The sequence below is a fragment of the Pogonomyrmex barbatus genome, unplaced genomic scaffold (assembly GCF_055798465.1).
Source record: "Pogonomyrmex barbatus isolate J1 unplaced genomic scaffold, ASM5579846v1 scaffold6, whole genome shotgun sequence".
Taxonomy (NCBI): domain Eukaryota; kingdom Metazoa; phylum Arthropoda; class Insecta; order Hymenoptera; family Formicidae; genus Pogonomyrmex; species Pogonomyrmex barbatus.
In genome coordinates, this window is record NW_028297160.1 from 5,119,562 (window position 1) to 5,191,650 (window position 72,089).

Here is a 72,089-nt window from a genome sequence, read left to right on the forward strand (position 1 = left end):
CAGGCGGAAATTGCGGACGCTTCTTCGGCCCTCAAGTATGTTTTAAAAAGATGCGATCTGTTTTTGCGCACCAAATCGATTTGTCCGCAGAAACGTCCTCCACGTTGCGCACGATGCATGTGTGCGCACGTTCACACAGACGTGTGGCCCAAAAATGGGCTCGTTCGGGCCACAGCAGACCAGACGGGGAGCCAGGAAGTGATTCGATGAGGCAAAAAGACGAAGGGCACACAGTTACAAATTCGTTTCTCAGCAAAGTGGCAGCTGTGCCACGGTCATGGCCATATCAGCTTTTGAATCACGATAATAAAGATGGTACTGGCGACGTATGTATTATTGATGAATTCACATTTATCAGTTTTTTGCTCGTTCTCCTTTAAAATGCATTTTTTTTAGCCCGGGGCTATATCGTTTTCAACGCTTCGAGTATATAGGCAAGCTAGTCGCTCGTGTGCGGACGTTCGTGGAACTTAAATTACTACTCGTTACAACTTTGAAAAACGCGCACATCGTCGTATATCCTATAATCTTATAATTAAATATAAAACGCGAGTTTATGTAGCTCATTTATTTAGCTTATTTATATAGCTCATTTTTACTGAATTAATTTATCGATCGATGAGACATAATTATCTGTTTGTTATCGTATATACGAAGGCCCACTAACGAACGCTTGTAAATATAATTTTCGCCGGGTGTACTCCCCCTTCATTAATATGCCGTGATAAAACTTCGAGAAACGGCGTCATAAAAATGGCAAAATAAATACACGATCGCGCGACTCACGATTATATCGTGACGGGAGACGAGACGGAGGATCGACGATGTCTCCCTCTTGTCCCGTTTCACTTTGCATTTTCGCGCCTGCTTAATAACGTCGAAAAGAGAAATGGATGGAACGGACGATCGGGCAGCCATTAAGGCGAATCGTGGGGCTAATCGCTGTCGTTGATGGGACTGCTCCTCGGAGTCCGCCGGTGAGTGGCTCGGCTGACACGTCAACAAGTGAAACACTTTTTAAGCCGAAGAGTGTTTCAGCCGAGAATGCACTTAAGGACAGATGCAGTTTGCACGTTGCTACTGCGTGCGCGGGCACCGATGTAAGACGGATGATGGAGGAATGGACCTCTTGATGGAAATGGATTCATTAAAATAAAATAATGTATAGAATTACGCGATTTCTACGTCTAACGTAGCGAACGAGCGCCGAAACGAAAGCTACGAGATATAGTCTTCATCTGACGAGCACTAATTACGAGCTTCGAGATTACCTGCTTCCTAGTAACGAAGGTCTACCTTTCAAGGGCAAAGATCGTGTAATCTAGAAGAATCGTTCTCGTACATGTGGATTGACGGATGATTGATGAAGGCTCACCAATGCCAAAGCACCGCCTACACAATTTTTATAATTAAAGACCGGAATGCTAATAGTTATTTTGCTATCTTTGTCTCATTTATCGAGCGTGTAAAGGAGAAACTCGTATCAACCCTTCTTTGAGATGAAAGGAACGAAGTATTGAATTAAATTAATTTCATATTTTAATTAAAAGCTTTCATTGATTCTATAAAACTTTGTCTAAATGAGCAAAAATGACAATGAGAGTAAGATATCGAAACAAGGACATTCTAATAAATTTTTATTGATGTACAAACATAAAATGATTTCTTTTTTTTGTATGAAATAAAAATTATAGCAAGGAAAGATTTTGCATTGAAAATTTACATTATAGAATTTATGCGTTTATCATCGCAACAGTGTTTTAAATTAAACTTCATTGAAATCACACAACAGAGATCAAATTAATAATCTTCGATGCACGCGACGATTCAATTCTCACACAGCCGTTGCTATTTAGGATACAAGACGTTCGTTTGGTTAGCAAAAAAAGTATGAGAAAGCATTTTGAAGTATATAGCCTACGGCAAACACATTCACGCGCTGCTAATCTGAATATGTTTGTTTAATGGTTTAAATTTATATTTATGAAATTTAAATATCACAACTTGCAATTTGTAAAAATTTGTGTTAAGAAAAAGAGAAATATGTTCTTAAAAAGAGAATATATTTTTAATATCTATAAATATTTCAAAAATTATATATAGACTATTACACCAACATGTATTTTGTCAACTTCTATGAAAAAAGATTCATCATATTTAAAAATTTCACAATTATAATATAAATATATAAACATTTTATAAATATGCAAATTACATATTTATAAGAATAAAACGTTTTGTATTTATAATTTATAATATTACAAACATTTATGATATTAAAAACAAATTATTAAATAACTATATCTTTTTTTCGTGGTATTTGATAATATGATGTAATAAATATGTTTCAAAATATTTTTTATTATACAAATGTTTTGCTATAAATGTCTATCTCTTTTTATCTTGTAAATTAAAAGAAATTAACTAATAAATATATTACATTAAATGATTTGAAATCAAGTCTTATGAATAGAATTATCAATGATAATAATTATCTGTATTAGAGAATGTAAAAACATATATAAATTCTGTAATTAATAGATATTTCGATAGAACGAAAATTTTAGTGATATTTAAAACTAATATAATTATGTACACATGTATGTTTAATAAAATTATTTTATTATTATGCAAATTTTTTGAGTTTGAAAAGTTTTAGGTTTTTAGATCATTATCCTTTCATTTTTAACATACGATTAATTTCCGACAGAATAAATATTATAATCACATAATAGTTTATTTCATACTACAGTTACTAAAATAGAAAATGAAAAGATAATAGTCTGAATAATAGCCTGATAAGAAGATGATAGCCTAAAAATTTTCAAATCTAAAAAATAATCATAATTTATAAAATAATCTTCATAAAAACAAATAATCTTCATAATTATTACGCTTACAATAAAGTTTATTTTTAACTTTTATTTTGCTATTATAATGATTTATAATGATTTTAACTTTTCTTTTTTAATTTATAAGATTAAAACGATCATTTAACGGAACATATTGTATAATTATTTTATCATGCTATTTTATCCTAATTTTATTATCGCAAGTTTTTCTTTTTACTAATTGTTTGTGATATAATATTGCATGAGCGTATATGCATGAGCGTATTTTGAATTTTTTGCAAATTTAAGTTGATATTCAGAGAAAAAAATATAATGATGCATTATAACTCACTTTTGTCAGATTTTTCAACTGTAGACCCGATTCCATTGATACTTTCACATCACAAGATATTTTCATTAACTATTAGCGATTTACAAAAGTATTAACATTGTAGATAATAACCTGCGAATATTAGTAGATATTTTTATTTTGTCTATGTTTGATGCCCAATGAACTAAAGCGATTGTTTATAAATAACCGTAATATTTTTGCCATATTTTTTTTTATAATTTCATTGACTGCGGAAATGAGTGATCATAATGACTAAAATAAATAACTTATTTATCGTATAATTTTTCATCCTAAAATAATCTCACTATTGCGGCTTTTTCTTTTTACTGAGTACTTTTGGTATAGTGCTTTGTACATGAGCGTATTTCGGATTTTTCGTAAACTTAGGTTGATAGTCAGAGGAAGAACGTGGTGATGCATTAAAATCCATTTTTATGGATTTTCCAACAGTTACATCATTAGATCCGATTTGGCCGGTACTTTTACGTCTCTCAGAAATACTCCCATTATCTAATGAAAGTAATCTGCGAGAAAATCTTGGTGTTACAGAAAATGCAGTACTTGACCTGCGAATATTGTTAGATATTTTTGTTTTGTTCATGTTTGGTGTACGATGGGAACTGAATTGACTATTGTTGTGACTGGGTGACTGCAGTATTTTTGCCGTACTTTGTTTGGACGATTTTGTTGATTGCAAGAATAAACGCTGTAAAATAAATAAATGTATATAATAAATGATATTTTACCTTAACATACACATATTTTATCTTAAAATTACTTCTAAATTATTCAACTTCGTCACGACATCCATAACAGACTTCTGTATTTCGCTCAATGATTGCAGAAAAAAATTTCGTGATAAATCTGTTTCAGCTTTTGTGGAATCCTCGAAAACTTCTTCTCGATCTTCATTGACTTCGTTGACTTCTTCGCGAACAAAAGTATCAGATCTGCTAATGTTGCCCACAAAGATCGCAGGATTTGATCGTGAAATATACTACAGATAAATTGAAAATAATAACATGCTAAATAATCAAATTATCAGAATTTTTTATTTCTAAAGTCTATTTCTAAAAGTAAAATTGCTCATTGATTAATGACCCTACATAATTGTTTGTGGAAATAATATAACAGTAATGGGTATTACCTTCTTTTCATTTTGCAATTTACTGAAAGAATTATCGTCTGCTTCTTTTTTAATAGCTTTTAATGGAACTTCCATACTAGAGAGATCATTATTTTCAATAGCAGATTGATTATCTTGAGACCTGTAAAAATGTAAAATTGTTGTCACAAAAGCGATAAAATAATAAAAATTATAATAATATAATAATAATATAAAGTAATAAAAATTATTACTAGAGACTACATATTAAACTACATATTAAACTTAAAGGTAAACTTTTAAAATAACCTGTTTGTATCGTTAATTTTTAATTCGTATTTGATTTTGTCTGTGATTGAAGCTTCTGGAGTCGATGCAGCGAATGTATCCATTGCTGTTGTTACTGTTTCTAATAAATTATTATCGTTTTCTTCCTCAAAACCCTTTATTGAGATTGCATTAAAGACATGACGTATGGCATAAATTATTTGTTCATCGGTTAAAGGCGTAACAATATTCGATGAATCTTTTTGAATCTAAATAAATATGAATTACAATAAAATTTCCATCATATATGTAAAACAATAACTATATATACATATGCACATACACAAACACACACATATATATAATTAATGAATTATATATTATATTAATAAATTAATTTATATATATATATATATATATATTTATATTAATTACAAGTATATGCAACATATAAACAGAATAACAATCACACTTGACGCTTTTATAGATTATACATTTTACTCTCATTTATATATTTTACTATTCTTTTATTTTTTATAACTTTTTAATCGAGTGAATGCTTACAATTGGTGAAGAAGTTCTCTTATAACGAATGATTAAACGCGTAAATTCTTCCGCAAATTTTAACATGCTCATTTTCGACTTCGACGGCACGACCGTCCCGGATGATACACACAAACGAACTAATTTCGAATGACTGCCCGATTGCACGACTTTGTAGTGACTCCCAATATTTATTATTCAGTGTAACGGCAATCAGTGCCGTATTGGTAATCATTCTCTTGTATCTTTCAACGGTGTCGAAAAGTAAAGTTACAGAAATTTTAATAAGAGAATCGACAATCTAATATATCTACAACAATAATTATATATTTATTTGTATTCGCCCGTCTTTTTCTTAAGTATTTACACGTGTCTCTTTCGACCATTATACTTCCTTTAGATGAATTCTGTTATTTAACAAATGAACACTGAAATTTTTATCCAGTCAAAGAAATTTGATATTTTTTTATTTCTAACTCGATAACATCAGGATAAAAACTTGTATAAAAATCCGCTTAATTTTTATCCAGTCAAAGAAATTCAATTCCTTTTTTATTTATAACATGATAACATCAGGATAAAAATTTGCATAAAAATCCACTTAGATCGATATTATAGGTGATCAGACAATTTTTGGCTCCGTATGGCCACTCTATCTATATTTGCGAGAATCATCGGTTTCTTCATAACCGAAGTACCCTGCTCCCACGAGCCAACTTCGAAGTAGTTTCTGAAGTACGATGTGGCCACTCCTCCGCTCTGCCAATTATTCCCTGCCACACGTCGGACACTGATGGAGCAGCTCGCGAGAGAAGAGGCGTAGGGACATGATAAATCTCCCTCGGGGGAAAAACTAGCCGCCCAAAAATGTATGCACGCCGGAGATGGATGGGTGGAGTGCAAGGGCGGTGCCCGGGTATGCAGGGAGAGTTTCGTCTCAGTTTGTTTCTTGGGACTCCTCATCGGCCATGGTACCTCGGTCCCTTTCCCTTCTCCGTCTCTTGTCGCCCGACTGTGGCGCTTTTTTGTAAATTTTTTGGCGATCGAACGATTAGGGGAGGGCGGCGCTCGTCAGTCAACTCGGTGGGTGAATCTTCGGCGTATGCAGATACGCGCGTCGCCACTTTGGCAGCGACTTAAAAATAAAATCGTACGCGCAATAAGATTCGACGACGCGTTCGACACACCGTGCCAGCTGCTCGCTGAGAGCGCGTGCGGCGTCTTCCAGCTGGGGTGTTTGTGATTAATAAAAGTTGTCACGACTATTGAAAAAAATATATTGAAAGTCCTTCAAAGTGTTAAGTTCTCCAATAAAAAAGATGAAATGGCATCCAGTCTGAATTCTAATAAATGAGAAAAAAACGAAATTGATATGGAGAAATAATTAAGTAGAAATAAAATCAATCTGCAGAAGTTTTTTTGGGAGTAGGATACAAACACACATATAGCTCTATATATATTAGGATTAAATTGCAGCTTGCAGCCGGTGTTTGAACATTCGCGCAGCGGTTCGGTCCTAGCAAAATATTCCCCTTTCCTCATACATCGTCGTTGCTCCCGATACACTAATTTCGGCATGTCCTTACAAATGAAAGGCTTCGCTGCGTCTGCATCGTTCCATAGCACCTTCCCAAATATTTATCATTTCCGATGCCGGATGTCCTCCAGCCGAGACCCGAAAGGATACGACACTACGAAGGCGCAGCAACTTCTCCTTCGTCGAAACGCACCGCTAATGCACGTGCAACCGCATCCCATACGAGAGATACGCCGGCGGTCGTTTGAAGTCCGAACATGTTTGAACAGCGGTCATTGTCTTGTCTTCAGTTTCTTCGTTTTCTGCTCTTCGTCACCGTCGTTACCGCCTTAGCAGACATCTCGGCTCAGATAAGAAGCGAATCAAGAACCACGCGAAAAGCATTTTTTACGACTTCGGTGACAAAAAATCTTGAGCAACGAATCAAACGATACGTTATCGTCAGATTCGTCGATGATAATGAACGGATGTACCGCTACTATTGTATCTTTTATGGCGCAACAATTTTATTGCTACATTAAAATGTTATTTTCTTAATAAAAAGCAAAATAGATGAATAAAAAATATTTCATTACGAATTTAAATGTAATACAAAATAATTGTAAAAGGTGCCAAAATTTATTGAAAATTGCTCAGAGCATCACCGTCAGAATCTCTTAACTCGGTCAAACGTAAAAGCACGTCTTATTTAGTGACTCAATATTTGACTTTCGCCACATTGGACCACGAATCCTCCACGGTTCAACTGCCGCCGTTTGTTTGCAGTCTGCTTTCGGTTTTGGCTCGCGCCGGGTTGATTTAGGATTTAAGGATTTCCGCGTTTGTTATTCGACGATCACGTGGATAAATATACTTGAGATGATTCCTCTATTTAGGCAACCGCGGGTGGGCTCGTCTTGGTTGTTCCGGTTACGTCTTCGCGAAAAATCGCGTAGATAACTCGATTAAGTCGATTAAAAATTGATGAATTATAAATTTTATTAAGCGGAAATCCAAAAATATACAAACATGAATAATTTGCAGGAAATATTAAACTTCAAATTCCTTCAAAAATAAAAAGAATGCGGATGAATTTGATGAATTTTATTTTATTATTATTTATATTTCTTATTTTCTTAAAAGATTAAAAATGAAACTAAGCTAGCTTTAAACTAGCTTAATTCACTAATGATATAGGAACGAAAAAATCGATTTTGCAAGTGAAGAATTTCGACCTGAAGATGATCGGTCAAGAAAGAAAGGAAGATTCGGAAGTTCATCGAAAGAACCGGTGGTATCGTCTGTTTGGATAGTCTTTAACTGACCATTACACCTGAATGGGCTGCCTCAAAATGGAAAAGGGCAGCCTGATCCTTGATCCGACCGGCCTACTTCCTGTGGAACCCGAATGGGTAGATCCCAGGGACCAACGGTCAATGGTAATAATGACGAATGTTCTCTCACCGTGATTCCCGAGGAGCCGCTCGCCGTTTCTGCGTTTCCAACTGGTCTTACCTGATTTCCTTTTAAGTATATTCATCGTGTGCGAACTCTCCTCGAACACTCGAAGAATCAACAAGCGGCGCAAGAATCTCGGGATCGCGTGATCGCAAGAAGTTGTAGCGTAGTGTTTCGCTGATCGCGTGGTGTGATTGGCTCTTTGATCTTCCAGGAACAACTCGTTCTACTCTTATGAAGAAAATTCGCGTCACAGAATTGCCTTTAATATAATAGCGTTACATATGGTTGATACATTCGACCACATTTATCCGTTATTATTTTTACATGATTACGTGCGTCTTTCTGCTGAAAGTGCACAATGGGAACATTGGTGACCCAAAAGAATAACGTAAAACAATATACTTAAGCGCTTTTTGTGCGCACAATCGGTCACGTTCACGAGTGAGAACTGCAATTTCGAAGTAATGATGAGCATCCGTTATGGCGCGTAGATTGTCGCTATTATCGTTTACGACCAAAGATACAATGTTGCATCAAGAGTAAGTGATCCTTCTAACCACAAACCACACTCACCTTGAGCATATTAGCGTGTAGCATCAGCTGCGCTAAGGTAGAAGGTAACGACCTTCAAAAGTATTAGCCAATTTTGCTTAAACTATGTGAGCATACATTATTTGCATATTATGTAAAAAAAAAAGGATAAAATATACATACGGTAAGAGTGCGACATTGATCGCAAGGTAATAGGTCACTTTACAATTTTATGTGCGTTATATTCAACAAAATAAACAACGGGCCGCGTTTAAATGCAATGAACTTGCAAATCTCACGAAGCTCTATTATATGCTCTGCCTCGCGATCGATTTGTCTCATGCCATCCATCATTCTCACCGGCAAGCTGCAACTGTCACTGCTCTGCTTTCGTCGTCCTGAGAATTGTCGGTGGGTCTTAAAGGAGACAGGTTCGTGACATAACACGACTCGTAAAGGGACATGGGTGCACGATGAAAACGCAGAGCCGGCCTCTCGGAGAGGCAGCACCTTTTCCACTCTTATACACGAAAATTCATTCCTTCTTTCCGCGAAACGAAAAACTGACCTGCTGCCCTTGTACAACACCACCGGGCATTGTCGCTTCCCTTCTTTCCTATTTGCTTGAGAGTTGCTTCCAAGGGATGTTTGTGCGAACCCGAAGAAAGTCGCAGCGTGGTGGGGACGTAAGTCGTGTGGCCGCACGCGTGTTTACTTAGGATCATCCTCCTCGGCCATCGGGATAATTCCGGAATCCCGTGCAAATCCTCTCGCAGCAGGCCTGATACGGATTATAGCCTGTCGCAAAAATCGTTGGCAAAGCGTGGTACAAGGCAAGGAAGTCGAGGCTTGGAATACAATGCTCCATTCTTTATTAAAAATCTTTTAGAGATCACTGTCCGTGCGACTATATATCAGAAAACTCAGTGACATATATATATTTATATAATACTGAGGCATCGTCACGCGCTGTGGTTTTCGTGATTAATTGCGAGATTGGGGCTAATCGACTTCCGCCGATAAATCAGCCGTATCGAACTAAGCTGCGCCGGTAACTCGATAACCATACCGCCCTTTGCAGTTCCTGTTTGTTGTCGATCCTGTTGGCTCGGTGTCCTCTTACAGGTTTCCACTTGCCGTCCAGAAGTCCGTCAGTTAGTTGGAAAACGGGTCTCCAAACCGCCACCGCTGGAAAGTTCCACTTGTAGTTTCTCCCGCTTCGTCCGACACAAAGAGCCACCAACTGTCGCCAACAGAGACACTGTCCAGATCGCCATCGGCGGTGGTTTATTAAAAATGTTGGAGCAGCACTTGCGGCTTGGCTCACCTGGTTTCTTGTCGCACTTCGGTCGATAGATCGACTCTGGACGACGACAATTTAAACGAGCGTTGTCGTCATCATTAACACAATTATCGGCTTTAAAATATTAACTTCATTTGTGATTCGTGTGATTTGCAATTTTACAGATGTTTTTACTACAATATAAAATGACATTGAGAAATATTTGAATCAGATATATCATGAATTTATCAGATGAATGTAGCAAGAAGATCTTCCGTTGCAGAAACCATTAAACTGACATTGTCATTAGATCGTAGTCACGATTGGCGAGATCGTGTTACTATTACAGAATCTCATTTAACGAGTATACAGCCAATTTCGGAGCAATTCATAATGCTGTAAAAGCATTCTGATTCCGAATGATTTGTCCAAGCATGGGCGCATGCACTTTCCATAGATGTGCTATGCTCGTATCTTTTACGAGGTATCGCGCCGTTCCCCTTTATGGCAGATCGAGCCATAAAACGGAATCGCAAATAGCAAAGCGCCGGAGTAAAGTATATGAGACAAGCCAAGCTGGCATAGTGCCTTTGCATCTCGAATATCGCAGCAATGTGTATGAAAATTGCTATTGTCTAAATTGAATCGTATACACTTCAACAAATTAGATCGTGCAATTCTATTAACGTGTAATATTACACGTGTTGCAATAATATGTATAAAGACATTAATAATATTAAAAAATAGTGAATAAAAAACTAATAGTGAAACTAAATAGTGAATAAAAACTATTATAACTATGTAAATTTAGAAGATAGCAATCGAAGTAAAAGTGTATGATAATATTGAATAATATTTAATAATTGTGTGAAATCGTGTAATTGATATTTTATTATCTTGATGTCCGTCAAAGATATTGGAATACTAAGTTAAATCGAAGGAGATATTTATCGTTACTCAGCTTCTAGAGCGATGGTAATTATTAGTTTAAATTTGCGTAACAATGAAGCGTGACCTTTGTAGTGCTGAGCGCCTTGGTAGTTTCGATCGTATGATTTTCGCGCATAATTTCTTTGAAGTGACATCATAGTTGTCGTTTGTTCACACTCAGTTATCGCGCATATAATTTTCGAGAACGACGACGTAGGCTGCACGCGTCCGTTTTGTTTTACTCACACGCCGCACGTGTTCACCACGACTAAGGTCTCGTGTGTCCTTTCCAGAAAATAATACGTCCGTTTAACTTCTTACAGCCCGCAGTGTCCCATATTCAAGCTGGAAGGGAAGTGGGTGTTACGGGGTGTGCCCCGACTCGGCGAGAGCACGATCCTCGAGTAATAAAAACCCTCGAATAGAAACGATCGCGTAAGGGTAGAAAAAACGTTTCACTTGCTTTCTGCTCGCGACGATTCGTGGGCGTTGGTGGGCGTGAAAAAGTCCTCGGCAATACGCACTATAAGGAATGAAGTTTATTCGCAAAATCGAGAAACTCGCGGAAAGCAGAGCAGAGAAGCGGTGTCGCGACGAAAAAATCCGCATCCGCTCGAGCTGAGACAAAACGAGCAAGGGTGATTTGCATAATAGTCTCGAGAAAATTTATCATTCCCTGCGTGCATTCCGATCGGCATAATATACTTTTTCTGACATTTTTGAGACGTCTGTACTACAAAAATACACGGCTTTGAGTATCTGGTAATCGTACACTGTGCGATGAACACTTTTACCGGATTGAAAGAGAGAAGAAAAAAAATTGTACCGGCAAAAGGACACGTCTTCTCGTTTCACGTGGCTTAACTGCTAAGGGTAGTTAGACGAGTCGAGAATGCATTCAATGTCCGGAAGTGGGCGGAACTGCAGCCTGCGCTTCAGCATTGTACACAAGGACTCGGTTTTTCCTTGCTCGTGGGTCGTTCTGCATTATGCGGGAGACAGAAGGAAGGAGAGAGAGAGAGAGAGAGAGAGAGAGAGAGAGAGAGAGAGAGAGAGAAAGAGAGAGTGAGGAGAGCACCGGAGGCACCAAAAGGACATCCGATATCCGTAAATGCCGTAATAACAAGCGCCACGTTATCCTCGAAAACTTTGACAGCTCCTTCTGCGAAACGGGCAGATGGAAGAAAATGCTTTGCGGAGGATTCATGTGCGAGAAATGCACATGCCATGACCAGTAATAGCGATATGTCAACGTGATTTTTAAGTTTAAACGCGTATTGACAGAAATTGCCTTCGAGAGAACAACGGTGTGTTAAATCAAAATTTTATGCACAAAGTGGCGCCTGTTAATCGAGTCCCTCGCTTATTATGCCAAAATGAGTAATGGCTTGGTTTATCGAGTGGTCAATCAGAGGCGTCGAGGTGATTGCGATATGCAAAAACCAATTTCTTCTTCGGATGTGGGTATGCTACCGTGCTACCGATTGGCAGAAAAAATATTGCAAACAACCTTGATGTTATATTCAACCGCCATAAAAAGCCAATTTCGGATACAATGGACCTCTATCGAGAGAAGGCAGATCATCTGCCGTTCGATATACGCGGAGGAGGTTCTCTATCTGCAAGGAGCGCGATCGAGGCTTGATTAAAAATGAGATTGCGGCAGCGCGATTTCAAGGTGGGAGATTAGACTATGCTTCTTATTTGATTTGCAATTCGATATTTTTAGGTTCTTTTTAGGGTTCGAACGTGGCGCGGCGCGGCCTCGGGCCGAGGCATGATTTCGTAGAACTATGACGATCTTGCGGTTTGATTGTGCGAGACTCGGAGAAACGGACGTTGTAACAATGATTTCGAACCTTCAATATACTAAGGCTATTTCATGTTTCACACATTTTTATTATCTGAACAAATAATATATTAAATTTAATCATTAAAAATATCATATTGCAAACAGTGTTAAAAAATATTAAATAACATTTGTAATGTTGAAATATCATTAAGCGTATCGAAGCGATACTAAGCGGAAGCTTTCCCCTCTGTATTCTTCGACCTGCATATATATTGTGACAGAAAGTATTGTTGTACTGACAAAATATGGGTGGCTGCGCTCATTTTTGATGCGCGACTAGCAACGAGCCAGATAATCTCTGAAGCTCATTTTAAACCCGTTCTTTATGCCCGTTGCTGGTGAATGGTTTCCCGCAGGGCGCCTCATTGCGGACTCCCCGAATTGCCGAATTAGACCGGACATTCGGAGAAAGGATTTACTCTAATTCACGCACAAATTTCCTCCGAGTACACTGTTGTCCGTCGACAGGACAATGCCGGAGATAAGTCTCTCTCGTTTTAACAACGAATCGTATCCTTTTAAATATCGTCAGCCTGTAGCCGGATTCGCTGGAACCTGATCATTCTCGTCCGATCGCGATCTCTATGGGATTTAGCAAGAACTATTTTAGAAACTGACACTGAAACCTCCGAAGCCTAGCCTGTTATCTAGGAAGGTTGTTATATTTTTACATTATTATTATTATTATTATTATATTTTTACAGTTGATACGTATTTGACAAATATATGTTTTTATTTCAAGTTTACTCAATCAGCTGCAATGGAAAATTCGCGTTCTCTCGTTATAAAGGCATAAAACGTCAAAGAAATCACACGACTCGGTAGCAACGCAAATGCGGAAAACCTTAATTACTGCTACGCCAGTCGAAGACTAATCATCCGTAGTGCGCGCCTTTCCAAAGGCGTCCGGTCATCACCTACAGTGCCAGTTTGCCGTTAGACACGATGATTAGAAGGCGCCTTTCTCCAATTAGTTTATTTCCAGTTGACCGTGGCCTCTCATTAATGTGGCTACAGTAGAAAAAGGCCAAAAGCACCTTCCGCCGATAATTAGCGGCTGCAACGCGTGTCGAATCCGTCGAAGGCTTCAACACACCGATTCCGCGTCCCTTTTTCGATAAAGGGGTGGAGTTCTGGCAAAGTTTCGAGATTAGCCGGAATGACTGGACTGCGTGACTCGAACGCCATATGTCCCCATGAAATCTCGACGCAACGGGAAGGTGTTTGCAAGCCGAAAATAATTAACGGAATCAGGCGTGAAGTCGTCATAAGGCAAGGATAGCAAGGGGTGTGGTGCCAATTTGCGAAATGGACTTTCAACCTTGCCGCAGGAGATTTGAGGTCTTTCCCTCGTTGCCCAGATGTCGTAGTCTACACGGAAGATATAACACATGTGGCAGCATGTTCTCTTTGTTGGCAAAAAATAATTTATTATGACTAACGTAGAAATATATTAACTATAAGATACTTTGTTACAAAATTAGAATCTAGCTACAAAATAAATAAGAATAATAGCTGAGACAAGAGTGATAAATGTAAAATATATGAGATTTTTTTATATAGAAAAAAGAATCGTTTTATTTTCGCCAATTTCTATGGCGATCCATCGTACTAGTATTTTCTATCCTTGACAACATCTGGACTCGAATCGAAAGGAGACAATGGATGAAGAAATACAAAGAAATATAAGAAGGGCAAAGTGTTGAGCGGCAAATTGGCTGCGAACCAATTCCTTCAATGCCACCAACAGCGCTAATTTGCTCATTACACCCAACCATATATTGAAAAAGTAACATCCTTATCACCTGTTTCCGTCATTTTCGAGCGATCCCATTGATCAGTTCAAGTCCTTGGAAGTCACCGCGATGATCCTCGAATCTCGATGCCTGCCGGGTTGGTCTCTGTGGCAGCGAGCTTCCGGTTCGCGCCAGATAATGATAGGTCACGAATCTGAAAACCATAGTTCCGAACAGAGGGGACAAAAGACCCTCGAGACTTCTATTATGCCACTATTTCACCGCGAAAAATCTGACCTGCGAACAGTGCAGTGGATCGAGGGCAAATTACGTGCTCCCGTAGGAATATATGCACCTGCTTCTCCTGCAAAAGAAAAAGATGATCTTGTAAATTCCACAATTCTTTATTTAGTGAGAGGGAGGCTTTTCAAGCGTTCATCAATGGTTCATTCTCTAGTTCTGCGCGCACAATAGAACATTTCTTTAAGGATCTAAATATACGTTAAAGAATTTATATTTCTACGACGATTCCTATGTTATCTTAATCTATTTTAATTCTAACGAATTTCTAGAGCAAATTATGTAATGTTAGTATTTGTACATTTAGAGAGAATTTTATAATTACTTATAATACTTCTTTAAAAATAGCATCGTCTTTCCCCGAACATTTAAATGGAATCGGCCGACGCTCCTAAAAATCATTTCGCTCGTTTTTATTAGACTCTGTCAAAAAGCGAGCTTTTACTGCCGAAAATCGATGATTTGTTCCCGACAAGCTCAGCGGGGCGGCAATCCGACTCGAGGCAAGCGAATCTCACGTCGTTGGATGATTTACACACGCCCACGTAACGAATCTATTAATTATTTATGGACTTGCAAAATTTATTTGCGGCACGCCGCGGGGAACCGCGCTGCCCTATGCCCCCGAGGCCCTTCCTTCGGAATATGCGCTTAGCATAATGGCAAATCCTTTACGTGCTCTTATAAACCTCGAAACTCATTCCTCGCCTCGAGCGCGTGTTATCCCCTTTTTAAAGGCAGAATACGTCACATTAAAACGGCAAGTCGTTTTCATAAATAATTTCTGGTCACAATATTCTTATCTCGCGCCGCCTGAGAACGATACTAATTTAAATGCGCAATAATTCAATGCTTTTATTACGAAAGAAGTGGAAATACGCATTAAGCGTAAGTCATTAAGCACAAATGCGAAGCCATATGGAAGCGGAATGAAGCAATTAAGTCAGTAGCGAAAAAACGGCGAGAGAAGATAGTATTTAAAAGCAATTCATGGTAAACCAACACCACGAACGTCGGCGAATTCTTTGGGAGAGATCTCGGCACGACAAACGATCACACGCCCATTTGACGAAAAAGTTCGCTCATCGAGCGCAGCGACAGCGAAACGTAAGACGCGATGTTCTTGCCAGTGCGATGTTCCACCTTGGTATTTATGGTGTGACACGCCAATTGCCGCGGCAGATGTCTGACGTAGCGGCGACATTCCGTTTCAGTGACAATTTGACGTCTACGGAATTCCGAAATTACTTAGTTAGGGCAATTCCGTTACATAAATGCACCACAATGTCAGTATAGTTACACACAATTCGGAAATTGAAATGACGATATGTGGAATTTACAATTATAAATATAAAACACTAACAAAAAATATCAAACAATACTATAAACAATATTACAATAAAATTATAAGACATAAAGCATTGAAGAAACCTTCATTCAAAATATAAACAATATACTTTAAATTTGAGGAATCGCAAATATTTTTTTGAGAAAATTATTTGCGTCTCGTAAATAATAATTAATTAAATCATTAACAAATGTATAACGATTGATCTTCCCTTTGCCACAAATTGCTACAAATGTCTCAATAAATGCTTCATTGATTGTAGCAGCAAATTTTCTTGGAAAACATTGTTTACGGCCGTTTAATATTATTGCCATCTTCTCTCCATCACGATCGCTTCTGATCTCTCCATGAAAAGATGAGACGGTTTCTCGGTTCAGTCTCATTATGGAATCCTTCTCATGCGAATCCGTGAAACGGCAAAGTGGTTTCCAGAAGCAGCCGTTCACTCATACATTGCGCATAATAACTAAATGGCGCATCATGCCTTGTTTGCCGGCACGCGCGTCTACGTGTTTCAATTACAGAATAATTATCGTGCCTGTCTGACGCTGCGAAGAGCGCCGCTTAGTCTGAACGACGTTCCACGATGTTGCCTTTGATGATTCTCTGGCCGGCCGGAGTGAAGCCGGCAGTTCAGAGCCGTCGAAAGGCAACCGGTTAGACTTGGAGGTACCTCGGGCCTCTTCCGAGACTATCCAGCAGATTTATGCAGTCAAATTGAATTTTTTTTTTAAATATACGATATACTGTAGAATACATACGTAAGATGTATCTTGATATTAGTACCATGATATTAGTCAAGCGGAACATGCAATCTCTTATAAAGGAAATATATTCAAGTGTCATGTGCGTATTTAAACGTAAAGGATACTTTTTTTGCGTTGAAGTAAATTGCGAATATAAGAGATAAACGTTGATTGAGGACTTTTTTGTCTGTCGCGAAAATCGCGAACGAACCGGTACCGGTAAGCATGACATAAATCGCTGGCGAATTTTCTGAACGAAATCGCACGCATTCGTCAGGTTTACTCAAATTACCCAATGAGGCTGAATCAGGCCGAAGGTTTTTCTTCGCGGAATTATCGTCGTATCGGCGGTAAGAGAAGTGCAACAAAAAGCAAAATTGCCGTACTTACAAATGATGCGCCGAAACGAGCGACAAGGGGCACCACGCTGAAAAACACTTCGGCCGCGTGATCAAAGGATCGCTTTCGATTCTCGTGTAAGAACGTAATTTGCCATAGTTTTCCTCGCTGCCTACATGCCGAAATCTCTCACTGTTCCTTTTATCAAATTATTTATATGACGTGACATTTACGCATTCATACATTTATTTTTAATGATGAGGTGCAATCAAAGTGATTTCGCGCAAACATTGAAATTTAATAAAAGCATTCTAACAGTCAATTATAGTATAGGATATTTATTTATCTCTTTTTATATTTATCTCTTTGATAATCGGGTTTTCATAACCGGGTATGATTGTGCGTGATTAATTAATTATTTTCATCGAACGGTTTTAGTCATTTGTAACAGATTGTATAGCTTAGCATCGATATCGACATAATGCTCTCGTTTAATCACAATATTTTAACATAATTACATGTAAATTCTCAGCAAGCCAGGCCACGTTGTGTGACGGCGACGAGCGAACCGGTTTCAATGAGATGACGTTAATTAACGGTCCGTTAATATAAATCGTTCGACGTAGCGACGCGCAACGTGAAGGCCTCGCGGTACGCCGACCGACAGAATTTCAATTTAACGGAACGTAATCGTCCACAATCTCATACGTTATCCGTGTGCGTGACAAGTAAGGATCATTAACACGGCGACGTTTAATAAAGTGCTCTCGTTAATTATGACCGCGCTGTAGAATGCCACCAACAAACCAAGCCAGATTTTCTCGTATAAATAATTATGAAAATCCGATTCAACTACAATTAATTATTCTTGCAAAATAAATTAGAGAGACGAAACGTGTAGTGTTTTCGTTTTCACAAAAGATTTCACGAAATAATTGAAATAACCGGGATTTCATGAAATAATTAAAATTAATTGCGTTAACACTTAGTTAAAGATCGAAAGATCGTCTTAACCGAAATAAAATTTTATATGAATAACATATTATGAAATAAGTTTATGAAACATTTATAAATGAATGTGAATTTAATTACCTCCAACACCTCCTTATGGCCAGATCGGTATCGCTTTTTATCAATGGAACTTGATCGTGAAGAAAGTCAATCACTGGCCAATTTGGGTAATCGTTATTTTTTGCTCAACATCCTGTGATACCTGCGGAAGAATGATACTCGCGAATGACGGGCAACCGCATTAATTCTAATTAAACGCATCCATTCGCACGTCCGCATTGCACGATGCCCCGATTGCCGTCAAATGTGCCGAGGGGGATCGAGAGGGCAATCGACCTGATCCAAAAGGCAGGCGTGCAACTTTCACGCGCACGCGCTACGGATCTCGTTGCGCGTGCCTCTCTCTCTTCTGAATCTTCGCGAGCACCTGCGTCGCGTTGCGTGACTCTCCTCTCTTTTTTTCCTTCCAATCACAACCGCACGACCGCGATTTACGTCAGGCTTCACGATAGTCAATGCGCATTTACAGAGCGCTCGTCAAGTACGAACAATTATAAAATAATTAGATTGTAAGACATATTTTGATATCTCACTTGACGAACGTAACATCGGTCGCATAATTCTTATATTTTAATGTTCAGTGTAATATGATCCCGTTAGATATTAGACATAAAAAAAGAAAGAAATAACAGCAAATACCTTATATAACCGAGAACAAAACTAAAAAAATATAAATTTATTCAAAATTAGTAGAGTTTTTTATGTAAATAAATAGTAGATCATAAATAATTTCACGTGCATGTATAAAAAATTTAATCCACATCGATGATTATGCGAGGACTCTTACAGCATCCGCCACATGTTTTACACCCCGTATACGGGCGCACTCGTTATGCCAAGAGTCGCCGTATTTATTTATAATGTACGATGCACTACTCGCATCCATTAAGTTCGCATTTACGCGGATAATTGTACGTGGGAACCATTACCAGCGATTCTTATTTATTTATTAACCGTATAACCTGAATACATCAGTTATGGGCTTTTTTATTGCACGGGAACGCATGCGGAAGCCATTTCAGAACGACGGATTTTTAATGAGACGCGTGAATCTCGTGGAAATCGTTTGCCAGATAACTCGATTCGCGTATCGGAGAGGGTAATTCATTTTAGTCGTTCTTTTAACGTACGAGCGTGCTCGCGCTCGTGCTCGTCGTGAAACGCGTGGGTAGTCAGCGGGACAAATATGGAGATGCATAAAACTTTTATGGAAACTCGCGAGGCCGCGAGAAATGGTCGTTTCGTGGCAACCGCTTCGGTGCATCGGAAACGAAGCGAAATGGCCTAATCAATCTCTATTACTTCATACAAATCGTCATCACCGATAGAAGACTATGGCCGGTGTATCTCGCTCGGGAATGAATATGTATCAACGGTCGCGCGATGCCTTCCTTCTCCTCCCCCTCCCCCCCCCCCCCCGGAGATACCGCTCCCTTTGAGCGTATTCACGAACGGAACAGGCAGGTGTTTCGTTCCCGAGATCGTTCTCTCGCGTTTATGCGCGCACGTGCTTTATTGCTCCGTCTCTCGGGCACATCTCAGTGACTCCGGTGCTCGTCAATCAGCGAAGGATGCCGGCCGAGTCTCTTGATCTCCCTCCTCTCTCTACCCACGAGACTTTTTCTCGGGGGGCACACCGCTCACTCCTTCCTCTCTTATGCATAAGGGGTCATGGCCCACGAGCAGGTGCCCAAAACCACATGTGAATGTACGGATGCACGCAGACTGACACGTATTCGATCATGCGTGCATGAGCCGTTACGTAAATCTTCCCTCGATAGGTGTCTATCTCTTCCTCTTTTTCTCTCTGTCTCTCCGGCCCTTTCGCGTCCCGCCATGAAACTCGATATTTGTCACCGGAAGACCGCGTCAATATTTTGCACTGACGGAAGCTACGTCAAAAACTGATCGTATCGTAAAAAAATGATATTTGTTTGCAAATAAGTTACGAGACTCGCTTGTATACTGTTATTGATTATTGTCGTATCGTTCGTCAACATTCGTTGTAGGCGTGATGAAGCGAGACGCTCCGAAGCATCGGCAAATAAAGTTTTTCAAATATGATATCTCCCTGTATATACCATTTATTACATATTACGTAAAACAACAACCGCTTATTACAATGTTTTCAACTGTTATAATTAAAAATTCTCTTTCCTCTTTGCTCTGGGATTCCACGGACTGGCGGGAGAACAATATTGATTATACTAATAATTTACTTGCCTTCGCTAGGTCGGGAACAATAGTGAGCGATTTATCGCGCTTCACTCCCATTAAGGAGCGTACACGTGGCCTATGGTTGTCCTAGGACTGAATATCGAGTCGCTACATCCGCAAGACTTATGATCTTACTTCCCTGAATGAACATCGAGAATGCTTTAAGACGATGGCCGACATAAGCTTACGGTCTTTGTCGCACCGAACACGGCGCACGTCCGTCAGACCCCAGGACGGGGACAAAAAGCGCCTGTCTACGTGGAGGCCGGTGTTGCGTTTCAGCTCGTCAAGATGCACGCTGCATTTACCATTAATCAACGCGGAGAGTAAATGATTACGCCGATGGCACTCACGGAACCGTTGGCGTTGGCCCGTGATTGGCGAACGGACGACCGATGACGGATGAGGGTTTAGCGATCTTTCTCATCTACTTAGCCTCGTCCTCTAGGAAATAAGTGGTCACATGGATGACGTGGTTGGAGGTGGTCTAGATTTCTTTCTAACGATTACGATAGTTGAATATTAACAAAAAAATAATATGCCGGAACGATTTCTCAAGATAGCGCGTAATTGCGTTGTCGCGATAAATTGAAAAATATCTAGCTCGTGCGCAAAAAATTAATTTTCAATTCGCAAATCGAATTAAACTAGTTTTCTTCTCTCATTTCGCACGAATCATAATGCGAGGGCGTAGTGCGGGATCTTCGCATGCACCTGTAATAACATCGGTGGGTTTATAGCAACGACCTATGACCCCGCCCGCGTTTGAGATAGAGGCGAATGATGCGTCGAAGGCAGCCGTGGTAGTCGATTATCCAGTCATTTTCCCAGGCCCTTTCGTAGGAACACGACGCGTCCAGCTTGATCTGAACATTATGTAGAAGACGTGCACGTGTGCTAGTGAGTATATGTCAGAGCTATTACATTCGGACTCGGGTAGACGACGAGCACCGTGGAGGAGGGGAACTCACAGAGTGGACTATAAAAGGAAGGGTGGGTAGTATATACTCTTCTTTCTTCTCCATTATCTCGCTCCTTCTACCTCCTCTAGAGTACCGAGCGAAAAACGATAAAGAAAGAGGAAGAGAGAAGAGAGTCTGGATGAGGCAGAAGACTGAGCGAGCATTGGCGTAAACCAAACGTCATTGGATAAGTTTTTAATATATTCGCGTATTAATAGTATTAGATCATATCTGAAATATAAATGGCTCGCTGTAACCGACGTAACTTAAAAATATATACGAGGAGTCCCGCGAGAAATCCGATAACGACTTCGAGCCAAAATGTTCAAGTTAATCCGGCACGTAATTTAATTAAGCACTGTAGATGAAGCAAAATGATTTCACGTTTATCTGACGCATCTGCTGATGTAAGGAGCGGTGGTTCCTTTTTAGGAGGCTCTCGCCGGTGTCCGCGCCGATGTCGAGGCGGCCTCGTCTCTCGCCACGCGCATTAAGAGGTCACGCTCCGGCAGGTGGTGGCGCGCGTGATTCACTCGGTCGCTCGCTCGCTCGCTCGCTAGGCGTACCACCTCTATTCACTCACACGGGCGAGTTAATTGTCGCAAGGGACGTTGATTTAAAGCCCGGCCCGATCTCCCTCACCGAGATAATGAGTAGCGGGGCCTGTGCAACGACGGGGATCTCGCGTGGCTTAGATTACGCCTCATCTATGCCTCGCCGCCGACGTGCTTCAAGGGTGGATGGATGGAAGACGCCCTTAGAAGATAGGATCCGTAAGTTCCATTTGAGCTTCGTCGCGCTCGAAATCTTGGGACGGCGATAACGGTGAAATCGGCCCTAACGCAATCAGCTTTTAGCCCGTTCTTCGGCACAGTTGTAAATATCCCATGATAAATCCGGAATGGCAACATTACAGGCACAACTAGATACGGCTTGCTCGAAAAATCGAATGAGCGTGCTCATTGGCTATTCGGCATCGCGTTTCGAGCGGCGCGAGTAGCAAGACCGCCGGCGTGGTTAAAAATCAAGGCAACTACGGCACTCAGCCTGGGCTCCGCCGCGTCGCGCCGCGCCGCGCTGCCGATGCGAAGATGACACCGCCGTGGTCCGTGGCCCCAAGGTATTACCGGGAGCTCATAAATCTTCTTAAATATCCTCTCTATCTGTTCATCATCCGTACGCCGAGGTGCGGTCCCGAGTTAAGCCGCACATCGAAACAGCTGCCGCTTAACAGTAGTTGTAATGGGCATGCAGAGTGCGCGGGAGTGCAATCAGACTTCATCTCGTTGCAGAGCTCTGACCGAGCATACATCACGCGTGCGTTCCTCCGGAGGCTGTCACGAGCGGCTCCCTCATTGTTCCCCGGCTACGGCCCCCGTGGCCATCTCCGTCCGCTCGTTTTCGCTCTATTTCTTCCGCCCTCCGTCGAGGTTTCAGCGTTTTTTGCGGGTGCACGCGTGTGGGGGCGCATTAGCGCTCGAGAGAAATCTCTACCTCGGAGTTTCTCAAAGAGCATTCCTTTTATTGAACTAATGCCACGTTCTCTTTTTGCGCTGTCGCATTCGCGGCAAGATTAATCGTAGCGATCTGGTAGAACAGCTTTTCTTAATTCGAACGTGTAGAATCGACGAATCAATAATGCCGATAATGTCTCTCAACGTTACCAAGCATTAAAAAGCAATCGTTAGAATTAAACAAAAATGGCAAGTTGTAATTGTAGAATGAAGTACTATTCACTTGCTGTGCCACGAGACTCGGCGGAACGAACTTCAGCGATAAGTCCCTGCGGCAGAAATAACGTTACCTCGATCTTGCAACAAGACCTTCCACTTCTTCGCGTACACGCGATATACTCGCGATTCGTCCCGATCGATCGCGATCGAGAAGCGAGGCGTGCCGCCTAATGCTAAAAGGTTAAAGAATCCTCCTCGCGCGCGGCATTCTCCACGCGCGCTCATCGTAAAGTTCTCCGAGATTTCTCTCTTCTCTTTCCGCGCCGCGGCGCTAAAGCACCAAGGTTACACTTCTACCTTCGTGGTAGGTGAGCCAAGAATCGGCAAGGTGAGCACCAAGAGTTCTCTCTCTCTCTCTCTCTCTCTCTCTCTCTCTCTCTCTCTCTCTCTCTCTCTCTCTCTCTCTCTCTCTCTCTCTCTCTCTTTCTTTCTCTCGATCGAACACGCCGCGAGACACGGTTGCGCGATAGCATCGCTGCCGCTCACGGATCTCCGTAACTTCTCCCATTCCACCTTCTCATCGATCTCCATTTCTTCGTTCTCTCTTCCGCGAGTCGTGCGTTGTCCTTCTTCTCGGAAGAGTCGCGGCGCGAACGTGCAATCGCAATTGCAATTGCGAAACGGCACGAGCGCAGAAACAGCGGCTGCGCCAAGCGTAATTTATTTCATTGGGCGATTGCGGCGTCTGTGGGGTATCGCGTTTGTTCGACTATTTAAATCCACAATTGCACTTTATGCAAATGAATGAGTTCACCGTACTACCTAATTATCTTATATATTCTTTTTCAATATCGCTCTTTTTTTTCCTCAATCTTATCCTTTCTCTCTTTTCCTTCTACGTCGTCAACGTATGATAAATTGCGACAAAAAAATAACTCCGCAACGAAATGGAAACAGTTTTACCACATGACAGTGCAGCGCATTGATCACGGATGCGCTCGTCATCTTTCACTTTTCTCTTCCTTGCATACCTTATACTCACCGTCCTCTCGTTCGGCGAACAATCACGGTGGGGTGTGTGCATACGATTGCACTTTGTTGCGGCACGAGCAGCATGTCAGAGACCGCACCTGTACCCAGTCTCCTTCTCGCTCCTGAAAGTGCGTTTCCCCACCTCGCTGCCTCACCTCGCCGCTACCGACACCACGATGTTGGCGATGCGCTCGTTTCTCAAAAGCGCCTTTCTCCGTCTGATGTTAACGATCATTGTCAAAAGTGATCGCAGCGAGGAACGTCATACGTATGTGATCGATCGTAGTTTTATAAAGCCGACACGTGATATAAAGTTAAAATTGCCCACATCATGAACAGCGTTCTAAATGCACCCGCATGCCTCAGCAGTAGTTGTTACGTTGTATACTTACGACAACAATCAATATGTACATGTGTACATAGTACATACCGTGATAAATCGATACAAATTGCAACCAGGTCGTTCATCAGTTCGTCGTATCGACGCAACTTACAACCGAGCTGACGAGAAATTCAACAAATAACTGTAATTACAATAGCTGTTCCTATAAAAATGATTATTAAACATCCACATTTATTTATGCTTGTATAGATTAATACGGTGTTTTGTTATGTCCGGTTTTGATATTTCCCTAGAGGGATCTTTGACCTTCCCCCTTGAGACCATCTCGATGATGCCCAGAACTTCATTGTCACCCACTTGCCAGGATCGCGTATTTCCCATTCCTCTGCCCCCTTGTGTTCCCTCCATTTTTCAAGGTGCATCTCCGACTGTAAAATAGCTAATGCGATGGGGATGGTGTCGTCTATCTGGCTGTGCCATCTCGGACTGGCTAACACCTTGGGTGGCACTACGTTTAGTAAAGATATCACCGGCAGATCTAGGAACCACGCGGGACCGAGTATTTTGTCTGCTGTCACGGTGTGGTTCCACTCACGAGAGCGTAATTTATATGCTCGCCCATAGACGGGCACTGCGATGGAGGCGTGTAAAGACTCGAGTACATGAAAAGTCCCAAGTATGACATCCGAGTCATCGTGAGTCGCAGGATCGCACAAAATCGATTGTCCGCTATCGCTTGACATTCTGCGTATCGTTGTTGTCTTGTTCAGCAAAACGTTTCAACCATAAAAATTTCAACAAATACAATCGGCGTCAAAATTCTTGAAACTTAATTTTGATTCTCACAATACCTCTATTATTCAATAAAACTATTCGATAAAACTCGTTTTCCGATGACAAAAAGATCTTGGTTAAAAATTTTTAAAAAACAAATATAATGAATTTATTTTGGAAAAGAAAGTATCATCAATAAAAGTATTAACATTAAAAGAATTAAAAAAAAAAATAATTAAAATTTCACAATTGTGTCAATATGTTTGTGATGATGCATATTACAAACACATTCGAAGCGAAAGAAGTTATAACTGTCGAATATAACATCGACGATAAATAACGCAGGGCTCCCCGTTGTCGCGATGCTCATACTGTAGTCTTAAACAGCTGAAAAGTTTAAGGGAAGGGGGAAGATGCGTTCGCTGGGAACGGGGAACGCGGTCCTTGCCTCGTCTTCTCTTCGTTCTTCAGGCAGCACCTGCCATGACTCACTGCTCGGCTCCCCCGCAAAACTTCGCCGGATTACAAAGACTTAAATACCACTCGTCCGCCGAATATATAGGGCCGTAAGGAATATACGACGCCGAATTCGCGACGCCAAGATTCCGTGCCCGTGGCGGTGGAAGGATTCGCGGCGAGTAGGAAAAAAGAGGACACTTTGAAAAATAGTCGTCATTCCGCGGGATTAGCGATTCGTTAAGATTATAGCTCGTAAAAATTACAAATCCTCGACGCCGAAGGGATTTGAAAGGTTGTCGGTCTACTGGCGGATCAGGATCGGTCATGCGCGCGTGTCTTTTCACCGTGGAGCCGCACGTTATGTCTCTTTTGAGTTGGAAGAAAAGATTAAATAAAATAACCTGACAAGGAAGAATTATATATGTATAAAATTTTTATGTTTTCTTGAAAGAAATTTAAATTCGAATTCTTGAATATATATATAAATTTCTTTTTAGTGTTTGGAATTTTATATCACCTTTTTATATAATATAATAAAAAAAACAATACAATATAATACAATATAATAAAAAAATCGTATCAAAAATCATTATCCTTTTATCGTTTTTACTACACTAAGATATCCCAAAAATTGCGAAATACACACGTTTTAATTATTTGTGCCAAAGAACAGCGACTACGAACAGTGGCTAAAAACGGTCTGGTCGAAAACCGCTGTTGAGCATAGCCACTAGTACGAGGTGGTAGCAATTATTTTCTGATTTTTTTCTCTCATTAGCCGCACGCCCCGAAGAAAGTCATCCGATGCGAGGAAATGCTCGAAGATAGTGAGAGGCGGCCAACTCTCGCCTCTGGGGATAGGGCGTAAGAATGAGAAAAAGGAGAAAGAAGACCGGCGCATGACCCGGCGAGCACGCAGCATCTTGCCGACGATGCTGCTCTTCTCGCGCTGCTGCATTGCTCTATTCTTAGACTACGATGGGACAGGTGGCAAAGCCGCGCGTACGCGCCTCTCTTTGTTCCTATATATCCTATATATCGTTGCCTCTTACCAGCCGCGCTCTCGCTATTTCTCCTATCTAGTTATGGAATTCCGCGCGAGTTTGTATCGTCGACTTCAAGCACCGGCAGATGTTGCGCGTGGAGAATGTTATAACGTAAGGACGGTTGGCAATGTTACGTCTCTGAAAGTTTTGCCAGTAAAATGGAAGAACTCCCGCGAACTATCACGAGTAAACGGATGGAATAAAGTAATGAGTAACGATCTTTTTTTAATTTTAACTAACTTTAATTTTAGCTAACTTGTAACATTTGCCGGAGGAAAAATAAATGAAAGAAATGTATTACCACACAAACTCGAACTTTTCAAAAGTCATACTTCTTGCTGATTTAGTAAGTTCTCCAGTTTATCTATAATTTTCTCTGTAATTAAGGTGTAATTTATCTTTTAAAAATTTCTGCAGTTAGAGTTTTTTAAGGCACAAATATTTAATTGTTTTTCTATGATCATTTTAAAAGGCTCTTTCTCTCCCTTTCTTATTCTTTTTCTTTTTCTTTTCAGTTATAATTGCTTAAAGAAGATATTGTGCTATTAATGCAGAAAATTTTGCTAGCATTCAAAACTTAGACAATTCATATTCAAGATTCACACAGTTGTCGAACTAACATTGGAAAACTTTATTGTTGCAGTGACCTGAAAATTTCGTTTATTATATTTGGTATTGTAGTCCATCTTGTCGCACGACGATTCTGCCAAATTGTTTCGTCGTCATTGACATTTCTGTTCAATACTAAACTAAATTATGATAAAGAGACAGCTGCGTATTCTTTGTATCAAGTGAAAACTAGAGTAAATAGCTTTGAATATTACTACTAAAAAATAACAAGTTGTATGGCAGGAAAGTTTTCAGGCCAGTTTTTCAGATATTATTCGCGATCTTTTGTGTGTTTCCTTCGCAATAAAATCGTATCATACATAATTTTGTTGAAGGTATATATTGTACATTTGAGGGTGATGTATTAAAGGAAAGGGAAGCATAATTTAATTCTACTTTCCGTGGGTAATCCTACAACGTTTGAGAAAACATTATAATACGTGTTGTTCACGAAACCGAGGAGAATACGACTCTCTCGTCGATCCCCAGAGATCAAAAGTCACGTCACGCGCAAAGGGACCAAGTGAATCCTCTCGACTACTCGTCGAAAAATAAACTTTCGTGCCAGACGGAATCGTGCATTTACTTGGTACACGATATTCTGTGGGATATTCGTAAATACTGGAAAGTGCGATTATTTTCTCAGAATCCGTCACCGACTGGACATGCCGGGATACTATAAAGAAACCCTTGACTTCGCCGTCATGCCTGGGGACATCATTATTTTTTAACCATAGAGAGAGGGAGAGAGAGAGACAGAGAGAAAGAAAGAGAAAAAAGAGCACCAAGCGACCGTCCGTCAAAGGAATCACACGCGGATGAAGATTCTCCTCTTGGTCCAATAAAAACAAACTTCGCCATCCGTATCCATCCTCGCCGAGTCCACCTTCAGGCCCTTTTCTTGCCAGTCAGGCACCTTCAGTTTGCGATCCTAAAACAACTGAATCGCCGTGACGCGATGCGACGCAACGCGACGGTTTGCTGCGAGACGCATGACATATGACGGGAATATATTGATGATTGCGGCAGCCTTTGTGAAGATGCAGCGTGTGCATTTAACGTAACGCAGTGCTCCTCGATCATCAATGCCGAAGATAAACTGCTGAGATAACGCGGCTGCCAAAACGAAATTGATTAACCCGTTTGCTAAGCGGGTGGCGAAACTAACTCCACGGTCGAAGCATGATTTATTGCGCGTAACAATATAACGCGTTGTCCCGCAACAGCATCTGGAAACCGGCTCAGCTCCGCGTCTCTCGGTGTTCAATTCTGATCGAAATAACGTTTACCACACAAATGTTAATAGGCTATGCGAACTCGTTAAGTAATGTTAGCGCTTATCGGCAGATTTAATTAATGGAACGTCCTCCGAACTCCCACTCCCACTGGTCGCAGGTAGGTAATTCTGCGACTCTAGATTTATCACTCGAAGGCGTGGACACGCGCGCTGGTGCACAATTAATCGAGTCCGGAGCTAGTGACATTTGAATCGCGAGCCAGGTAGACCGCATACCGTCGAAAGAAATTGGAAAAAAAAAGAAACATTAATTCGCAATAAAGTTCTCTGCCGCGCATCCGGCGAGCTTCATTATGCGGGATGCCGCGAGATTTAAGAAAAAAAAACACACCCCGACGGTGGGGTGAGAGGTTAAGAATCACGGAATAGCGAACTGACGGCCGTGTGGGAGGACATTATCTTCACCGTAGCCGTTCACCATCGTGACATCGGGACACGTTGCCCAGCGTGACTCCGTATTATTTGGCGCGGCAGTCGCATACAGGGCCCCATGACGCGGCTCGAAGTCGTTAGGCACCATTCAAAATCACCTTAAGTCGCCATCAAGTAGCGACTATTTTGTCCTGCTCTCCTGGAACCACAGAAGAGTTCCCACTACCAATCCCCGCGGTTCCTCCCGCCGCCCACTCCCCACCGGAGCGAGGAATTATAATTTGAGCGACCCTTGGACCATGAGGAAGGACAACATGAGCTGCTGATGCGAGAAACATTCCACTGACTTGACGTCCTTCGTCAAGAAAGAAGCGCGAATTGGAGAAATTAATGTTTTCTTGATTCTCTGTGTGTATGTGTGTTTTGTGTGTGTTTTGTGTGTGTGTTGCATATGCCCACAAGCACGTATATATATATGATGTTCGTAAAGAAAAATAATATGATTAGATTAACTTCTCTAGAATCATGCAATAAACAAATGCGTGGTAAAAATAGCTGATAACACGAATTTATATAATTTGAGTCGTACTATTGATCTAAAACTCATTATCATTACTTTCAAGAATTTCTTTCTACAATTTGTTCTGTATAAATATTGTAAAATAAGAAAGATATTTATTTTAAAAAAATAAAGGATCCGAGATTAAGGCTTATCTGCCGTCATTTATTTACGCCTGTATCTCGAGACCTCGCGTACATTTTTATGCAATTAGTGTTTTACGCTCGTATCATTCGTCGACGTTAGTTTATTCTCATTACTTTGATACCCCGGTAAACGCTACTTTGGTAGCATTGTCGTTAAATCGCACCTACGGTAACGCCGCACTAAGAGGGTCAGAGGTCACAAGCGAATCCTTCGTTACTCCTCGGTCGTGAGTATCGATTAGCGCCTTCGATGGCGGACCATCGGCCGCTTTGTAGCCGCGTCGACGAGATTTTACGAGCCGGGTCGGCGGGAAATATGTTCTACAGAATTTAAAGCTTTATCTTACACTACCACGTACCCGACGAACTACCACGGAATTTTTGTCAGAAATATTCCTTCCACTACTCGTAAACATCCTGCCGACAGCTGGAATCCTGCATCGCGCTGTAAAAATGAAAATCAGTGATTTCGTACTGTTTATACTGACGTTTATGCCGTAATCTATTATCGACTAAAAAAAGAAATCAATCTTCTTTAACTTTATCAGTCAGACAAAGCATCAATAATTAGACATTTATGACTTTTTTAGATGTATAAAACGAATTAAAATTCTCCTTTCCCTAAATAATGAATATCTTTCTTGTTCTAAATTAGCATTTTTATTTCGGAGATGCGATAAATATAGGAAGAAGAAGAGTCATATTCACGAATGATTTCGGACTGATTTCCTGTTGGGAATCAACATCCCCTCGCGGTCCCTCCAAAATCACGCGTTATTTATAGCAATCGCATACAAGGGTTCGTAACAAAAATTCCCCGTGACCACAAAATCTCACAAGCGAGCTATTCATTGCTGCGCTGTCTCAAGGTATAAGACTCATCATTATTCGTTGATGAAGAGCGTCGGGAACGGTGACGGGCAGCATTCGCTGTCTAAAACAACGCGTTCTTTCAGACCTTCCCCGTACGATAGACCGATGCGAGGAGTCGTCCACAACGAAAGGAAGACAGGGGATCGCGTTGTCGGTCGCCAGTTTAGTTTAGATTCATCGCAACTTCGTCGAGCAGTCCGAAATAAGGACATCGTTATATACTTCAATTAAAAGGATTCGGCCGGGTCACTTCCGAATTAGAAACTCCGCGATCGTTTCAGCCTTTTGCACGAGCACGCTCGTGATATTACCCGGAGCGCTTCTTCTATAATCTCGACGGAAAAGAAATCGAGACGACCTCGATTCGAAATGGTATCCGATTGCTCGAAAGGCGGGCGATATTTATCAACGAGGGTGAATCAATTTCAAAACCTAGCGTGACCAATTCTCATGGAATCCCTCAGAATCCGAAATATATACTTGAGAATTTCGAATGGAACAATCTCTCTCTGTCCGGGGGATAGTCTTTCCGTCTCTATCTTTTTCAGTTAATTGGGTATAAATTGGATCCAATTTAATTCGAATTAAAGCCGCAGGATCCGCCGTGGATATCTCGTCTTTCCTTTCGACAGCACCTTTCTTAGAAACGAGATACTACCATGCATATTTGTACGACCTTCATTGGGAATTGGGAATTCGATTAATTTTCTTTTCTTTTTTTTTTGCATCAAGATATAACGATTTATTATTATCGATGAAACGTGTTATTTGCGGTTATTTATAAAAAAACCGAATGTAATGTCGATGCATCAAAATGACAAATGCATTCATCGTTTGCACTCATTATTTCCATATCAAGTGCCACTCAAAAACATCGTATTTCTTTCATGTATAAATAACCGCAGGTTTAATTCGAATGCGATCCAATCTCGATCCAGTGATCACGCGTCCAGCGTCCACCTGGAGAACCCCTCCCTAGTGCGCAATTTCGAGGCAATCCGAATCTCGAGACGTACAATGTTCCGACGCGTCCTCTTCACCCTTCTATGTGTACGTTTAGTCGTACCACCTGTGCGCCTGTAAATCCGGTTATAAAAAGATCCACCGCGTTTAGAGACCGGAGTACGAATGTGAGAGAGATAAAGAGAGAAGTAGAGAGAGAGATAGAGAGAGAGAGAGAAAGGGGGGGGGGGGATGGATTCACAAGGAGCAGTTCACAATAAGCGGTGCTTTCTACGCGAGATGCGAACGGAGGAGACCACCGGCCAGGCTCGTTCTCGACGAGTAAACGCGTCTCGAATCGAAACGGCCTCACGCGATAGGATTTAATTTATTTTCAAATCCCATGATCCATGAGAGGACCCATGAGAAATCCATCCAGTCGGGAAAAGATTCATTCCGTTCCATTCCGAGTGAATGCATTAAGTCGACGATCTGTTTCATTATTTCAGATTCGAAATTATCCACTGCACCGCGATCTTCGCGATTAATCCCTCTCGCGTAACACGCCGTCGAATAAGCCGTTAGACAAAACCGGAATCTAAACGTGTTCTCTATATATAAAAGCGACAAATGGAAGGGAATGATAAATTTGTCGATGAAAAAAAGTACAACGCTTTATTCGAGCTTTTTTCACATCGATATTCGAACGTGAAAATAACGAACGCGAGTGATTTTGTCACTTTGGTACAGAGTGAGATGTCCTTATGAACATTTTGAAAGCCGATGCCTCTAATTGTATGCAACAATACTCGGTACATGGTTTTCAAGCGGTCAAAGGGATTCAATTTCGATCGCGATGCGATGGGGAAGCGGGCATACATATCAATTAAAGCGGATCATTCGCTTTCGTGCGCTACGCAGCGTGCACTTGATTAACTCCGTTTTCGCTCGTCGCTCGTGAATATCTTTTTCTGACCGATCCCAAGCACCGATTCCGCGCGTTTATACGTCGCGGCGGGCAGTCATTATGTGATTAAGGGGGTTACATGGATCGCTACAACTTGATCGATTATTCGCCGGTGCCGCGCACGCGGTCATCGCGCCACCCGAAAAAGAGTTAATTATTCCCGAATTCTTTTTAACGAGCCTCACTTTTGTAGGTCGGGACTCCTTGGCTTGTTCAGGCAGAAAGGACTTTACGAGCGATGTTCGATATCTCGAACGCGAGCGAGCATAATAAAGCGAACGTTCATCGTTCGCTTACGAAGTTCCTATGACCGTCATTGGTACATTTCCGAGACGCGTAATAAGAAGGTACGTCGGGAGAAAATGTTTAATTGCTGACAGTGTAACAAGCACGAAGTGCTTTCAACGGTTAATTTCGTTCCATTGCCAACGGTGACCTCGAAAGGTGCAAGTAATGTACGGAGCGTTTGTTTCCGTCTTTCTCCACGGCATCGTACGGTCGAAATTCGTACGGGTATAATATGTGTGTGTGTGTGTGTGTGTGTGTGTGTGTGTGTGTGTGTGTGTGTGTGTGTGTGTGTGTGTGTGTGTGTGTGTGTGCTTGTTATTGAAATTAACCAGCGTGTAATCAGCCCGTAAGCACGATACCTTAAACGGATGGGCATGGCGCGAAATCAGTTTGTGGGACAGTCGCATTACTCTCCACGAGCACACAGCGTAGCAAGGTGCGAAACCCATATTTGGCGATGCTTCGATAAATCTGCGCCAAGACAGAAACGAAACCTCGATGTCCAATCTTCTTATTATTATTTGCCGCTTTCTTCCCGTTTATTGCACGATCGTGGATCCAATTCGGCCGTGCGTGCGGCCTGCGAACGTCTCTTTTAATTGGTTTGCCATAAAAGCGATATGCGCACGAGCTGCGAATAAATTTAACAGATTGACAGCTGTTGAAAAAAAAAACCATTTTATGAATATTTCCTAAATAAATATTATTTTTTATTACAAAAAATTATTTACAAAAACAGTTATGTTATACCATAAAATTAATGTTTCTTTTTTTAATAAAAATTTCATCTAAAACATCTAAATTGCATCTGCATTACTAAAATAAAACAAAAATAAAACAAAAATTAATTTTAAATAAAAATTAATTTTTTCATTAAAATTTGTCACATATTATTCAACAAAAAATGTGATAAACAGATAACAAGTACAATTACAGATATCTTAAATTCCGTAGAAAGTTTTCGAGATTAAACAAATAAATATTCGTGTCAATCCAAATATTATTTGTAATGCTTCTGTAATGTATTTCTTTTTTTAAGCAATTTAATTTACAATTATACAGAACACATGTTTCTTTTTTATCTCTCGACCGCTTCGATTTAATTTGATCGACGCGACCTCATCCAAAGTGTGCGATCGCGGTTGATCATGGCAGCGGCACCTGCTTAAGCCGTTTTCGCACCACCCGCGGCAAAAAGTCTCATATGCTCGACCGAGTGGTGATTACGAATGCGATTCGCGTGCAGCGTTGCTTGGCGATACGCGCGTCCAACGTTTCATTGAAATCCTCGAGCCGCCGAAAAGACGTGCTAATGAGCAAGATGCATGGCTGATTACAGAGCGGCGCGAGAAAACGAGCGTTTCAGAGGAAGATGTGCCGTAAAGCGCGTTAAGTGGTAAAAGAGTGGCCACCTAGCGAGTCGGCAAGCGGGCAAATCCTTTCCTTTAGAAGGTGAAAACCGAGAGGAGGTCGCCAGATGTTCCGTGACGACGTCGTCGATACATGAAAACCGCCAGGAAAGTGTCATAATCTCGAGCTTTACTTGTGCCAGCTGGCTAATTTCCTACACTGCCGAAAGGACGACGCAAATGACGCTCGGCGGAACGTGTAATGCCGGCAACGATGAAGGCGAGAAGAGGCTCGTACAAGGCCGCTTTAAAGTCTTTATAGGTCCGACATTTCAATAGTATACATTTTTGCATCGGCAGTTATAATGTGATTCGCGTTGCGCTGGCGAGGCCAGGTGGAAAATTCCTGAAAGAGCGCGAGATGCTTTGTCATAAAATTGGTGGACATTTTTACATAAGCTACTTATGTCACGAAAAATTTCTGTGACAAATGATTGCGAAATGTGAGAAACGGTATACTGGCAACGCTAGAAAATGTATTCAAACGCGTTGAGAAATCTGTGAAGAAGTTACGTGAAGAAATTTAAATGTTGATTTGCACCATTAATCTAAACGCTCATGGAATGCATTATTAGCTGTACGGAGTGTGAAATGGCAACGCCACTTATCAAGGTACATCAGAACAGGAAGCCTCTACGGCCATGTACTAATCGTTTATGTACAATATATGAGCTACTTGACAGCTCTATTAGCATGATTATTCTTCGCTACTACGTTACCTCACGTTGCACGTTGTCTAACATCCGTGTATGCGTATCGATTTTCACCGTGAATATATGCGATCAATAAAATTTGTGAGATAACCGATCACGGCAAAGTGATTTCTGTAGAATTCCTAGGCTACGAAATTCATTTGCAGGTATATCGTGGATGTTATTTGTTTTCCTTTCAGAGGTTGAATGTTAAAATTAGTTTCGAAGTTATTCACGTTATATAACACGCGCTTTGCAACTTCAGCCGAACCGTCGTTTGTTCATGGTAACAAATAATTTGAAACATACATCGAATAGTTTCATATTCCCCGCCGAAGTTGGGACGCACGTAGGAGAAACCTTCACGAGGTAACGGCTTACAGAAAGTTTCCGGAATGCTGGAACTGGGTATTACTTCCGAAAAGCCTTGACAACTGACCTATTCAGTCAATTGTCCATCCAGTGTACAATTGAAAGGCGCGGCAAACCCTTTTCCCCAAGTTTCTCTAATCTATTCGAGCGGCGTGGTCAGGCACGGGCTAGTTCCATTCATAAGCTCATAGCGATCACAATGGCGTGCCTGCTACGTCTATCCGAGCGCGGTTATCTAGGCAAATCCTCAAGTGAAATACCGGTAGGTTTCATTGAGCCTTAGCCAGCGAGCAATTTCGCAGCGGCATTGACTGCGATCTAAGGCGACACTTGGCAAGTTGAATTGGCAGGAAGCCCGACGCCGCTTAACTCTTCTTTCAATGAGATTATCGCCGGTTACTCGGGCCTCTCGCCACCGAGACCGACTTCATTCGCATTGTCGCGGGATACCGGCGACGACTACGACACAACGATCCATGAACTGGCGATGGCGAAATGCGAGACTACCTGAAAACCTATTCCGAGAAGAGCTTCTAAGTGTCTAAAGTGGGTGATCGATAGCAATACCGGAACCGTTGGAAACGGCTCGAGGATCTCATTCTTCTCCGACCGCAATGACAATATCACTTTGCTTCGTCGTGAATTATTGTCGATCGCAATTATTGTCGATCGCAATTTGCATTTCTCCCCCGTCGAAGGAGCCAATTAGCGAATATCGCGGAATAATCGAATAATGCACTCCGTAACTTTAACATTAAATCTCTCCGGGTTTTCGAAGCGATCCTATTACAACGTAGCGGTTTTCGCGATTCTCCGCCACGCACGTGCTTTCCATTGTTTGTCGTTAACACAGTTTTAAGAGTTTTAATGATGAGCCGTCTGTGTATGCCAAAGGTTGCACGTGAGAGAGTTCTAATGGATATCGAGTCGAACCAGCCGGCAACCACTTACCACGAGCTCCCTCGCGTTTAGCATGTTTAGCACCGGTCAACTGACCGCGTAATCATCGCCGTATGAGCTAAAGAATAACGCCAGCAGGAACGCGCCAGTCTAAGTGAATTAGTGGTGCGTGCCTGGCACTTTTATTTTTCTCTCGCTTAGCTTTTCGTTAAGCGCAGGCGCTCTAATCGTTCGCCATTTACGGACGCAAGAGAACAGTGCCCCCGATGTATCGATTTTCGTCGGTTCCGACCGTCTCAGGCCGTATCTTCTCGACGAATCAACGCGGTTCAACATTTAAAATTCAAATGTACTGTTCAGCGAGTTTTCACTTACAGAATTTATTACGCGTAGAAATTCGCCGTTAACGCCTTAGAATTGCCTCTCCTCGAGATGATTTGTGCACTGGAGTGGAAGAGCGTCGCAGCGATATTCCAAGATGTATCATTAGTCAGCCACCGATAACACGGTGAAGAAAGAGACCCATTGCGACGCGCACACCTCGCGCACTATCGCTTCAAATCGCGCGAGCGAGTCGAATTTGAATATAATCTCTTTCGCTTTGACAGCCGCGTCATATTTCTAACAACATATTATCACAACGGTATCGCCCGACGCGCGATTTCGCTATCATGACGAATGCGCTGGGCTGTCGCGATTAATCGATTTAACGCAATTTCCGAGTAGCAGCGTGGTCACGGTAGATGTGTTAACGAGCGACGCGTCGTCCGATAGCATCGAACACGGTTCCGCGAGCGTTCACGAATTATAATTGGCCCGTAATTAATGACACCGACGTTATTGACAGGTGAGAGAACCGACGTATGCGCGTCGCCGCGTGCTACGCGAGTTATTCGCCTCGACCGCGCCCCTTGATCTCGTTTCGGGCTACACTTATTTTAGGCTTAATTGCACAAACGGCAATGACGGTGTTACGGCATAATCACCATCACGGTGCCGATCGGGCGAGATATATCGCGCCAGCAATTGCGAATGTTTACGATCATGCTCGCGCGCCTTCGAGATCGAATCACTTTTGCGGCGAGTAATTTTGCGAGACACCGGTGCGCGCAAATAATTTGGAAAGAATTTTATGATATCGCCTGTGGCGCAATGTCTCATTATATCGAGATGCTGCGAGGATTGAAATTGGCTTAAAGCTTGCGTAATGCGGGACGTGCTCGATTTGATTTTTATTAATCTTATCCTCTCGTCAAATAATTGTATACGTATGGCTACTCTCTATGTATATAATTATACAATAAGTAGAATGAAAAATTTAATCTGATTTTTTTACTGCGTATCGACGATTGACTTGGGCGTTTCTAAACGGGTCAAATGTGAATATAGTATATATGAACATTTGCATGGAAAAGATTTATTTTTCAAAAAAGCGCGATACACGTTACAGTGCGTATCGACGAGGGACAACGATTATAACTATTGCATATATATATATATATATATATATATACACACACACACACACACACACACACACATACACACACACACACACATACTATATATATATATATATATTTGTGTGTGTGTGTGTGTGTGTGTGTGTGTGTGTGTGTGTGTGTGTGTGTGTATATATATAGTGTATACTTCACCTAAAATCGATTGATATCGGTAAATAACTTAGTAAATTCCGTTAATATCACAACACATTATTTCCTCAGTTGATCTCGTATGCGTCGAGGTTCCCCTTGCGCCTTCTCGAAGAGAACCACCCAGTTGTGCGATTTATCTGGTCGACGGATCGCTTTACGTTCGCTCGATACTCGTCTTCGTAAGCGTTGAGATACAAGTTCTTGAGGAATATTTGATTATCCAGCTCGGAAGGCGGCAGAAACCGTTTTGAACGGCTCTGCTGTTGCGCCTGCAGCTCGTCGAAAGTGAACTGTTTTGATTTGGCATCGACGACGGGCTGTGACTTCTTTGAATTCTTTTGATCGTCCGCGTTGGTCGGCTTCACGGACAGAAGCTTCCTCTTCTGACGCGAAGCGCCCGCTTCCTCCGAGGCGTTTCGTATCCGCTTGCTGCGATGCTTGGGCGCTCCGTCTTTCGCTGGAATCTCGTTGTCCAGCACGGCGACGTCGTTACTCGGGATTGTCGATGATTGATGTGACGCAGCCTCCTTCGGCGCCGGTGTCGTACTGGATTCTACAATCACGCTCTCCTCCGTCGAGTTCAATCTATCCTGTATGATATGTTTGAAAAATGCGTACATCTCGCCAACCGTGAAAGTCGTGCCGTTCCTGACGGTAAACTTGTCAATGTTCATCTTCTTGATTAATTCCTCGGTCGCGTTGCGCGCCTCCAGCATCGACAGTTTCTCGGTTACGTAACTGTTGACGAACTCGTAGAAGCCCTTGTAATAATTCTTCCTGTGCTTCTTCTTATCCTTACGCTTCTCGGCATGCAACAGACCCTTTTTCTTCGCGTCCTTTCGATTCTGTTTCTCATTCCAGCGTATGGATTTGTTGTAGAATCTCATAATTCGCTCGAATTCCCTCTTTAATTTAATGAACTCCCTTTGATTGCGTATCTCAAAGTCCGAGCGGGCTCTGCTGCCATTCCGTCGCTGCGATTCCGCGAGATCCACATGAAAGAAATTCTTGCTCATTGCATTCAGTAGATCGTGCATGGTATTGTTACTGGAGTTATTTGGTTGCCTGGCATCCATGCGCTGTAATTTTCTGTACACCATCTTGAGAAAATCAATCATTCTCTCTTCTCGCAAACGGGATTTATTGCCATGGTTTGCATGTACCTTCCAAGCTGATAGATCGGATGCATTGGTGTTGTTTTGGTGACTAATAATGGATACTAATTTGGATTCTGTTTTATGTTTGGCATGTTCACGATTTCTATTTATCTCCATATGCAAAAGTTTCTTGCCCACTTTGCGGAAGAAGTCAATGAATTTTCTGAAACATTAATCAAATCATTATTTTTAATAATATTTTTATATTTTTCTATTAAATATTTTTTCACTTTTTTATGAAATATAACAAGAATCATATTTATAAAAAAATTCATAAATATAAATTAATGTTTATATTATTTCTATTTTCATATTTTATAAAATAGAAATAAAAATTATATTATTATTAATTAATAATATAATTTTTATAGCAACAATACCAATATGAAAAATTATATTTGTATAATTTTTATGTATAAAATGAACTTATTCTAACTAATTATTGAATTTAAGCACTGACATTTTATTAACTCGCAAGTTCTTACTTGTAATTTAGAGTAACATTGTAATTCAGAGTATCATTGTCGTCTACTGATCTACGTCGTCTGCTCCATCTAAGTCGAGGATGTTGTCCCAAAATACACTTGGGTAACTCTCTAGGACTCCATGCACCGCTTATGCAAGTCGCACCGGTTGGTCCGTCATCGAGAACGTAACCCTTATCGCAATCGTACATAATCTGCTTGTTGTTGACAATCTTTCTGACGTACGGTCTGTAATCGTAAACTCCCATATTGCCCACCAAAAAGACTTTGCCGTGCTCGATAAAGCCGGGAAATGGGCAGAAGACCTGATTGCAGTACGGTATGTCGCCGATCCACTTGCCATAACGACATTCCACAGATTTGGAAAGATTCAAGGGACCTCCGCCAATCAACTCGAAACCGTCCTTACACTTAAAGATTGCTTTCATACCGTGATCCGTCTTTGGCGCTATCACCATTCCGTTTTTCGGAGGCTTCGGCATGTGCTTGCATCGAGCCGGCGAGCAACTCGGCACTATTGACCAAGTACCGTTATTGCATAATACTGGCGTACTATTAGCGGCAAACTCGTAATTCTGAATGCAGGAAACTAGGAGCTTCTCGCCGTGCTCCACCACCGTTACATTGTTAATGTGATCTCTGTCATGGCTGGCTACGACAACGTGACCGTTTTCGATCTGCGGGACGACGCACGGTGCCAAACACTGCGGTAGAGGATAACGCCATTTGCCGTCTTTCTGGCAGACAGAGGAAGTATTGCCCTCCAGCTTCATGTGATCTTTACAGCGGAAAATTATGCTGGCGCCCATACCTGTGCCTGTGATCGCGACAATTCCACAAAAAACAATTATAATATATTTTGTCGACTTATATTACATTATTTGATTAATCTTAAATAACAGACCGGCCTCTATGTTCTCGATCCAGCCGTTATACAATACGCCAGGTAAACCGCAATTAATTTCCTGGCAGGTAGGCGTCTTTCCAGTCCACTTTCTGTCCGCACCGCAACGTCTAGTTGCTGCGCCTACTACAGTATACCCGTACTTGCATTCGTACGATACAATGGAATTATACGCGTAGGAGGTGTAGACAGCCTTGCCGTTGACTGGATTTTCCGGTTTCGGACACTGCACGGATGTGACCTGCACGAAATATTAAATACCTAAGCGCGAGTTTCCGAGAAATAATTCGATATTCTATTTTTATTTCCTTACTTGAACGCATTGTGGTAATTCCTTCGGAATCCAAGTGCCATCCGCCAAACACAATTTTTCTATTTTACCAACTAATTCGTAACCTTCCATGCAATGATACGATACGCGACAATCATATGTGTAACACTCCCCTTAAAAACATAATATCGTTAATTGAAATCTCTTCCGTGACAGAACGTTAGAAATACGGGTCGATCATAGTTGTGTAAACTTACCAGAGTGCCATCCATTGAGAATATCCGGAGGTGAATCGCAATTTTGAGGCTTACAAGTGATATCTGGCCCGTACCATCTAGCAACCCCTTCCATCAACAGACATTTCGCCTTCTTCACTCCGGTTGCTACGTATCCATGATTACAGAAATATTGCACGCTGTTGTCGAGATCGAAGGTCGTCTGCTCCAACGGGGCGTTGTGGCGCGCGTTTTGGATCTTCGGCGGTTGGGAGCAAAAGGAGCTGGAATCTTTCTTGCAGGACGGAGTGGTCCCAGTCCATTGACCATCGGCACGACACGTTCTCTCGGACAGACCGACCATAAAGTAATCAGTATCGCAGGCGTAGTGAGCTCTATCCCCGAAAAATTTTCCGGAAACCGTCATCACGCCGTGATCAATCTCGGTTAACGGCGGGCATTCGCGTTCAGGCTTGATGCACGACATTCCGCAAGCTCCGTCGCATCTGCATTTCTTTTTCTTACTCTTGCAATCTTCATCAGTAGAGCACTTTCGCAAACACTTTTGACCCATCAGTTCCGCCTGCTCTTCATCTCTCGGGCACATAGCGGAGGGTGAGTTTCGCGGATTCTTGTAAATTCGGCCGTCATCGTCAACCTCGGGTTTTGTATGATAGCTCCCGTCGTCGTCGTCATCCTCATCATCGTCATCCCATTCATCGTCGTCGTCGTCGTCATCGTCAACAGCTGCTTGCTGCCGAAGCTTTGATTCCGACGTGAGAAATTGAGCGCATAACAGAAGCAACAAAACAATCGCGCTTGGTCTCATCCTGGCCTGGAGAAAAGATTTCGAGATCCCGCGAAGATTCACTGGAGGTGTGCTGGCGATTGGATCATACGACGACACCAGGACACGACAGAACGTTTACATGACCGCCTGACTGACCGAACTGACCATCTCACTCGGAGACCTGCGGAGAGCCAATGCCGTGGAATTCAGGTGCGCACGATCGTCCATCGAAGAGCACCGTTTCAGGAGTCCCGCTCAGAGCACCGCAGAAGTCATCCCGAGCTGCAGCCGAGGACGACGTTGTTTCTCTCGCGAGCGCGACTATTAATCGAGTCCGCCTCTTCGGCGTCCGGGAGGATTAGGGACCCTCTCCGTCGGTCTCTCTCGCCGGAATGCTCTTTCGCTCCTACTGGCTGCACCTCGCTTCCTCTCGTTCTATCCTAGATGCTTTTTTCTTTATTGTACGAACTGCGGTCCCCCGCTGACGGGAATTCGCGGATATTCGCGCATCTCGCCGCGCGCATCCAGCCTGTGTTCAATACATCTCCTGATTTCCCCAGCTTCCAGCAGATGGCGAGGAAACATGCTGATAAAGGGAGGCTGCGCAGCTACCCCGGGATCACGGCTCGTCGTGGTGATTCTTGGAGACTCAAAGATAGATATACAAGCGAACCTCTGCATTATCTTAAAAAGAAATTTTTTTAATCCTGGTTATTAACTGTGATTTGACTCTAATTCATGGAAGAATAAATAAAGATAGATTTAGGATACTATGTATCACTGCTTATTGAAATGTAAATGTACTACCGCTATACGATTGTGTTTGCTTTTATAAATCTTCTTTCCATTGCCGATCGTTAAAGTTATAGCCAAAGAAATCGCGAATTATCCCTAAAGCGGGAAGCTTCTACCATACTATATAATCAGCGGCTACTAAATTTTTACCATCGCGCGTTAATCGTAGCTTCGGCACAGCTTGCTGAAAAAAAAATCCGAAGCATACACTCGAACGGTCTGAAATTATTATTCACACAAGAGGCGACATTCGGGAGAGGAGCTGAAATGAGCAAAAACGCAACGCGAGAATGCCTCGGCGTCGTAAAAATTACACCGGGCAAAGGTGTTAAAACGAGCCGTGACGCTTCAAGGCAGAGAACTATACATGCAAGCATATCTGCCTATAAATCCGTCCTAAGCTCTCCAATGAAAAAACACTTGCGGTAGACATGAATTATCTAAAAACATGCGTTTCAACTTTCTTTTTTACGTGACATACAACACTTTCTTAAATAATACCTAAAAAATCATTTATCTCCGATTTCTCCTGATCTCTCACGAAATTACAAGGATGATAATATATTATAAACATTTTTTTTTCAATTTACGTTCAGCGTTTCGATGATTTGCATGACAAAGTAACAATTTGCCTATCTCGGCGTCGAATAGCGAACGAGAAGTACGCGCGCCTTGTACGAGCGTGGGTAGCAGTTGGAGGATCGGTTTTCATCGGACAAAGTCGAGCCTATGCTTGTTAGTCGTCACGCTACCAAGATAATCCTGAATCTCTAAGTCAAGCGTCATCGTTAGAGTAAGCCTATGTCGGCCATTGTCTTCGTAACGATAGCGATCACTCGGTTCGAAGTCCCAGCCACGCCATAGGTGATCCTCGCTCCAATCTCGAGTATCAGCTTCATCGTTCTTGCACTGTGTCCCCGGGATGTCTTCATTTGTCTTATTCAAATGAGGGATTTTCAGATAACTTTTATTTGAATAAAGAAAACGATCCTGTTAAGAGATTCGGCAATTAAGACCTGCAGGGTGTAAATTTATTATGTAAAGAAAACACATCTCTGTTTTCTTAAAAGTACTTAATTTATAAAAAGTTTAATTCTACACAAAATATATGAAATACAAAAGTTATTACACGACACTTTTGTTAAGTGAATATAATTTTTGTACAATTATATTATACTAATATAAAATATTATCCCCCTTTTTTAACAAGACTGGTTCTGGAGTTCTGGATTCAATATCACAACTGTTTCCGTGTCTGGATGCGGGCATCAGATCGGATTGACGGAGTGGCAGTAACTCGGTAGCTGAAAATGGGAGTGGCTGGAAGACAAGAGGACAGCTCGCTCAAAGACATCCTCGTGGCGCCTCTACGCGACGCAGAAAACCAGTGGGTCTCATCATATAAATTATTATAAATAATATTACTATTCTTTACTTTCTCTCACAATACAGTACCTCATTGCATTCATTGTTTCTTTCATTTAAAAAATTTAATCAGAGACATAAATCAAAGCAACATTAAGATTTTTTTTTTAGAAACAACGTATATATATATATATATATATATATATATATATATATATATATACCGCATGTGAGAAACTCTGCTTGCAAGTCTCTCCGAAGGATGTCCCTTTTCGTCCTCGGTGGGCGGCACACGCCTCGCCAGCTTTAGAAACGAGAACCGACTATCAAAGTGTCGGTTTACAGTTGCGCGCCTACCTTATATGACGTTGCGCCTTTTCTTCGTTCGCCTTCTTCTCGAAAAACTCGAACACACTTTTTAAGAAGATCGCTTTTGACGTTACGCAATTTTTCATTCTATGAAACCTATTTAGTCGAGAAAGTCGGGAATATGAGAAAAGGCAATTGGAGAAGTTTCTCGTTACGCACTCCGAAAAGCTTGAAAAGGTCTAAGAAGCACCGCCATAAATTTGCGGAGTTTCACTTTTTTCAATTAACTTCATCTCGTCGGATGTGGAAAAGTACGAAGAGAAAAAAAAAACGAGGCTCACGGCAAAAGCTACGCGTTTCTGCTCATTCTGCAGCTCGTTACGCGACCATTATCTCCAGTCTCGCGAATCCATTATTCTCTCTTCAGCCTCTCGAAGGTTCTTTTGCGATTCGCACACCGTCCACATGACGCTGCGGAATAATGGTTTACGGTCATTCCCCGACCGACGAGAACCTCCGGACTCTGATCGCGCGCATGCATACTCGTCGGCTCACGCATAATCCGGTTGCAATCTTTCGCACTCAATCACGAAGCAAATGACGCCAGTTGGCGTTGGTCTAGAAGAGGCGAAATTACCGGAATGAAATTGATTTAAGCAGACGCCTGCGGGAGTACACAGAGTTTTGCAACCGGACGTTTCGGCTTATGGCCGATGATTGCTCGTACGACTGAGTTTCTACATTTATCACGCAACGAAATAAAAATTTCAAACGAACAGCAGCTATCTAAATAGTCAGTTACTCCATTAATTTTATATCTTTCTTTCGCATTTAATGTTATTATTAGGTGCCGAGATTATTTCGATATAAAAATTGAATCTTCGGTTACATTACTATCACCTTACAGTTCTACTACCGATTACATTATGCCTAATATATCTTAAATTATTCCATCAGAATGCCAGAATACATTACTGGCCGAGGAGAGTTTTACGTTTTTATCTCAACGAGATCGTTTCTTATCGTCCGATAAACGTCCCGGTGCAATTTCCCGTCGCCGATTGGCACTTAAACTTTCTTTAACTGCCAGCATCCACTTCGGTGAACGATCTCGAGCACTCTCGAGCATCGCCGAGGCATCCACGTCGTCACTTACTCATTGGATCTTTATGTGCCGCTGCGCAGCGTCCGCCGCGTCTGACGCTCTTTGTGCGCGACGCGCTGGCTACCGAGCGCGTTCATTTGACGGATGCACCTACGCTACGCGGAGCTCCCTTTCACGGCTTGGTACGTGCCTTAAGCCGCATTCGTCGGACCGGCTCTTACGAGGCGCACCGACTGCGTCCAATTCAGAAGCAATTGAATTCACAATTCCGGCCATTACGAGTGTCGGGAAAAGATTACGGACGACGCTGCCGGGCTGTGCGTGCCGCATCTGCATCCATGCGTAGAACGGACCGCGGTCGTATATGCATAAATGCATATATGCGTTACCTCCGTGCGTTGCATCGCACACGTACGTACGCGACGTGGCCTGTCCGCAGCGAGTTACGGGATTGGCTCCTGGGATTAAAGCTCCGGCTAGAGAAGTAAAGGCATTAGCGCGCCGCACGCGGGAACCGCCAACTTGATGAGAACGAGTCGACGGTTCGTAACAGGCTTATGAATAGATATTCGCAGCATCTTTAATGATTTATTATTAAGCGACAACGTGAAAACGAAACGTAACACTGCACCGGGGAATGTGGCTTTAAGTAGATTTGCACGTGCCGCTGAAAATGTGCGTCTTTATCGAAATCACATTTTTATCGAAACCTCGCAACGCCGGAGCAAAATACATCTCGATTAAAATGAGCAAATCTTTGTACATAATTATTTCTGTTTTATTCTATGTTTCGTCAACTTGCGAATTGTAAATTCCATTAATGTATGCAAGGAACAATGCATCTCCGATCGATTTCGCTTCGCGTAATAATTCTCTCATTAGGAATTCAATAATGCTTTCTGGACGAGAATCGATATTTCTCCTCGTGCTCCAAATTTCTGATGCCAAAGCACCAGCGTGCTTGGAACGAGACGCGCAACGAGACCGTTGTGAGCGGTAACAACACGTACGAATAATATACGCGGCGGGAGAAAGTTTTGCCTTTTGACGCGCTGATTGCAGGTTTCCTTTCGCGTCTCGGCGATTTTTGACGTTCTCAGCCGGGGTCGCGGGAATCAGGGCTGCCCGTCGGTCTCCCACCCTCGCCGTCTGAAGAACTGGAGCACCGTGAAGCGCACGATGATAGTAATTATGCACCGCCATGTAAAACATGGATTTGCACAGAGCCACCTGAAACCTGCTCGTGTGCCGTACGTACGATTATTAAGCCGTCACAACGCGGGAGGATGGCACTTATCATCTTGGGCTTTCGCTGCTACTTTTTCTTGCCATTTCCTTTGGGGCAACTCCCCCCTGGGAATTGCAGGGAGGTAACGGCGCGCTCTCAAATCGTAAGTTGTAATCCTCCCCGTTTTGCCCTGCATGCCGATAACCCGCCAGCTACAGCTTGCTTCTTCTCTGCGAACTGAAGAAGCAAAAATTCACGTACTAAGAGATCACGATTAATCAAACAGTTAACGAAAAACGTAAGTAATTTCTCCTAAGCTATCGTCAAGAAAAGAAGACTAATTGAACGAGTAGATTCTCATTTATTATTATTATGCACAGCAACCGGTCGTCCGGTTGCGAAAGATCCGCTCATCGTAATTGCGATGCGGAAGAGAGTCACGCGCGCGCGTGTCGTCAAAAAGTTTCCGTCTCCTTCCGGTCTCCATCGAGTTCCGCATCATTGTCCCCATAATTAGCCATTCAGATTTGCTTCCTTGCGCGAACGCGTGTGCGGATATGACGTCGTCAATAGCGGCACGTGGACGACGAACGTCGACTGGCAAAACGAAACTGCTACGCGGAGGCGTTAGCGGAAGACTGGCGATATGATAAATACAGTCGCTGCAGGTGGTTGACACTCGCGAAAGGTGATTACGACTTGGTAACTTGGACATGATCGCACCTTGAGAAATTCCTCCGATCTGTAGGCGGATACTTACATTCATGAAAAGCATCTGCTTGTGCAGAAAAAATATCATGTAACTTACAGTTTCGATTATGACTGGAAAATGTTAAAAAAAGATTTCAAAAAAAAAAAGTTACTTCTCGTTGATACAATTAAAATTCCAATTATTTTATTTAATCCTTAAATTTTTAAATTATTATTAAATAATAATATTTGATAAAAATATGTTACATTTTTACAAAAAAAAAAAAAAACAAACTTTTTGGGCAATAACATTTTGATCTCGTAACAAGTAGCGCTCTCATTCATCACGATATTCGTGAATTTCAGCACGAAACACCGATAGCCATCGGTTGTTGCGGCGCCGCTCTTTTCGAGATATTATGCGCCATTAATACTCATTGCGAGCCTCCGCTAACAGTCGCGGTTAACTCGCGACTGAATCGTAAAGCCGCCGCCGTCCGCGGAGTTGCGAGCTATTAACTGAGCACAAACTGTCGTTTGCGTTCGTGCAAAAAAATTTTAATTATTTATTTACTGCTCGTAATAAAGGTGCTAAATCGACTTCTCCGTACCGGACTAAGATTTTCGTGGACTTTTTGCGTCGTTACCGATCCCGGACTCGTGCGTGAGATAAGGTGGCGACCAGCGCGCGCCTCGGCCAGCGCGAACGCGCGATAGCGATCGATAAAGCGCTAATTATGACTTGTTAATGGAAAGCGGCGTCATTAAGGATGCGCGTAAAACTTACTCGTTTATTCGGCAGCGCGCGAGCGACCGCGACGTGGTTGTCGCGGTTTACAGCCGGATGTAAAGTGACTTGGGGATACGATTTCCTCGGGCGATCGTAAAGACCGGGATTCCATTAAACGCGCACCGCGCCGGTGTATATAAGTAATAATAGTAATAATGTCAGAAAGGGCCGACATCGTCCCGTTCGTTCGTAAAATGCGGCCTCCGCGCCACGATCTAAGATAACGCGCCGATTTTAACGCGATTCGAGAAAGTTAAAGCACATAATATCGCGGAAGGCTAAAATAGAATTACAGGTTTATGGTACTCACGAGATAACTTCATGAACCCGAAGTCTTCGATATGGCCATGACTCCGTTGCTATTTAAAAATTTTAAAAGATGATGTTACGCGACCGTACAAGCTATTAATTACTAACGATCGTTTGTGATATTCGCGATAACAGTTTAGTTATTAAAAGATGATCTAGATTCGATTAAAGTCGGCGTTACCGCGCGAAATGTTCGCTCGGGATTGATAAAGTTGATCTTTTTGGAATAACAAGTTAAGAGCGCGAAATGCTCGTAAAGGAGGACCAAACGGAAAAATATTTATGAATACGTGCCGGCTAACAGCTTCGGATCATGCAATCGTACAGATAACGCTGGAAATGTTCGAGGGAAGCACCTGTGTATCGATTTAAATATCTAAAACTCTCGGGAGACCCTTCGAATTGGTACAGTGAATCCCAATCCGGACAGCCGTGTGCATCCGGCAAAAAAGCATTGATTCCCCTTTTTTCCGTTTCGAACGAATTTTATGGCACTGATACCAGTGAAACGACACGTGGATGAGAAACCTTTCGTACTGTTTAAATATTTGCTAAGCGGCTTTTAATTCCGAGATAGGCGTTATATATTTAAACTTTTATTTGTACTCAATTTTTAGCTAACTAAAATATTTTTTATAAAGATTCTTACGGAATATAAAAAGTAAAACTTCTTATAATGAACGATCAATAACACTTTGTTAAAAATAAAATAAAATTAGCTTACACTTCATTGAAATACATAAATTACAATTAATGAAGAAAGCCATTCTAAACGATCTTTTTAAATTGTCGGTCGTGAAATTATAAAATTAATGACTGTGTAAAAGCAAACGTGAATTTACTGTAATTTTATTATTAATAAAATCATTATGCATGCAGCATTATGTGACAATAAAAAGGAAAGAGATTAAAAGAGAAAAATAAATTATAATTTATGAAGACTCAGTTAATATCTGCAAACTACAGAATATTACACAAGAATGAAACATATATTGATTCCTTTGTTTTTACAAAAGAATTATGGGTAAATTTATTATTATTAATTTATAATAATAATTCCTCTGTAGGAATAATAAATTTCACATTTGTCATGAAGACAATTATATCGATAACAATGAATTTCAATAGACAATACTGGAAATATTATAAAATATTTCTGATCTTCTCATTAAAGTCAGAGATTCCGTAGAAGAAAAGTATAAAAGAATCTAGGCCGTCTTGCTCATCGTGAATTCTTTACGATACTTTGTTAATAACGAGGCTTAAGTTCAACGAGGTGTCAGCCAATAATTCTTTAACGTTCGCTTATAATGCTAATATCAAACGCCGGTCACATCCTCCCGGTTATCTACATGTGTCATCTCGACTTTGCACACATCCCGCATTTATATGCGCATCATTAGACTTAGGTCCCATGCCACTTGTGGCTTTCGTCGTTTCCCACAACGCGTTTCCGCTTCCGGCCAACACGTGCAACAACCGATCAGCCGTCACCACCTGAACCCGCTCCGAACACTTGCTGAAACATCTGTAACCCCGCGCTACGTGGATCGATATACCAGAAGGGGAAATATTCCCGGCGTGGCTGTTTCACTAACCAGATCGTTAGCGGTCCAACGGCAGCGGCGCGACGTTCGACCAAAAACCAAACGAATAGGAGCAGCACGAGTAACGTGTAATAAAAGAGCTGAAAGAACGAAATCTCGTTATATAAAGAGGCTAATTCGAAACGATGTATTATATTAATCTTGGCGTTAGTCAGCTTATTTGCTCTCGCTTGCTCTCTGGCCGATGGAACACATTCGTAGATTAAACAAAAGGGCTGGCGGAGAGAGGCGATCTCTCCCGCGGCAAAACCGAGATCACAACGAGTACTACGCGTTTCTTCTCCGCTAGGTAGATAACGAAGGAAAACTTTTTCGCTTCCTCCCACGGGGAACGGATTCGATTTCTTTCCTACTCGTTACAATGGCGACTCGCTATAATTCCTCGCGCGAGAACGGATGAGTAATGATCTGCCAGTGATACAAATCGTTGCGATTCACCTGCAGCCGATCGGCGATTCGGTTCTGGTTCCAATTAAAAGAACACAGGTACAGATCAGCGGGTGGACCGTCCTTCGACGGCACCCTGTGGGAGTTCGGCCTCGGTACGTCCCGAAACGGCCGATCGATACCACGATTTCTCGATCTCGCGTTATTAGTCACGGCTCTCTCGCGAAAAAAACGGAATCAGTCTGTGTGCGGCTGCAACGGGCATAATTACCAGGCGCATTGACGTGTACGTCGTAATTAGCGGCATCCACTTAACCGCCAGACACAGTTAATTTGTAGCCATTCGTAGCCGCGCGAGTCTCTCATTTGCGACTAATAATGTCACTCTGGGCGAAGATTAAACACCGGAACATATTGACACGACGCGACGCGTCGCGGCGTATCGGGTCGGGTTAAAAGGCGATGTTAATTAGCGGACGCTGAACTCTGATTAATTGTACGATCACGTGAATAATAATAGAAATAATTTGTAGCTACAGATATGAGACTGTTTGTTAAAATGTAATTAAATTATACGTAGAAATAATTCAATCGTGAAAATACACGTGTATATTTCGTTTTATCATGCATGGCATTCGAAACGCAGTTTTCATCATATTTATTCATACAGAATGTAAATGATTTCCAATACGAACGGTGTTTCTTGTTTATCATTTTCCATTATCTTGTAACAAAACGAACGTATCAAATCCGAGGACTCTTCTTGAAAACTGAGAGCAATTTAGTTCACCACGCGTTCAAGATTTACAACTTAACGATCCTCGACGTTCAATTTCCGTAGATACGTAATACCGAAAAACGGACTCCCCTTCTTCATCGTCACCGAGTCCTCGTCTCGAGTTTCCTGCAGCCGAGCCCGGGGGCGTAGGCGTACGTAATAACTCCTCATGTAGAAGTTGGGCGAGGCACGAGCGAATCGCGCGCATCGCGTTTATCGTCGGAGTGAGAGTCGGCTCCGTATAGCCTTTTAACCTTATATGGCCGACGCACCTGCCCGCTACCACCCGATAGGACATTTCCCATAACGTTTTCCTTTTCTTTTTTTTTTTATGTACTCTTATAAAACCACGATACTACCTACCCCATCGGCGGCACTCAGGATTTATGATCACGTTCGCCGAGCGCGATCTACCTGCCGTGACTTCAGCCGGGAATACCAGAGGCTCGAATCCTTTTCCGATTCTCTCTCCCCCCTCCGTCCTCAACCCGCCCCTATAAAGCTTATCTATCTACAGGCCCTGATACGAGACGAATTTTAGATGGAACAAGGAGAGACGCGCATCGTATCCTTCGATAAATTCCACGAAAATCCATTATAAAAAGTTTTTTACGTAGTATTATCTCGTAGGAATAACGATATTCGAACGTGTCTTTTCAGTTTTTGTGATAACAACAAAGCTGTGTCTTCTTACTCTTTGCTCTTATACTTTTATTCTTTGATTCTGTCGAACTCATCAAAAGACAGATGCTCATTTTCACATTAAAGATATTGGAAGCTCATTAATACTTTTCGTAGCGTGACTATACAAGACGCCGAACATGGTACGATCCGAGTGTTCGTTAGAATACGGTGGTCTCTAGGGAAAAAAATTTTTTATCTATCGCTCTTATCTCCCGCCCCTCGGGACAATGCGGCCCAAGAAGCGAACCAGCTAAGAGAGGGTGAGGAAAAAGTTGGAATTAGGTTGGGTCGCATATGCAGGTGTTGCAGGTCAGGGTCAGATTAACCCCGATCAGGTTACCCCTTAGCGTGGGAGTGCTGGCAGCCCTGCGTAATAATAGGATAGCCGCGGCTAGTAGAATATATGAGAAACGAGTTACGTTACTCCAGTTAGATCTCACTTTGCTATAAACGGTTTCATCGAGCCATTGATTTATCTCGACATCTCTAACGAGATCGTTCGTGCCTTACCCCCTCCAAGTGGTTACATTGGAGAACTGATGGTTTTCTTATCTAACTAGTACCTACGTTTTCCCCGTCAAACCTGCGAGTTTTCTTCAAACGCCGCTAAAGCTCGTAATTTCGAGCTCGTTTAACTATACCGATAATTTTATATTTAGTACACATTATTTGCTCAACCCCTTGCGCCATAATAACCTACCGTTACATCGCTATAATTTTGCTCCGTATTTATAGCGATGTAACGTTATAATAAGGGCTTCGTCGACGAGTAGTTGACCTGTACTGCACTTTCATAGATTGATCTCGTTTCGTCTTAAACGCACTCATCGAATCTAAGGTGTATCTCGACGGCGGTAACAGTAATTATCACTTTATCTCGATCAATCGACGATTCCATAAGGTTTTTTAAAATAGATTGGCTACTTCGGAGCGATAATCAATCGAATTCAAAAAATAAAAAAAAAATATCAACAAAATGATGAACTAGATCCTCTATAATTTCAAATCTGCCAATTAGCAAAAATTACTCATTGTTAAATAAAATCTCTCAATAATTTCTTTTATCTTCATTACTCTTTATTTTATTATATATAATAATAGCAAAATATTTTCAATGTTTTCAAATTATAACTTTTTTTATTTAAGAATAATTATACGTAAGGTGAAATCGATCTCGTTTTTGTAATCTAGTTATCTCGTTTTAATGACAATCCACCAGTTAGCCGTCAGTCATTCTGTAAATGAGATGACATTATCTTCGACCTCCATTAAAAGTGCCAATCAGCCATACCAATTTGCGGCATTGTAAATGGACTAGATAACAAAAGTCGGATTTTACAGAATGCCACTTTCGTCTCTCGTACCCCGCGGCTATCGCGTCCAGCCCAATCCCGATTTCGTCTCCAAATGCTGATCGTACCATCCAATCTGCGCGCGTGTAAAACGAATGATCACCAGGAGCGCATCGAGAGAGAGCCTACCGTGTTCCACCTCGGGCGACGTCGTAATGATTACGCGTGTAATTTCAAGGATATTTATCCTACATCAACATTCCATCGCGATCAAAACGCATATACGCGTGTTGCTGCAGCTCTTAGCCCGCGGCTTGAGACAATTCCGCGCACCTGCACCTTAACTCAGATTTCCAAATAAATTACACATACTAGACTCATCTTTATTTCAAATCAAAACTAGAATCAGATATAAATAGAACGGAATTTATGATAATGGATTTTATAAAAGAAAAAAGATGTACGATCTTGGATTCCTATCTAAATGAAAAATATCTCGTTTGAAATGTATAGTGCAAATTATCAGTTGTCAATGAGAAATGTGCATGCGTGCGTGCGCGCGCGCGCGCGCGCGCGCGTGTGTGTGTGTGTGTGTGTCTCATTGAATATATTATATATATATATATGTGTGTGTGTGTGTGTGTGTGTGTGTGTGTGTGTGTGTGTGTGTGTGTGTGTGTGTGTGTGTGTGGTGTGGTGTGTGTGTGTGTGTGTGTGTGGTGTGTGTGTGTGTGTGTGTGGTGTGTGTGTGTGTGTGTGTGTGTGTGTAAAACAACTTTAACAACAATGACCGGCAAAGATTAATCTTGTTCGTAGTGGCTTAAGTATTCTTCAGTGCTGCTTGTGTAACTTTTTTGGAGTGGAATCGCGGAGAGAAGTTAAATTGACTCTGCCGTACGGAAGGTTGATAAGGGGCCCCTCGTGCGACGTCGTAATGGTTACGCGTGTAATTTGAAAGTTATTTATCCAACACGCGCATTCCGCGAGCTCGAAACTTGTGCGCAGTGTTGCCGCAAGCTGGAGCGACAGCGTCTTGCTCGCGGCTTAATTAAATTCGCCCGAGCAGTGGACACGCACGACGAATGATAATGTACTCGGAACCGTGACCAAAGTCGATATCACAAAGAGCATATCCCGAGGATGCGTCGCGCGTTACAATAACGCTCGAATTAATTGGGACACCACAGGGGCCGGGACCCATGGATTTATTTATTGTGAACTAGGACAGAGGAAAGCCGCCGACCCCCGCCGGCTCTTACGATTAATATCATTATATTCGGCACGAAAGCCATCCTTCTCGATCGGTCCTAGAATGCATTTCGGTCCCAACACGTTCATTTGCTCCCCATGCCGCTTTTTTATGCCGTATGCATGAAATACATTAATAAATAATCATATTAATCAAATATACACCACACGCACAAACACCACAGCGATAATTTGAATAGTGTAGTTTAAGCCTTTTATGAAGGTATTTTCACTTACTACGAAATAAACGTATTCTTAGTAATACAAGTATACATAATACGTCAAAGTCAAAGTTTTTCGGAACGGTCAGAGAGATCCATTTGCATGGATCGAAAGAAAAATGATTATATTCCCTAATGGACATTTTCTTCGGCGATGTGTGACGTATTTGGTAATTCAGAAAAAGGTATACACTATACACTGTATACTGCGGATGTATTCGGATGAATCTCTCACTACGCATTGAATGCAGAACCTCGAATGGTGAAGCAATCTGTACACCTGTTGCCTAGATATCCATGATTTATTTGGAAGATTTCCTTTCTTTTTGTATCTCTCGCCGTACGTTTCTCTATGTATTGTGCGTGGGTTGCGACTGGAATATTTTTCTCGTACACACGGGACAGAACGCGCGACGTGAAATATTCTCGTATACGGCGATGCATCAATTCGGAGACGCTACATTTGAGGGGAGAGTAGAAGGAGAAATAAAAGATCTCAGCTTTGTGGATCTGCTTTTCGATTCGATATGATCGGAGGTCTTCGTTAGGCCAATATGAAAGGTGGCATGCATGTCGTATTATGTGTTACTCACATATCGCATTCGCGATGAAAAGTTATAAATTAAATGGATGTTACATAATAATAATATAATAATATTGGATCGTCTCATACATTTGATTTGCCATCATTTTATTTTCTCAATATTCTATTTATTCTTTTCTTTTTATTATTATATATAAATACGCTATGTTACTCAATACTTAGAAATTAAACTTAGCGATGACAATTTGAGTGTTAAAATATGTAAAAATATTGATCGACCCGTACGGCGCCATGCTTCGTTTTCGCAACACGCCACGCCGAGCTGCACCGCTACGAGCGGACGAGCAGATAATCTGCTTAAAATTCGAGCAGAGCCCTCGTACACGAGAGAGTTTGACCGCCTCCGATCGGGTGCTTCGATCGGAAGCGTTTTCTCGCCGCTTTGGGTACCCGCGGCGGCTCAAACGCCCGTCGAAGTGCTCTTAATCGACCGTAAATAATTGCATTTATCACACCTATCATTGCGGACGTCGTGCGCAAGCGGCCCTTCTCGAAATCTGCTTTCACTCCCGGAGAAAATTGGCACGTTGCCAATCTCGGACATCGATCCGGGGGCCGCGCCGCTTCTCGAAGTTTGATTTATCGCGAGGTACGCGTTGCATCACTCGCGCGAGAGGCACTCCTCACACCTGCCTGCGATACATGTTAGCTGCATATATCACGCCCGGTAATTATGATCGATGCAGGGAGTAAAATTAAGGGTGCGTGTGGGGGCGCGTTGCGCAGCGGCTCATTAGATCCTCAAAAATCAAGCGCGAGAGTACAGGTCCGGTGTAATTATAAATTTAGTGTATGATGAAACTGGTATTTGTGTAATTTAATGGGAAAAGGGTACTGATGTATGAACGCGCGTTTATGAGAAATGCTTCATTCAACAATGGAGATGTCTGCAGATTTTTATTTATTGAAATAATTATTAGGAGGTCGCGATGACGATAATCTCGCGTTGGAAAATTATTTCCAAAGGTTAAGAAAAAAAATTTGCGCGAATCTTAAATCTCAATCATCGATGATATCAAAGTGCAAAATCGTGACGATGCGCTATATGAACGCGCGCGATTAAGCATTGTCGGCAACGATGTCGAATCGTCATAAACAACGGGAGGGAGGTTTTTGAGAAGGGCGAGAGAGCGGTATATAGAAATAAGAACCCGAATCGTTCGCGGCTTTGTGATTGTCTCGCGGGACACATAAAGTATAAACCACCCACAACATAAAGCCGAAGGAGTTATTGTAGAGCGTCACCTCCGCACACCTGGATACCTCTTGTGCGTTCAGGACCGACGACCACAAGCCAGAATTTGCTAGCTATTTCTTTCTCTCGTTCTCTCTTTCTCTTGTTCTTCTTCTGCCTCTTCATCATCTTCTTCTTTCTCCCACACCTCGCATTTTTTATTCCATCACTCGGTTCCCTCTTTCTTACTTATCCGAGTATTGGCTATCTCCGATCCTTGCGCTTTATATTTCTTATCCTTCTACCCCTCGTATATCTCTCCCACTTTTTTATCGTGCGTCTTGCTTCCTTCCTTCTCTCACGGCTATTTTTTTTGTTTGATTCGTTCGTCTCTTTCTCGCTCCTCCGTTGAAGATAACCATAATCGATCCCCTTTTTTTTCTCGCTGGTTCCTCTCGTGTGCCTTCTTATAGATTATGGGAAACACCACGAATCGAACGTTTATGGCTGGCAAATTCGCGATGCATGAGGTCGCTCAATCGCGGATTTGATACAACTTAATCGTGCATCCTTACATTTCTTCCAGATCCTCTTTCGTCGCTGCGCATATAAACGCGATCGCTCCTCGGAATTTTGTGTGATACAATATCAACGACAAATCACGATATTCATAAATATTCAAGAAGAAAATCGTCTACAATTCGTTAAATAGCATGACAATGAATAAATTAACAATATAGGAAAATCTTGTTAATCTCTCTGATATTGCTGTATAATATCACGCAAAATTAATTAATTATCACAGCCCCATCAGGATTACTACTCCCTTAACGCAACACGATCCTCGGTTAATTTCCCCGAGGAAGCGCGAGCTCGATAATTACGATCGATTTTTGTGCGAGCCCCCCCCCCCCCGTTTCGGCATAAGTAAGATGCTCGAAGGAAGATATATCCAAAGGTTACTCGATCGGTTGGCGTTGCTCTCATCTGTATGACCGTGCGATATATATTGTGGTGGTCCCACATTCGCCGCTCCGCGGCGGAGGGTTAGCCCGATGCAGATATGGTTTATATACCGGGCCTTATTGTGGCACGCCTTTGCGCCCCTCTCGTAACGTGTAGATCCGCAGATACCCTCTCACGGAGCTGCTCCGCGCCTTACTAATGCTCCAGTTTATAAGGGTTATCTCTCGCCGAGATCCTCGACGGGGGCGTAGAGGGAGGAGGTCGCTCGGAGAAATCGTCGGGTTGGCGAGGGAAGAAAGAAGACGCGAGGGAAGAGCGAGAGGACGAAACAGAGGCCGCGAGAGAGAAATAGATCCGCGAAGAAACGGCGCGGAGGACGAGAGGACGCGGAGGCAGTAATAAAGACCGGACGGGTGGCAGGAGAACGATCACGGATGGAGGAGAAAAATAAAAGATGGAAGAGCCACGAAAAGAATGAGAGAGAGAGAGGGGGGGAGAGAGGAAGAGAGAAGGGCATGGTAGACAATCTCGTAAAAACACAATAAAGGTACGGCGGAGAAATAAGGAAGAAGAATCGTCGGGATCTTCGGGGAATTTTAGGAAAGATGAGCGTGGAATGTCGGAGGACAGAAGTTGGTAAAAATTCCACGGAGACCGCGGAATGAGGCGGAGAGGTCGCGGAAGGTCCATGAGAACGCGAGGATGAACCAAGAAGAGAGAGACCGAGCCATCCGAGCGTCCCGAGGCGCCCTCGGATTTATTTTGCGGTCACGATTCCACGCTGGATAAAGCGGAAGCGGACTCGCGAGCGTAGCAACGACGTTAAACCTGAAGAAAAACGTATTGACAGGTACGATCGTCCAATAAATCGCGGTTTATGAAAAACTCCTCGCGATTGTCACGCGATTGTTATCTCGGTCACGAACAAGTTGCCCGCGAAACGCTTCTGGACATATTTCTTTCCATTACAGTTACGTCCAGTTACCAGTCCTATGCTGTTCTTAGATTATCAAAAATGCACGTGTCCACGTGAGTCCACGTGAGTATGTGAACAAGATTCTAACAGGAATATTATTTTTGTTCTTGTTTCAATTAAGTTAGATCTAACACAAAAAAGTGAAAAAAAATTATGTGATTTCGGTGAAATAAAATAAAACTTCTCAAAACATCTACAAATATTTATTATTGCCTGCAGCCTCATGGTAATAATGATAAGCACATATAACGATCTGACTGTTAAAGTTTTAAAGATAATATATCTGAGAATTAATGACGTTCGTGAAAATACAGTATGAGGATCAGAAAGCGGAGAAAGTCAGGACACACGATTCGGTATTATCTTTACTAACGCCTGAATCGCTCATCGTTCTCTTTCAAGGATACACATCGCGCCGCGATAATAATTCAGGTTGTGCGAGAGAAACGGCGCAGCGCGCCGTGTGAGCAACATGTAATTTCAATTTGCCAAACGGACAAATTAGTCGTCGCTGGATCGCATCACTGATTACGCGCCGGTTACTCATTAAATCCCTGAATTACATATCTCAGGACAATATCACGTACGGTGCACAAAAACGGATTTTCGATCCACTTAATGGCAATTAGATCTTAAAGAGCTATATTTTTGAATTGCATTAATCCTTATAGCGTTAGCTTGATTAGCTTTTCATTTAGATTAGATTAGATTAGATTTCCTATAAATTTCTATATATTGTGTATTAAACTGCAAACACATAAATAAAAAAACTTACAATTCATATATCGCAATAAAAATTTCTGTAATCTTGTTAGAAATATTGCCGCTAATTTCTCTGCGTGTAATAAATTTGATCTATTCCGAAATAATCAGATCAGATTTGATATTTTTTTGTCGATAAATAATACAATTGTTTGTCCGCCGTTTTTATTTGCAACGATTGCGTAATTATCAACAGAAATTTTATCCTGTTTTTTCAAATATTAAAAATAGCATATTAAAAAAGCCTGAAAAAATTCCCAAGAACGAAGATTCTCCTCTTATTCGGTAGTGATCACACGACGGTCACGGGATGATGGCAACTGGTGCCCTTTTAATTACACCTCGGTCTAATTTATTGCGAAATCCGCACCGGTGGCAATGCGATCAGATAAAACCCACGATCATAAACCACGGCGTCATATAAAACTCCTTTTATTCCTAACCGGCTATGGATCGAGCTCTTGTGCCCGGTATTTTCCGTCTATCTTCATTCTCTCCCTCTCTCTCTCTCCCTCCTCTCTCTCTCTCTCTCTCTCTCTCTCTCTCTCTCTCTCTCTCTCTCTCTCTCTCTCTCTCTGCCATACATGGATACATAGGAACCCCCCATCGTTCTTCCTTATCCCACGGCTGGTTCCCTCTTCCTTCAGATCTCCCTTCTTCTTTCTCTCTCTTTCCATTCTCTCGTTCCTCTCTCGTTTTTCTGTTCGTTTTCTTCCCTCCGTGTGTTCCCCTCTCGAACGCGGCCTCGTGGCATACCACGCGGACTATCTCTCTCCAGCTTTCAGACGTGCGTCCAGCCTGCGGCCGCCCACGCGCCGACCCGACGCCCTCCCATACCATTCCATAAAGTTCTCCCACTGCTACAGGCATGGATTCCCCGCGCATGGGAGACGTACGTTCACGCATGGTCTCTCCTCGATGGTTACGAGCACGGTAGCCGACGGGTGTGCGAGAAACGCTTAACGAATCGGCATGCAATAAACATAGCTGATCTTCTCGGTATGTATCCGCCTGTTTAAGATGTAGAACGGAATAAACAATGGGAAATGATGTCGTAAAAAGTACCAAAGATGGTTGCGACGAATGGAACGATTTTTTTCGAAAACCTCTTTATGCCCCATAGATATCCCTCTCTGGAGAGATCTCTTCAACATCGGAAAATAAAATCGCGCATCATCTGCCAAGACGCATCTCTCGTATTACCACACGTAGAGTGATGGATTATACCGAAGCTTTTTCTCCTGTCTGGGAATGAAGCTCTCGTCGGCGCGCTTTAAATCCTTTTTTTCTTTTTCTCCATCTCCTTAAGAGACGCCGAAGAGCTTAATCGTGTCGAAGATCGTCCATGCACCGTGTTTTCAAATGTGGCATATCGCTAAAAGAACATCGGCGGAGTGACCAGGTGGCCAGGTAGGAGGACTTGATTGGACCAGTGAGCAAGCTCGTATTAATAATTCAAATACTCTATAGGCTCTACCTCACCAGCAAAGTGTTCGCGGTTACCGCGCGTGTCTTGACTTACAAGTGCGTTTATGGGGTAGGCGGCAGATGTACTTTCGGCCTCTTTCGCCCGATCTTCCTTCTTTCCTCCTTTCCTCCTTTCTTTCTTCTTTCTGCGGCGTTACCGCTCGTACATCGTGTATTTTAAGGAAGCTTCGTTAGGCCGTTCGCCGTTTATGGAGATCCTAATGATTCGAGAGCCCTTCCCGCGTAGTGGCACAACTGAAATTTAAATCAGCGGCCGAAACTCGATATACAAATAGCTCTTTTAGACGTTATGAAACGATCCCCGATCCTCTAGCAATTTCGAATTTTATTGAATTTCGATCAGGACCAAGCAATTTCATTTTGTCCCATTCTACGAATAAGGTCTTCTCTTGAATACATAACACCATATAAATATTTAGATTCGAAAGTCTCTTATTCTTTATTTCAATCAGACCCACGAAATATTCTTTATTAAGCAAAAAATGAACAATGTAATATTTAACACTCGAAATAACCAAAAATTATTAACAATATACACACATCGAAAGGAAGAGATTTGTAGTATTTGAATATGCAATTTCTCGATCACGTAGGCGCAGCTTTCTTACTCCGCCATCAGCGTTGACCCCCACAATAATACTGGAGGGTTAATATCCGTGCTGTCCGTCCGGTCTAAAACATCCGGGTGAGTAATCGGTGCGCTTTATTAAAGTGGATCGCGGCAAGCGTGGATGTGAGCCTGCATGAGCGCGCAGCTGTACTCTGGACAAACGAACGATCCGTATTTGTCAGAGTAAATTAGTCGCGGATACCGAGATAACGAATCGAATGACGCTCGTGCATAATAAAGCAATGGCGAATCCCCTCATTCCAATTTAATCAATTGGCTGCAGAACGTACCCGGACAAATAAGTTAACAATACACGGGCGAAAAAAAAAATACAAAAACGTAGAAGTAATATATAATCCCCAAGTAAATATAATAATTTCGTCATATAATATTTCAAAACGTCTTCCTTGAATTTATCATATGCATATAAGCTACGAACATAGAGTTTTCTCCCAAAATCAAAGTTAACTTCGAATTGAAGTTGACTTTTTCCAACGACAGTTTTTAAAAGCAATTTTTACGTAAGCGAAAAGAGCCATTAAACCGACATCATCCAAAAAGGACGGCGACTTTAGATTATCCCGTAATTAACGCCGCGAGTCATCTCATCCCGTTCACATGCGTTTGACGGTAATGCGACAAGAAATTCGACCAGCAATTAAATCCATTTGTCAATTATTTGACGAATGCCCGTCTTGTCTGCGTCTCCGGTGGGCCGATTCGTGCCAGACCGCTTCGCTTTACGGCATTCGCATACTTCTGTATCGTCTAATTGTCAGCAGACGAAGAAGTTTCGTGAACCACGTGTGGCCGTCACTAGCAAAAAGCGCAAATATGTCATCGCGTAATTATTCCGCCAGCTGGGCGAAGATGGTCCAAATGGTAACAACGATATTGTACACATCAAAAGCATCTTGGAATCCTTCGTCGGATTCCTCGCGCGAGACTCAACATCGCTTCCTCAACCACGGACCAGAGTCCAATTAAACTTGTGTTATGGCGGAATGCTCTTTCGAGCAGATACCACGGCATTGCCTTCTTGATGCGTTCCTCTCGATACCGAAGAGTAGCCAATATCGTTTGCCCCGATCATATGGAAATTAGCAATTCAATAGAAATTATACATGCAGACAATTCCCGATATGCAAAATCTTTCTTTGCGGAATCTCATCGTAATTCTATTTTGTCAATCCGTTTCTTTTAATGATAAAAATTTATTATCAATATTATTTATATTATAGATAATATTCTTTTTTACTATATAATAAAATAATCTTTATTATTATATGGAAAGAAATAAATTTTTTTCAGAATAATTCAATTTTAATCAAATTAAAAATGCATAAAGGTTTCGTCGATTTCAGCATATACAGAATTATACACAATTCGTTTTTTTTTTTTTTATCTATTTTGGTCATAAAACCTTGTATATAACACTTTCAATTATTGATTTACATTAAAACGAAAATATATAGCGTTTTCAAAAATCTTTTACAATTATTCAGCATACCGAAATTAGTTAATTAGCTTCTTCTGACAATCATAATTTATTATATTTTATTTCTCCCGCCATCAAAGGCCGTACATTATTTGTTTTAAAACCGTATAAAAGATGTTCTGACACTACGTTCATCGCCAGTACGGACAAGAAATGCCATGAATCTTAAAGAGCTCCAGTTCGAGCCCTGAACCAGACGATCGAGCATGCCTGATCGCGCTCACGATTAATCGCACTTAACGGCCGATGACGCATCGATCGTGCTAAGCCACGGATGCCGCTTGGTTTATTAACTCGTCGAGAGGAACAAGAAGGAAGTCGACCAGTAAGCTCCGACGATAATAAATTTATGAACGGCTAAAGCAGCATCCATTTAACATTGATCAGAGAGAAAGTTGGATAGTTTTATAAATCCCTTAGGATTTTAGTTTAATACTTGCTATTATAATTTTTACTCTATTTCAAAAATATAAAAAATTAATATATTGCGAGTTTAGTAATTATCTAATTATAATTTAATTGCTTTAGTCTCGTGGATCTAAAAGATTAAAATCTAAAAGTTAGAGATAGAGAGAGACGTTTTAAGCTTAGAGAACGCAATTATCACGATAGTGCTGACACGAATATGCACTGAACATATCTCTCTAAGTCTCAGTTTTGCGTTATCGTGTTCCTCACTCTCGCGGGGGTCGTGTGCAGCGATCGTTACACGGCGCCGCGCATCAGTTGCAACGTGGAATGCCGTTCCAACGTTACACCTGGTCTTGTGGGGAGCTCGGTATATCGCCGGGATACACTACTACGCTCTCCCATGTAGCCATGGGAACGTTAGTCGATCCAGTAAAGGGACTCCGCGCGGAAACGAGAGTCACACTCGTGATTTCGTCGTTATCGCTCGCTCAAAGTGGTCCCTCGGATCCACCCAGTCGCGAGTCGACGACCTGAAACTGTGCGCAATAGTTATTAACTCGTTTCACAAGATTTTAAAAAAGTTGTTGAGCGCCGAAAGTTACGATCAGCTGGGAACACTAAATTTGCGCAGATTTATGCCACCGTCTGGCAATCTGTTAATTAAGAATTGAATTTTCACGGTGACTCACGTGATTCGCGGATGTCCGACGCGCCGAATTTATAGACCCATGAAATAAAATCCTAAATCGTGGACAAACACAAATTTCCATTGCAATATTATTTTACGACTCATTAAGCGGAACTTCGACGCGGAGCCATATTCTTTCCTTTTCTTTTTCTCTTTTTCTCTAGATTTTTTCCTTTAGCGTCCACGAACGTAGTTTAAAAATAAATTTTCAAGCTTATCTAAAATACAGCGTAATGCGCCACTTGAAAAACTATTGCTACACGGCATAACTTTATCATCTCGTTCCGTCGCGAAGAGCGACGCAGAGATGAATCACAAGTTTTCCCAATTTATTTTCATTACAAAAATGAGAATCAAGATTAAAGGAATCCATCGAGAAGTCCATATAATATTTCTTCACGCCTTAAATTCGCAATTACGCGAGCCCTATGGTTTGTAAAACATATAAGAAATGCGAGTTGAATCCAGTTCCTTTCGTAAACGAATTTTTCAGTAGCGAGAACCAATAATTGCATGCGAGATTGCAGTAGCCACGAAGTGCCGAGGCGTACGTGTCGGAAATGCGATTTCGCCAAACGCGCGGAAGAAAAAGGGCGAAAAAGTGATTGCAGGGTGGATGGGAGGAGGAGCGGGAGAGTCGAACGGACAGAAAGGAAAGAAAGATGTAAGCGGAAGGTCGGAAGCACTTGGGTTCTTGCACGGCGAGGCGAGGGGCAATTTACGGTACGCTGCGAATGTTTCATTACCGGGAAGCGTTCACCGGCAGCTACCGAATTTTGAATGAGCTACCGGTCAGGTCGAAAGAAGCGCACGAGCGTCCGTCAGTCGCTGAAGACTCGTAATTGAAATCCGCTGCCTCGGGAGCCGCGCCGACCACAAATCGCGCGAGCAAACACTTTTGTCCCGGACCATCCGTAATTTGTATCGTTACATTGTGCGTGCGAGTTCACGTGCTTTGCGCGATGCACAGCATTACGTGCCCTTCCATGGTCCCGGATTTATTTTCCTAAAGTCTGATGATGTTTAATTATTTCTGACGAGTTTTGTGATTTTTTTCGTTTTTTATCCTATTGATTAAATTTTCATGAAAATTTTTTTCTTTGATAATAATTTATAATTAATATTCGGATAATTTAATAGGGATACCAAAGGGATACCATAGGGATACCAAAACTGTTCCAAAATATATTTTCTGACGCTTACATTATACGATAGTATGATACATTATGATACTCAATATGATACATCTTTGCCGGGAGAAGCAGATTTAAACACATAAATCTCATCGCAGGAAATATTTTGTCCTAAAATTTGTAAGGAAATACCGTACCTTTAAGTGACAATTCTTTTTCATTCTGTGGGAACACACACGCAAGTGACAACAAAATGCCAAGAGAAGACGCCAGGGATCTTGGATTTTACGGATCAGATAGACGAAATTTACGCCTCGAAATCCCGCGCGTGGTTGCTAGAATGATACCACCGAAATTCAACCAAATTTGAGCTCTAGAATGGTTTATCGCGGCTTCGAGAATTAAAAGCTTTTGGTTTCACAAATCCTCACAACCTAATCTTCTCATGAAAGAAACATGTCCAAAAATATTTTTCCAAGACGAAGTAATTCAACGATCTTAGGATTAACCCTTAAATTATTAATATAATAACTCTGAGTAGATTATTATATATTATTATTTTCTGTATTTATTGCAAAACGATATAATTATTGTAAACTAATTGCAATATTAATTTATTTTTTTATTTAAAACAGAATATATCGGGTCAGCTACATTTTCATATGAAAAAGTATTTACAGTTATATAAAATATACAATCCCAATTAAAAAAATTATTTTTGTACACATGATTGATTGACATTCTTATAAAAATTAATAACGTTGAAGAAAGTATGAATATTGTACGCATATATTCTGTATAATTACGATATGTTTATTGCTTTTAAAGAAAAAAAAAAATCTTGACACGAGAAGCTTAATCATGCAAGATATCATTTCTGCAGGCGAGCTCAGACTGTCCGAAAGAATCGAGAGAATTAAAGTTGATGAAAGATCTCCCCGTTGGCGATTTATTCACGCAGGGTGATGTGATATGGAGCCGGAGCCGACGTCTTCTCCGTTGAAATATCGTGGCTTATGAGACGGAGGTTCGGTCTCTCTCTGTGGCTCCGCGTTGAATTTGTAATTCGTAAATTATTGCATCGTCGACGTTTTCTAAAGGGACCATTATTTAGCAGCATTCCGTTAAATATCGCCGCAATTACGAGAGGCGGCTGCACATCGGAGATTCACGATTCCGCTTCCGTCATTAGAAAGCATCGATTCCGCCAACCACGTTTGCCGAATGGCGTTTAATCTTCAGAGATGTTGACGCGTTAAATTCCGAACAATGGAGAAACGAAAGTGCAATCATCGAACGTACGGATACTTCGGATTCGGGATCCTTTCAATAAAAAATTAAATGTGGTGGTAAAAAGGCAAACGTGACGGGAAGGTGAGAGGAGACGAGATGAATTTATCGTGGTGAGTTAAGATCTCGTCAAAATCAAATTTCTTTAATCGGCCACGACGCTCGATTTGCATGCGGGAGACTTTCATTTATTATACGAGCTTACCGTGGAATGCCGTATAAGGAGAGCCGGTTGGCTCGCCTCCTGTACTGTCAGCGAGAAGGCTATTGTCAACGACAGATGGACATCCAATGGGCAACACGTGTTGCATACAACGATGCATAAAATGTATGCGTGCTGCCCGCACGAGAAAGAAGACTCCGCGATGCACCGTGGCCCTTTTGTCTTAACGAGAAGAACCGGGCGGAGTGCGTCACTGAAGAATGCGTGTACAACATCTGCACTTCTTTTGACGTCTTCCAACAAGACGTTCGAAACGGATATCTGCCGGAAGGCTCGAGCACGAGCCTCGCTTTCTTTCGACTCATTCTGGCCCCGCACGAAACGCATCCAAAGGATGCACCGCGAAATTTAAAGCATGAACTCTCGTCTCTCCCACTCCCAAATTTTTTTTTAGAATAACAAATGGCTCTCGTGATGTTTGACTCGTCAACCTAAATAGACCTAAATAGATTTCTTTTCTCTGAAGCGTATTTTTCTCACGCGGGAATATAAAAGACAGAAATATGGGACTTAGCGGCTGAATACGCCACAAGCGCGGTTTCATCCGACGACGTACAAAAGACGATATGCTAAAAATCTCGAATCCACTTTCTTAGACGAAAACAGTTTGTCTCTAAGCGCATCTCGTTTCCAGCAAAAAGGCGACGCTCTCCTTTTTATTATACCATGATCTCCGTCTCCGCTGTCTCATTTTCATTCAAAATACGTCTCTTTGAGGAACCTCCAAGCCGACGTGCTCTCTATGCGCCGTGACTGATGTCGTAACGTTGTTTTCTGCTCCTTTAACGACACGCAACCGTTTAAATCCAAAACGTGGCGTACTCGTACAAAAAAAAGGGATGCTCTCGAACGTGACCTGTATCTCCTCGATACCCGCCGGACCAGCGCATTTAAATTTGAGTGGACGCGCACTCGTGAGCGGCATATGCGCGGATCTCTCAAGTATCCGTTACATCCATTCCTCGAACTTTCCTCGTTCGATTCCCCGAAGAAGCTGGAAACGGGTATGACGAGAGGATTAGTTGGGCAAAGCATCGCTTCGTTATCGCTATCAGCGTTCCCTCGGGAACAGTGTTAAGTTACAAGTATCACCAGGACCGAGATAAATGTTACTCAGAGAACGTATGCTCGCTCAGAAGACAAGATAAAGATATCTTTACAGTCACGGAATTTTTTCGTTCGCTACGAATTTCGGCTTCACCTGCCTGTATTCCTGTCACGGCCGATCCCACTCGCGGGAGAACTGTACTAAGTACCGCGATTATCCGCGCGCTCTTTTCCGTGGTTATCTGACCGGGTCTCGGATCCTTGAAACCCGGCTCCGGGATCACTTAAACTCGGTGGAGTAAGTCCCATCTCGGAGTCGCGCTCGTTAAATTCGGGCCCGATAATCGTATCGGTCCCACGTGTACAAGATACACTGCGCGCCTGATGCAATACGCCCGTTTTACAAATCGTTCGTTACAGCTCGCGGATGTGTAGCCAATTTATTAGCCGGTACCTCGATGTGAATTATAGAGGTTTGCTAGGATTTTAATTGGGGGCAGGTGAGGAAGGAGAGACCATGTTGGCACTACACGAAATGTACAAAATGCAAAAAATAATAACGTTGTAGTAACCGCTTGTTCTGATTGTTAGCACGATTCACGATGATTTGTCTCAGACAATACTGTCGCTTTTAACACTCAACGTCTCTATAATAAATATTACGAAATGAAAAATTTAACCTTTTTACGATGTTTAAAAATTTGTGCATCTACATTTATATAATAATATTGTTAGTAGATAAGAATATAAATATATGCAAAATAAATTGATAAAATAAAAACAAAACGATAATTTTACAATCAAAAAACATCGCTCATTTTTCTCAATTTAATAAAAATCCTTATAATAAATAATTTATTATAAGTAAGAAACAATTGATTTGTCAAGTAAAAATATTCGCGATTTAAATACAGCTAGTTTCATGACTTTAAGATCAACATTTACAGGACATTTAACCTGTGTCAACTGCACCAGCGAGCGCTCCAGGTTCATTTGAATATTTTATTGTTAGCACTTTTCAATAACATGCTGTTCGTCGATAGGATGTACCGGAGTTTACGACCGGATAAGAGAGAATGCAGGCATAACCAGTCTGAATTTAGAGAGGAAGGCACTTTTTTCCGAAGAGGACCATTCGGTATAAGGATCTTTTATCGAATGCAAATAAATGTCGTAAACAAAGTGCAAAGGCAAAATGTTATCAAGTGTAAATAATTCGTATTTATATCAAATTCGTTATAATGCCAAAATATCTGCTTGCTTGCGTTTCTATTCTATTTATTTCAAAATACAAAAAAAAAATTTTTTTCTACAGATGTACTATTAAAATGAAAGATTTTCTTATAATAACTAATATATAGTAAAACACGCTATTTGACTAAATTGTATAGCGAATAAGGTAATCATTGGATGTTGAAATGGAAGTACAGCAACATTTTGCATATTTCATATGCTTCGTCGTAAGCTAACTTCGTCATTCATTTCGCGACAGATAAATTGGCGACTTCCACGACAATTCTTGAGAGAAGCAATTTAATCTCCCTTAGCGATTTTCTGCTAGGTGCACAGAACGATCGAACTGCTCTTCATCAATCAAGCCATTCGTATCCACTTAGTCCACTTATTTTCTCGTTGCTACTTTACTTCCAGCTGGCAACATTATAATGAACGGTACTGACGACTCTCAAGAGGAAGGTTAGTTTCTTTCGTGTGTATTGGACAGTCACTTGACACCCAGAAGAATCTCACGTGCATCCTGTTGAATGAAACAGGACCTTCTTTAATAATTCAAAAATTTTAAACAAAATACTATAGATATCAAAAAGTTGCAATAGTATATATTTACAAAAAATCGATCTTGATTTTATTATTTCTAAATATACAGAAAACAAATTACAAGAATCCAATTGCTTACAGGGAGCGTGCCCCACGTTGTTGGTGACAGAACGCAGATGAGTTTTGCGGAATGCGTCAAGTCGATAATGGCTTCGCAGCCCCGAAGTGCCCGGAAACTTTCAAGTTTCAAGTGCCGTCGATAACGACTTGGAAAGTTTTTCAAGCGCTTCCACTTGAGATAATCCCGCGAGTTTTTCTTGTCGTGACTTCCTTTTCCCGAGAAACCGGAAAGATCAACGGTATCTGCGAAACGTCTCACTCGAGTGCTTCATTGTTCCGCACACTTCGAGATTGCTTCGACACGTTTGGAATACGAACGTACCCTTGAGAGCGAAACAGCACGCGCGACGAAGAAAGCGGGATAAAAAGAGACTCACAAATATCAATTTCGAGAAAGGAACGAGATTCCGCCCACGTAGGGAAACTTCCTGTTTTTCGTGGCGGATATTTATCTATTTCTCAAAACCCCTTGCCTAAACCAACACCTAACGTATGAAAAGGGGCACCTTCGGCGACACCCTATCTCCTCTGTGCATCTACTCCCTTAACTCGTAACGTACACTTTCTGTCCTGATCGTTCTCGAGTGATTTCACTCTTCTGTTTTACCTGCGTGCACTGCGGGGTGAAGGAATTTTATTCACTTTACTCACAACATCCTCCCTTCCAAGGGAGGACTTGTTTTATCACAGACACCTTTGCCAGGAATTATCGGTTCTTCGACCTAAGGCGAGTGATGGGATCTCAGTTAAGCACAACGCCCCTATCTTCCATTTTAAATTAAATCACTTCGTTACATCTTGGCATACAAAATTAAATAATAATATTCGCACAACGATGAAAGTTATAAATTGTTAAATTATGTTGATAATATCTTTATTTAAAAATAAAAAATTTTCTATAGTATTGATTTTAATATAACCCATTTCACGTTTCTTTTACTACAGGAATAGTCGTTTATTGGAAGAGCAGTGAAAAATGCTACATGCGATCTTTTTTAACCACTATAAATCTCAGTGTTGAGATTATTCAACCATTTATGCGGAAGTGGGGCTTATCTACTTTTATATATTTTTTTATTTTTGTACTAGAAATAGCTTCTTTTTTCCAATAAATATCCCAAATAAATAAAATAGTAAAATGTAATTTATTAATGTTCTGATACTTATAAAAAATCTGCATCTTTGTTTTATATACTATACTACTATAAATAATTTAATATTAACCAATCAAGTTTTTTACGCTCATCTTATAAATTAAAACTTATCTTCACTGTGCGGTTGTAATAAATCGCGAAACTTTTCTCGACATGCACAGGCGCGCTTCAAAGCGATTGTTCAGTGACCCGCCTCTCTCTCTCTCTCTCACTCTCTCTCTCTCTCTCTCTCTCTCTCTCTCCCTGACACCGTTTTCTCTTTCGCTTCTTCTATTTTCATGTATAGACGGATATCGGATCAGAGACGACGAGATCCTCGTGAGATTCATGTCCGCGTCCGGACAAGGTGGACCAACGCAGATAGGGTCCGAGACCGAGATACATCCCCGATCGGGGGAGGCCTCGCGAGGTAGGAGAGAAAGGGAGAAAGAGAGACACCCACGCAGGTGGGACCACACACGACGGTCCCGTCATTTGTTGGACACCGCATGGGCATGTCGTGTTCCACGGACACGAGGTACACAGCATTGTACACTTCTTGGCGCTGTCCCGCGGCGTGTCGTATCGCCAGCGGGCCGTGCAACTTTATGGCCGGAGCCGATTGCGTACGACTCGAATAGATGCAAAGGGGGGAGGTAGGGGGAAGGGGCGCGAAGAAGGAAGCGGGCTCTGGCACCTGAGCGCGCGAGACGAATGCGACCGTAAGAGGATTATAATTTAATTTATTATGTTAATATGCCGGACCGCGAGAGGCGAGCGCGTGGGGACAGAAAGTTCGTCCTGTCTCAAAGAGGATGCCTCTCGTTGCGATTTCTCAACAGAATGAAATTCAATCAAATTATTCTGGTTTTACAGATCTTCGTCTCTCGAACCTGCGAAAATATTCAGCACGATGTTATTAGCACCGTCTGACTGAGATATAAAATGTAAAGCTGAAGTCTCTCCGGGAGTAACAAGTTCTCGCGGAGAACAAGAGAAGGGAAAGCCACGTTCTATACCAAAAAGTGATCTCTGTTGCAAAGAAAAGTCGTAAATGCTAGCTTCTCTCGTTCTCTCGAGGGAATAAATTTTGTAAAGAAATACACGCCGGCATACATATGTAGATAACAGAAAGGGGAGACGTTGCGGAGGAGAATGCGAGATAGATGCGTACCGGCAACCAAGACGGTCGGGCACTGACTTGACCTCGGGGATACATTATTGATGGTGGTGCACGCCAAGAATGGTGACTAGATGGTAATTTTCGACGAGACGAAAAAGGGCGACGGTATTCCATACGCTCGGTTCCTGTAGGAATAACGTTGCAAAGGACGTCGTGACGCGGTAGGAATCTCGAATTAGCTCGCGGTGCTGGAGCCGTATCGCGCTTGATCGATGATACACAATTTCGATAAGCCAATCACCGTTGAACTCCGTCACCGAAATGACGTAAGAACGCAATTTTAATATCAAGCATTCGTTTCTTCGTAGCGGAAGGTAAAATAATTTGGGTTAAGAAATAAAATTATAACGAACGTAGCTTTGCATTCTTTCGGAATAAAAATTTTTCAGATTTACGAGCCTACCTTTCGAAAGAGTAATCCAATCAGCTCTTAAACAACCTGACCAAAATTCCAAAAATTTGAATGATCAATCGATGGCTTTGTCTTGGAATGCTGTAACACTGACTTACGTGAGATTCCTACCGTGGAAAAAACGTCATGTACGTAAAGCCACCAGGATACCTTCCTCGAGAAGTCGGG

The 72,089-nt window shown here is 41.8% G+C and overlaps 2 protein-coding genes and 1 long non-coding RNA gene across 5 annotated transcripts; all 3 read right to left on the bottom strand.

Moving 5' to 3' along the window:
* Positions 1–1,620: 1,620 nt before the first annotated feature.
* On the bottom strand, positions 1,621–5,278 carry LOC105424236 (uncharacterized). The gene is made up of 5 exons (XM_011634364.3): positions 5,120–5,278; positions 4,598–4,824; positions 4,331–4,451; positions 3,962–4,180; positions 1,621–3,889 (listed from the first exon to the last, which is right to left on the bottom strand). The coding sequence occupies exons 1-5, from the start codon at positions 5,189–5,191 to the stop codon at positions 3,488–3,490; spliced, it is 1,041 nt and encodes a 346-aa protein (XP_011632666.2). The 5' UTR covers positions 5,192–5,278; the 3' UTR covers positions 1,621–3,487.
* Positions 5,279–5,415: 137 nt separating this feature from the next.
* Positions 5,416–37,208, bottom strand: LOC148935112 (uncharacterized). Of its 3 annotated transcripts, XR_016140562.1 has the most exons (4): positions 36,518–37,208; positions 14,704–14,770; positions 14,476–14,620; positions 5,416–14,041 (listed from the first exon to the last, which is right to left on the bottom strand). It is a non-coding gene; the product is annotated as an uncharacterized LOC148935112 (long non-coding RNA). The 3 variants fall into 3 exon arrangements; XR_016140564.1 differs by lacking the exon at positions 36,518–37,208 and adding an exon at positions 33,129–33,561 and having other exon boundaries at positions 5,416–14,620; XR_016140563.1 differs by lacking the exon at positions 36,518–37,208 and adding an exon at positions 33,129–33,561 and having other exon boundaries at positions 5,416–14,770.
* Positions 37,209–37,535: 327 nt separating this feature from the next.
* On the bottom strand, positions 37,536–42,115 carry Hasp (Hig-anchoring scaffold protein). The gene is made up of 5 exons (XM_025217578.2): positions 40,872–42,115; positions 40,657–40,787; positions 40,344–40,584; positions 39,440–40,256; positions 37,536–39,117 (listed from the first exon to the last, which is right to left on the bottom strand). The coding sequence occupies exons 1-5, from the start codon at positions 41,656–41,658 to the stop codon at positions 37,863–37,865; spliced, it is 3,231 nt and encodes a 1,076-aa protein (XP_025073363.2). The 5' UTR covers positions 41,659–42,115; the 3' UTR covers positions 37,536–37,862.
* Positions 42,116–72,089: the final 29,974 nt, after the last annotated feature.

Bases quoted from the DNA above. Each gene is read 5' to 3' on its own strand.
- LOC105424236 (XM_011634364.3), bottom strand. From the start codon at position 5,191: ATGAGCATGTTAAAATTTGCGGAAGAATTTACGCGTTTAATCATTCGT. The intron at 4,452-4,597 runs GTTATTTTAAAA...ACATTTTTACAG, and splicing joins AAAATTAACGATACAAACAG to GTCTCAAGATAATCAATCTG. The intron at 3,890-3,961 runs GTAATTTTAAGA...TTTATTTTACAG, and splicing joins CGAAGTTGAATAATTTAGAA to CGTTTATTCTTGCAATCAAC.
- Hasp (XM_025217578.2), bottom strand. From the start codon at position 41,658: ATGAGACCAAGCGCGATTGTTTTGTTGCTTCTGTTATGCGCTCAATTT. The intron at 40,585-40,656 runs GTAAGGAAATAA...TATTTCGTGCAG, and splicing joins AATTACCACAATGCGTTCAA to GTCACATCCGTGCAGTGTCC. The intron at 39,118-39,439 runs GTAAGAACTTGC...TTAATGTTTCAG, and splicing joins AATGTTACTCTAAATTACAA to AAAATTCATTGACTTCTTCC.